We start from the raw sequence: 72,089 nt of genomic DNA, 5'->3' as shown, positions 1-72,089 counted from the left end.
AAGGGAGGGTCAAATTTCATGATCCTTTGTGTATAGAATGAAATGGATCACAAAATTTGACTCTCATATTATATAGACTAAGCTCCCCCTAAATGTATGCATACATATGGTAGAAAGAAAAGCATATGCATAAATAGCAATTTATTGCACAAAAGAGTTTAATCTATATAATGCATGGAGAAAGCAAATAAATATGAAAAGAAAACAACATGATGATGCCAATTAAGAATGATGCTTAACTCCGGGGACTCCAATTTCCTTACAATGAGACTACTACACATAGGTTTGAAAAAAATGATACCATTTGAAAAAGTGTTAGTCTCAAAGCATTCAAGTTATAGATTAAGCTCCCCCTAAAATTGTGCACACAAGTGTTGAATACTTGTAAAATTTGTGCACATTGATTTAAGTATCAAAATACCACTTGAAAGATGATATTTGGGAGAGATTATCTACAATTTGGACTTTGGCACATATTAGATAATTAATTGTAAAACAAGCTATGTGCCATGCTCCTAAACAATTTTAAACCATGTAGGTTTGCTCCAAGGGTTGATAATAAAACCGAACAAGCCTACCATATGATATACCTATTGAATGCATGACAAAATATTTAAGCATGTAAATGCAAACATTAGGCATAAAAGATAACTAGATGCTTTAAGAGTATACCAATTGAAAGACAATACCAATTGAAATAAATGCTAATTGAAAGTAATGACATCTAGTTACCTAACATGGGAAGGGGAATTTGGGTTCATAGTATTCACTAACCTACTTGGCAATGACTTTGTCCTTCATGATGCACCCCATGTAATGCACCCAAACTTTGCCAAGTCTCCAAATTCCCCGAAGTCCAATGGACTTCTCACTTCCCTTTCGGGATCCAAACCTTCTTGGTGCTCTTCATGTTTGAAATGATTTCCTTTGGCACCCAAAAGCGTTTGACCCCATTGTTGGCTTGCTTGTTCACCTTGATGGCCACCACCTTATCATTTTTCTTCTTCTTCAAGAGATAAGGTGTGGAGGCCTTCTTGTCCACCTTGTTGGTGTAGGTGTTGGAGAGCTTGCTTGTTTGCTTTTTCACCTTCTTCTTTGCTCCTCCCACATTCTTCACCTTGCACTCATAGGACTTGTGGCCTTCTTTGTGACACACGTAGCAAACCACGGTTTGTCATTCATCAAGCTTCTTTACTCCCTTGACGGTGTTATCTTGATGAAGTTGGGTTTGCTTCGCCTTGCCTTTCACTTGTGTCAAGTCCTTGGTGAGGCGAGCTACTTCTTGCTTGAGTTGCTCATTCTCTTTTGCAACCTCTTGTGTGCATATATCTACAATCACTTTCTCAACACAAACTTGGTTGCACAAAGGTGAGTCTAAACATAAATTATTGCAAGAGGTAGATGCATCCTTTTTAATTATGTCATTTCTTTTAGATGCCTTGGTGGGGGTATTTTTGACGGCCTCAAGATTAGCAATTTTATTTGTTAGCTTATCACAATGTTTGCACATGATTTCCATTTTAGCAAGCAAACTTTGATAATCATTTTGTGAGCTAGCTAACTTTTCTTTTAATTTTTCATTTTTTTTTCAAGTTGCTTATCATTAATTGTGCATGCACTTGTTGTTGCACTAGCCTCAAGTTGCTCAATTTTAGTAGATAATTCAACATTGAGATTTGCAAAGTTTTCATATTGTTCAAGCAAATTCTTGTATGCTTCTTGTGAACTACCTAGCTCTTCTTTTAAAGTTTAGAGCTTCTTTTGTTGACTAGTGCAAACTTTAGCATATTTAAGATTTTGTTGCACAATTATATTATAAGAAGGCAAATCATCATCACTATCGCTCTCACTAGAGGATGAGCTTTCATTACCTCATGCCATAAGGCACACACGAGAAGAGCTTGATGATGAGTGCTTGCGCCCTTGCCTCTTGTGATGATCTTCTTCACTTGAAGAATCATCCCATGACCTTATTGATGTGAGGACTTTATTCTTGCACGCCTTCTTCTTTGCCTTGGGTGTGGGCTTGTTTGGACAAGCTTCCACAAAGTGCCCCAACTCGCCGCATCCATAGCATCCTCTCTTTCTTTGCTCGTTTCTTTGATTGGTGAAAACGAGGTCTTGAATTTGGATGGGCACACCCTTGACATTGAGCCTTACGATCATCTTCTCCACCTTTTTGATAAGTTTAATTGATTCTTCATCAAGGTCGGAGGTGGAGGAGGAAGATTGATCATCATCACTTGATTCTTGTTCATCATCATCATCATCCTCATCTTCTTCTTCTTCACTTGAGGAGCTTGAGCTTGAGCTTGACTCAACTTTCTTGCCCTTCATCTTTTTCTTCTCGCTACAAGCGAGAGCTTTGCCTTTGCTTGATGAAGATGCTTCTCCTTGACCCATCTTACGTGACATTTCAAATGCCACTAGCTTGCCAATGACAATGCCCGAGGTCATGGTGCTCAAGTTCTCCATGTTGTGAAGGATGGTGATGATGCTTGCATACTTCTTTTGTGGTAGAACGGAGATGATCTTCCTCACGATGTCCACATCATCTAGCTTTAATAATCCTATTGAATGGAGCTCATTGATAATTAGATTCAATCGAGAATACATATCACGAACAAGCTCATCATCATTCATAGCAAAGGAATCATAATTTTGCTTAGCTAGACAATGTTTTTGCTCACGGACATTACTTGTGCCGTCATGGAGCTCTTGGAGTTTTAACCAAATTTCATGTGCCGTATTTAAGGTGAACACTTGGTTAAACACATCTATGCTAAATGATTCAAACAAGCAATTCTTAGCTCTAGCATTAAAATGCATTTCTTTTTCGTCACTCTTTGTGGGTTTTTCGGGATTCTTGATGGGTTTCATCCCATCACGAGTGACTCTCCATACACCCAAATCAACCGCCTCAAGGTGGCAAGCCATTCTAGCTTTATAGTATGGGAAGTTAGTGCCGTTAAATTGTGGAGGCCTAGCGGTATCCATCCTAACCACTCTACAATAGCGTCGGCTCAACGGCAGTTAAGCCAAAAGTCTAAATATGAGCCAACCGGCTCTGATACCAATTGTAGGGACCGTGACGCCTAAGAGGGGGGGGGGGGTGAATTAGGCAATTTAAAATTCTAACTCTAAACTATGGTCTCTTTTTCAACCTCTAGCAAAACCTATGCAAAAGATAATCTATCTAGATATGCAACTACGGTTTTGCTAGTGTGTTGCTATCTCTACCGCAAATGATAATAATATGATCAATGTAAATGCGGAAGCTTAAAGAGCAAGGTAGAGATATGCAAACTCCCGTCGACGACTCCGGTATTTTTACCGAGGTATCAAGAAGCGCGCAAGCTTCCCCCTAGTCCTCGTTGGAGCCCCTCGTAAGGAATCCCTCGTAAGGGCCAAGCTCCCGGTCGGGTAACTCCGTGGATAGCCTCGGGCCTTCCCCACGAGCAAGTGGGTCTCTGACGTGCCTTCTGGCAAGCCTCTCCCGGATGCTCCCCGCCGTCTTCACTATCAAGCTTCCAGCCGAAACGCCGCGGGCCTTGTTCCCTCGGTACACGGTGGCGGCCACACTACAAACGCGGTTGGTGTGATCTCGCAAGACTTCAAGCCCCTCCGATGTACAACACTTGTGCTCGCAAGCACGGGGTGGCAAGAGGTATGCAAACCTCACTTAAACACTAGGCAAACACCTAGAGTAAGCGCATAAGCGGTGGTTTAATCAACCTAAGCACTTCGCAAAGCACTTATGCTAATCACCTAATAAAACACTAAGCACTATGCATGTGGAGATCACTCAAATAGTGTATCAACACTCTTGGTATGTTTCCTTAGCTTCACACTCCTCAAATGGCCGGTTGGGGGGTCTATTTATAAGCCCCACTGAGAAAGTAGCCGTTGGGGTCGAATTCCCGCGAAACTGCTACTGACCGGACGCTGAATCGTTCTGATCGGACGCGTCCGGTCGTCCCGACCGTTGCAGCCGCGAATCACCGATCGGACGCTACCAGCGTCCGGTCACCTGCCACCGGACGCGTCCGGTCGCAGCTTCGTGCGCCTAGAACCTCTCTGTACTCGATCGGACGCTGCGTTTCTGCGTCCGGTCGGTTGCCGCCAGCGTCCGGTCCTCGTGTCCGGTCGCCTATCTGCCAAGCCATCGGTCGCCTCTACGAGCCTGTTTCTTCGCGATCTTGCGTACGGCTTGGTTCCTATCTTCATGCTTGGACTTTGCTTGATATCTTGGATCTTTTCTTGTGCTCCTAAGGTCTTTCTTAAGGTGTTGATCATCGGACCATCACGTCGCCTTCGTCCAAGTCATGTCTTGCACCCTGTTGGACTACAAAACAAATACTTGCAAATTCATTAGTTCAATTTGGTTGTGTTGGTCATCAAACACCAAAATCCAAAGTAAATGGGCTTAGGGTCCATTTTCCTTACAACGCGTCCTTGGCCTGGCTATTTAAGCTGGTTTGGCGAACTCAGAATTCATGGTACGGTACTAAGCTTCTGGTTGCACAGCGTTTTCCGTAGCTACAGCAACTGGCGCTACAGTACCCTTGAATTCAGCCCAGCCCAATTCAACACTATAGCTACAGTAGCCCCCCCAACCGTAATTCGGCCCATGAGCTGGTTCTCACATCCACCCACCCTCAATGGGTTCGACGTTCTCGTCGAGCTATCGAACCAGCTTACCCATACGGGACAAATGCTCATGATCGACTCTCTTGGCCACGTTCATATTTCTAGTTCCCCGCCCTAGATGTCATGCCCTCTCTGGAGCCATGCACAGCTTATCCAGGCTTGCAGACCATACACACCGTGAAACCACGGTAGTTGGCTCTGAATACCATTTGTAACACCCTAGGCCCCGCACATAGCCTAGGCCCACTCTACCGAGTGGTGGGCCCCACCTACGTAGCAACCCGCTTACGCTTTCGTCCTCGTTTCACGCAAAATGGTTAACCGAAGGTTACTACGCGTCATTGGCCTGGCTATTTATCTAGTTCGGCGAACTCAGAATTGTACTATACTTCTTGCCGCACACTGTTTGCCGCAGCTACAACACTCGGCGCTACAGTACCCCGAATTCAGCCCAGCCCAATTCGACGCTATAGCTATAGTAGCCCCGATCCAACCGCAATTCGGCCTCTGAGCTGGGTCTCACAATTCCATTCATTGCAGCGCCCAATTGTGTGAACACTCTTAAATTTCTTTCATTCCAGATGCTCCAAATTGCGAACAAAATGAGTGTCCTTGTTGCCTTTAATTTCGTTTTGCTTCGCAAGCTATGTCTGCGGTGAGAAACATTTCATCCCTGGCCACGGCCCACTCCACAATTTTTATTGACTAACTAATACACATATGGGGCGAGCAGCTTTTCCACTTTCAAATAGTACGAAGAAGGTAAACGGAACAAATTTCTTCGACTACAAACTCCTTGCAGCATTTGTGTTTTGGGTGACGGTACACCGAAGCGTCCAGTGTCCAAGATATATTTCGATGCCAAACTTCAACGAGCAGGCCTTAAAAGAGTTAAAGAGATCCCAGGAAGAAAAGCACGGTAAGTGGAAAAAAAGTTAAAGAGATAAGGACACTAACCAGATGCCGAACTGCAATAATGATCAGGCCTCAAAATAGTTAGAGCGATAAGGACACTAACCAGCCGGTATAACGTTTCATTCAATTGGGGAAAGTAACACGCGCACTCGATGACATTCATGGAGTGCTAAGAGCAGTTCCGCCAACAGACCGCTTAACAGCAGTGCATGCATGCATCTATGCTTTCGTAAACCGCTGTGCAAGAAACAGCTGTGCACAAAGGCCCGTAAAACCGAACAATCAAGTGTTGTAGCAAGCCAGGAAACAAGCTCCAGCTGGAGTGTGAGTGTGACGGGTGCATCCGAGAGAAGTTGCTGAAACAGAAAAAAAAGGGTTCGACTCTGAATCTAAATAAGGGAAAACCACATGGACGTTAGTCAGAAACCAAGAAGACTGCAGCAGGACTCTGCAATCCATGGATCAATCCATTAAGCTTTCGAAGAAACCTGACCTGGCGTATCACATCGGAGAAGGTGTTTCAAGCCAATGAACTAACACCAGTCCCGTAACCGTCGTTGTCGTGGAGATGAGTTGCTGGAACTGAAACGCAACAAGGATCAAGGGGCCTCAAGGGTCGGCATCTATGGCGCCCACTTGAGATGAGCCTCCCCAACCACGTGCGTGGAAGTTACTCTCATACTAAGAAGGTAACGCACAGGATGCTTTCGTTTATGTACCTGCAAATTCAAGAGGTGCAAGAAACACCAGAGCCTCGTCACAGCGTTGCATCTGATGTATTGTTCAGTTCAGTTTTGCAGAGTTACCCTTTTACACATAAACAGCAGGCTTACGGCTTACCCAATCATATACTAGTAAACATACAAAATGAGGACGCCAATTATTTGGATGTACAGCAATGGCGTCAACGAGGGGATGTCTGAGTTCCATGCAGGGTGATGGTTTGACCCAGCAGTTTGTTTTTCTGCCTGGATCTCACATCAGAGGCCCAGATTTTGGGTAGGGGAACAACTCCCGAGCTTCTCGTCATGGAAATGCGTAGCCAGGTTGACCGAGGGGTTATTGGAGCTCAGGGGATTTGCCATGTCCATGGAGTCACCGAACGGGTCGAAGAAGTCGGAGTACCTCACGTTCGCTACTGGTATCTCTGGCAGGGAGTTCAGTATGCCGTCGAATATCTCATCAGCTTGTGGCACGATCGCGAGCATATCCGCTTCTGCTGCAACGGGGCCTGCATAGTCATGGAATGCTTGTGGAGCTGGAAGTGCGGCAGAGATATGCATATGTTCATGGACTTGGGGCACAGTGGCAGTCTGTTCATCTCCTGCCTTCTTTGCTCCTATGACCTTTACCAAATACAGCACACAGTAATAAGCACCTACTGGCAGCCTGACAAAAATGTGCAACTTTGATAAATAATGCTGATGAGGAAAACTGAGTACAAAGCGGTTGTTCTCGTCATCTTTGTATATCACAATGAAGTCTCCTTGCTGAAGGTCATGAGCTTTCACATAATCTCCTGAAATGTTTAAAGAGGTGCAGAAAACATAAGAGAACTGGCCTAAAATACTGCTCCCTCCGTCCAATAATGTAAGGCGTATTTTGGTAAGAAGAAGGTTTTGATATTTAATTTCTTTTAGGGGCTGTTTGGATCCCTTCATTTTGGAGGAATTGGAATCCACTTAATGGATTGGGCTATTTGGCTTTTTGAGATTCCATAACTTTCCAAAGTTCACATATAAGCCTATCTCAAATTCATAGGGTGGGAGATGAAAATTGATTCTATAGATCGCCATGCTATATTTCTACTATGCAACTTATAGCACGCTCTTCAACTCGCTTTCCTATAGTAGAAATGCAACATATAAGCATCTCTCTTGCATGGCTAACAATAGTATACAAATATATTCCATGTACAACCATATTAGCTTAATTAATATGTGACTAAATTATAATTTATTAGAATGAATTCAATTCCAAGGATCCAAACAGGGCCTCAGGGTATAATATATTGGCAATAATGCTGCAAAATCAGCATCATATTAAAAGCACTTTGAAGCATGAATTTAACAGTACAACTTTTGTACGCTAAACATGAATATAATTTTATTAACTGTTGATAACTAAAAACTTGTTTCAGTTTGGCAATTTCAAATCAAAACACGCGTTACCAAAGTGAAAATTACTCACCAGTATTTTCAAGCACATACATCCTGCTCTTGTTGTTGAACCAATATCTGCATTAGACATTATGGAATCTGTCACTCTAGTGGATAAACAAGACCTTACTAAAAATAATGCAGAATAACTGAATTTCTTCTTATTCACATGAAGAACCACATTAAAATAAAACTCTGTTACTCATAATTGGTAACATATCCAAAAGGATTCATATCAATAGGATGTAGTTCTAAGGATTTCTCTGATCTAATTAACTGTTTCTTGTTACTCAGGGCAGAATATCAGAGAAGGCCACAATCTTGTCTGCAGTTTGCATCTTCTGCAGATCTTACTAAATTTTGATAGCATTTAACTCAAACTAAGATAACATTAAGAATAAAGCATGAAAAGAATTAATCTGTGTTGATTTTTTAATTAATCTAATATCCACAGATTGTTCTTTAAGCTGCTTGGCAGCATAACATTGTATTCTTCCTAAGTAAGTTTAGGAAATATAAGGATTTTTGTGCTCAATGTAACAAGCATTGAAGCCAAATATAATTCACAAGCTCACACCTATACTTGAAGGTCCACAGTTGTGCATTTAGCAAGTCATGCATACATAAACTCTTTCCATCCTTTTCCATCAGAATAGGGAGGTAAGACTCCGCCTCCTTCTGCAGAATCCATCCCACATTATTTTTGAAGAGAATCTGGCAGGATAACTGCCGGTCTTTGTATTAATAAAGGAGAAATACAAAGCGACAAACACACAACACACACCACCACCAACCAGCCAATCCATTCAACATTAACAAGTATCAATTGTTTTGTAGAGGAACTTTCGAAAAGAAAATTTTAATTGCATTGGTAACTGACCTTTGGGAGAACAATTCTCCCAAGTTGGCTTACATCGCTATTTCGGAGCTCCTTCTGAAGAAGAACTCTCAATCCTGTAGCATAATGCTACACAAACATTGCAGAATCTCTTAACCCAGAAGAACGGACTATATTCTGATAACTCTTTGTTTTCTAAAAAGGAACAGTTACTCTAGTTTTCTGCATAACCTTACATCTGGATCAAGAGCAGCTGTATTCAAGTCCAGTTCATTCATCTGCATCAGAAGATAAATGCATTCAGAGACCAAGCATATGGCATATATATAATTTTATGGACATTGTGTTCAAAAAAATAATTTTATGGACTAGTCTGGAAGAAGGGCAAAAACCAACAGTTTTCACATTGGAAGGAAGCTATTTACAATATTCTATCTGTATTTGCAACCAATTTCACTAAATTTACCTTCTAACACATATAATCAGATTAATAACTTGTCCACATGATTACAAAGCAGACAATTCTACTGATTTCTTCTTCTTAATATAATGAAGCGCAGCTCTCCTGCGTTTTTCGAGGGAAAAATTCTACTGGTTTCTACTGTTCATGCCAAAATACACTGATACTTGTGTCACCCATCAGCAGTAATAAAAATGGTACTGCCAAAAACACAATTTTTGCTAATTTGCACATAGCTCCCACATCTTCTGATCCTTTTCAAGAACACAGCAGAAAACTCCCATCTTCTTCATGAAAGAGATCTCACACTATCAATTTGTTTATATCAAACATGGAGAAGTAGCGCGTTCTATCAGTAGACCTACTGTCTTTTGCTTAAATGGAAGGTTCCATGACCACTGAGGGCCAAGAACACCAAGCTCAATGAGTACGTCCTCCTCAGTACCAGATGGTGGCCAGGCCAAGTGCAGCCCATCATAATACTAGTCCATGACGACATATTATATATCAGTCAACTTGTATGATACAGGTCGTATGGTACAAACAGTACGGTCACTTTTGGAGTTCCTTATCAATAATTCACGCTGGTACAGCCAATTCCTACCAATTATGGGCTGCAGCACACTCGTGAGAACACACATGTACACTGACAACAACTCCAACCAATAATGTTACACTGTTTTTTTCATGAAAAATGTTAGTCATCCTGCCAACAACAACCGCCATTGAGAAGACCAAAACAATCACACATTAGCTACCAAATTATGCTCCTGAAATTACTCAGTTATCGCCCTTAAATGGCAATATAAGGCCTACATGGTGACAACTTGTAACATTGTGCAACCTGGATGCACACGATCGACGAACTGCAGGAAGTGAGCCTAGTTCAACTGGTTGGGTGAGAGGTGTAGCAATGCACCCAACCACCTAGGTTCAAGTCCCCTCTTGGACTGAATTTGGGTGCCTATTTCTCTTCTTAATGAAAAACCACCTGGTTCCTCCTAGGTTGGATCTCGTTTTTTTACGATCGACGAACTGCAAAACCAAAGTCCAATTGAACCGAAAACCTGGGTAATTGCACATTTACTACCACCCAAACCACACTCGGGTGAGAGATCATCACTACTACGAAATCAACAAATAAGCAACCAAAATGAGCACCAAAATTATGCCCCTCCTCAGCCCACTTTCCTCAACCTACCGTTAATGCCAGTATCTACAACTTGCGTGTCCAATTGATCACACCTATTCCATGGTAATCAACCAGTACACTAGATCGCCCAAATTGATCATGGAATACATGCTAAACCTGCAAGCAACTGCTAGTAAACAACGATCCACTAATCAATCAGCGATCGTACGGACCAGAGTCCCAAATCCCGCACGGAAATTTTAAAATCCGGCAACAAGGGACGAGGGGGATCGCCAATCGCCTCCCCCTGGGCCTCCAGCCCACCGCACCTACGCACCACGACGGCCCACCATCGCGTCTCGCACGGCGCATACAAACCGCAACAGCACGCAGGAGACCGTGAATTCCGAGGCACTCACAGGTCGAGGCGCCGCCGACGGCCTCCAAGTGGCGCTCCGGGGCCCGCGGCGGACGGACCTACGCTTCCGGGTGACCCGCTGCGGCAGGACGTCACCGGCGGAGGAAGAGGAGGTGGAGACCGGGGAGGTGCGGCGCTTGTTAATGCCGGCCATGCCGGTGGAAGGAAGTAGCGAGGAGGTAGCAGCAGCGGCGGCGGCGGCGGCGACGGCGTCTAGGGTTGGGGCGGGCGAGGCTTTTATAGCCGGATGGGGCGGGCGGGCGGAGACGCGGAGGCGGGGGCGCGCGGTGACAAGTGGCGGGCGGGCTCTGAAATGGGTGCAGGTGGGGGAGGCAACGCCCCCCCGTCGGGACGAGGCCGAGGGCGCGCAGGCGCGGCCAACCGGGCGGGCGCGAGGCGGCAAGCGCCGGGTGGGAAGCGCGGGCTGGCATGCATGCGTTTCAGCCTCCGCGCGGCATCGGGATTCCCTGTGGGCGCCGAGACAAATAGCCCGCCCCGCCTGTTTTGAACTCAAACCCGGGCTGGATGCTGCTTGCTGCCTGCTGCTTGCTGCCTGCGCCGTGCGCCCTGGTTTCCCGGGGCCGCCCGCCCGCCCGCCGCCCAGTGCTGGCTGCTGCGCTTGGGCTCGGGACTTGGTGGTGCTTGGATTGGACGGATGGCTGGGTTCACCGCTGCCGCACCGGCCACCGGCACCGCGCGCTCTCTGGTGATTCACTGGTAAGGCTGCGGTGAAGCTTAAAAGTGGGGGGTTCGCCAAAAATAGCAGCTCTCCTCCCTCGCCTGGAGTCGTCGGGCCTGCTAAACTTGGGACTTCGACTTTCGGCTCCTGAAAGGACAAACTGAAACTCCGCGGCCGGTGCTTTTGGGGATGTACAAGTACAATGAAGTACAGCGTCCACTCTGTCTTCAACACTGGCAACATTTGCGAGCATTGGATCGGTTCAGAATACCTGCACTTCAACGTTGTGCAGATCCATGGACTCGACATTCTAATAAAGAAAAAAGAACTCGAATAACAAGTCATACTGCTGACATACGGTCGACTTGTCCGTTTCGGCGTTTCCTCTACACCAAAGTCATCAGTCATGGGCTTCTCGGGCTATTTATAGCTACAGTCTCAAAAGACGAGCCACCCACTGTTTCATCAGCGCAAGCATACGTCTGCTTCCTTGTTGCCACGTACCGAACGTATTCTGTGGTCTTCTGGGGAGTGGACTCTCGAGTACGCACTACAGGACAGGAGACTATACGGAGCGAGGATCAAACGTGCTCTGACTAGCCGTATTTGGAACGATTTCATTTTTTCTATAATAATCACCTAAAAACCTTTTTACAGGCACTTTAGTTTTAGGCTCAATTACAACACTTGGATGATTGTAAAAATCAGATTCTCGAGACATGCAGCTTATTTGAAATAAGTCAGCCTGTGCGTTTCATCGCAAACGATCGTGGATTATTCACTGCTGGCTGATTTGGGGTGAGAGAAAAATACTGTTCCAGCTTATAATCCATGATCGTATATGAGCAAGCGAACATGCTGACTAGCTACAATTCATAAAACTGGATGCTTTTCTGTTTGTTTTCGTGTTGTTTTTGCTTCTTGGTTGTGGAATGCTTCCTGTTTTAGTACGGATTGGGGAGCTGAACACTGCGTTTAATCACTTTTCCCATTCCCTAAGAAATTGAGTTATTGCTTGATTTGCTTGTTTGATTGAGTGGATTTCGGTATCGATTCCGCAGGGAATCCCGAAACCAATTCAATCAAGAAAAGTTCCTGCTTTTGGGCTGCTTTGTGAGTTGGTTCCACTGGCGTAACTACCCCCTCCGGGCGATGCGGGGCGAGGCTGGGGGCAGCCGACTCAATCCTTCCAAATCACTAGAAGGCAAAGCCGTTCATTCCTCTTGTGTGCGCATGCATTATCTAATGCTAAGGACTCTACCAGAATCGGTTAAGCTTTTTGTTTTAGTTTGATCGGAGTTCGGTACCAGTAGCTTAAGGCAATCCCCTCTCCGACGGTAGCTTTTAGATACCTACCTGGAGCTCTTGCTCTAACTTCTCGTGGTTCACCCCTAGCTATGCCCGTTTCTATGAAATTCCAAATTATGCTTGCAATTTCATCGGAGCTAGGCAACTCTTTGTCAGTGATTTCATGCCTACCAAGCAGGTACACTCTAATGTATACACCCTTTAAGAAAAGAAATCCTTCTCGTATTCTGCTGCTTTTTTGATTCATTTTTTCTCAATAATAGCATATACATCCATGTTGGGCGCAACATTCCCACTTGAATCTTCCAAAGAGAAATAGCATGACCTATGATAAAGGACACAGGTTCTCCGCTTGCTCTTATCATGTTATATCCAATAGTAAACTTCCCTTACTTTAATTCTTTATTGTACACGTACTTTTTGAGTAGTTTCATTAGGAACGGAACTTGTAATTGTAATAGAAGAAGAGGATTTTCTAGTCAGAATACGGTCAGGGGAAGACTATCACTGACCGAGCTTCTCTACACTGACCTTTCTTCTGGTCAAGTTCGCAGCTCTTCGAAGAAATCCGATTCTTTTCCTAGGAGAAGAGATTGATTCTAGTCATCTTTCTTTCAAAGCCATCCATGCATAGAGAAGACTGGGCCCAAAGCATTGTAGGTGAGCGAGTAATCTCTAGAATATCAGAAGAGATAGAGATGGTTCTTTTGGCTCATCAAATGGGACTCGGACTTTGCAGAAAGAGAGTAATGTTTCCTCCTTTCTCACTTGCCTGGCTGGTCTATTTATTGCTATTAGGTCCTAATAGAGAAGAAGTTTTTTCCTGCGAAGATCAAGTTGAACGGTGAGTTCTAAAGGTTTTCCTACCTGTGTCTGTGTCACTTTCCAAGTAGTCCTTTCTTATTTCTTCAAAGAAAGATTCCCATTTAGAATAAGGAAAGTCAAATAGGGAAGGAAAGAAAGCTTAGGGCTAAAATAAAGGAAGTTGCTATTGTACAGGCGCCTGGTTTTTCCAAGAAAATCAGGCGACGTTTGCTAAGCAGTGGTCATTCGCTTTGTGCCTCCTTCCATCAGCTCAGCAACAAAGTAGCGGACGGTGCTCTCTACACGTCGTCTGAGAGCTCAGGCGACTGAAGCTGAGGAAACGTGTAAAATAAAAGAACCATTTTTTTCTTGTTTTACCACTTCAGCTACAGCGATCAAGTACTACTACAGAAACCATTTTTAGGGGTGGCTCATAACCCTTTGTAGGGGCGGTTTGGCCAGCCGCTCCTACCGAACCGTCTCTACAAATCATGCATTTATAGGGGCGGTTCCCAGGCCGTCCCTACAAATTGATTTGTAGAGGCTGCTGTAGTACTAGCCGTCTTTATAATATCTGTTTGTAGGGGCGGTTCAATCTAGAACCGCCCCTATAGTACGTTTTTCTGCAAAAAAAATTCAAATTTACAATTCAAATTCGACCAGAACACTGTTTGTTTCCGCGTATTCCATCCAGCGTTCACGTTGCTGAACACCCAGCGTTCCGAACCGTGTTCGCATTGCCGAACGCCCCACGACCAACGTTCCGAACTGCGTTCGCGTTGCCGAACGCCCCGCGACCAGCGTTCCGATCCCCTTAATTCGAACTACAAGCACAAGAGTATTATATAAACTACAATTACAAGTCCAATTCACAAGAATATATACAATCCATCATTAAATATACAAATTTCATACACATTGTTATCAACGTTCTAGAGCTAGCCTTTCAGTCTCACGAACGTGTTGGTACTGGGGATTTCTACCTAAGTCAGACTCTCGGTCATGGTAGGCGCCTTTGACGTGTACAATCTGGTCCAATATGAAGTTGCAAAGGTCGCCGACGAGCTCTAAGAGTTGGTCATCCTTGTATGGGTCTTTTTTCATTCCTTTCTCTTCTCTCCACTACAAGAGAATAAGTTTCGGTTTAGTATTTCATACCATGTATGAAGTTTTTATACTACGGGTGAAGAGGTTCAAACTTACCCTTAAGGGGTGTCTCCTGTAGGCACCGGTGTTACTCATCATAGAACATATATAGTATCCACAATGTACACTCCCAGGCATCTGCTTGAGGCACTGTGTATTTTGCATATGAAATATTAAGTAATGCTTTTGACAGCCATATAACGGAGTACTGAAGAAGTAAGTTACACTTACCGCACATAGTGTTTTTATAGCCAGCTTTTTCTTCCTTGCTGGATCATGCCTTCCGTGATGATTAGTGACATAGAACCTAAATGCCCCGTTCGAATTATTTTAGCAAATACAACTTGTTAGTATCCAAAAGTGAACGTTACAAGTATGTATACAGACATATAAGCTAATGAGGATTGTCGATATGTATGCATCTTGAGAATCGATATGAAGTCTTTGTATGTCACCGGGTCCCTATCTATTGAATTAAAGACCCATACCATGCTCCTCCTGACATCGACGACTATACAAATCCAGTGGTTGCTGTATGGATTTAATCATAGAACTAGATAAGCTCTTTTGCATCGAATAAAATATATCGAACAAAGCTTTAAGTATAGAGTTGAACTTACTCGAAGTTGTATGGTAGCCATATAGTAGAGTGTTGTTGGAGAGTTTTGAAAGTCAGAGCAATGTATGCCGCAACCTTAAGGGACTCTTCCCTTAGTTTCACCGTACGAATATGCTCTTTCTCCCGAAGAGTCTTTGCAGCAGCTAGCTCTTTGGCATCCAGTGTCTATTGTTTAGGGTAATTAAAATTTGTTTGGGCTATAGCTTGAGGGTCTAGATACCCAGCTTTCAAACTTGGCATTTGTTTGACAATGTGCACTTGCATTATACAAATCACGGTGTGGGTTAGTTACAACAAAATTCAAAGATTACATTCATATCATATCGGGAGGACAAGGACTTACAGGCACCACGTGCGAATTAGATTCATCTCCATTTCTCCTAGGTGAAAGCATGTGTGCATGTTATTGAAGTCAAAGATAATTTTCCCGGCTGGGTTTCCAAATGTGCCGGTGGGGAAGCATGCTTGTATAAGATCTATGCTCGTTGGGAGAACACGCAAGTACCAATCATGGAACCTTCTCATTCCAAGTGGTAGGCGATGGATGTCCCGATTTGGTAGGAAGGGCTTGCCTCTTTCATATGTTTTTGGGCAATCCTTTAACCATTTGATGGCATCAATATTTGGATACTGCTTTGCAATTTGGTGGAGTTTGCTAGTGATGGCCTCCTCAGAACCCCATGATGGGACTTTTTTAACTTGGTTCTCAGGCTTGAACTGATCATGGGAAAACCACTTGGACACCGACGAGACGTCTTTCATCGAAACATAAACTGGCCTTATGTTGATTGGATGCTTCTTTCAAAGTTCCCATTCAGGCACGTCCTCATCTTCTTGTGCATCACCTTCTTCAGGAGGCACTCGTTGTTCATGTATCGGTTGTGCTTGTTGAGAAGACTGTGGCATCTCATCATGCACTTGCTCGGTACGAGCTAGAGAAGGTTGTGGCATCTTATCAGGCACATGCTCACTAGGAGGCGGGGAAGAATGTGGCATCTCAGGAATGTGGTGGTCACAAGACGGTGAAAATATCTCCTCGACCTCAACAACTCGCTCCAAATTTAGGAGAGGGGGAGGCGGCGAAGTAGTCAATATAATGTCCCATTTATGCCAGAGGATGAACTACCCCATAACGTCTTCGAGTAACACCAGCCCCTCAGGAGTTGCGTAGTCTATCATCCACTGCATGAACTCGGGCTTCACTGTATGCACCTCGACCCTAGTGTAGTCCAGCGATATCTTATTATTATGGTGTAAGCCATCGGGAGGATGTGCCACACCCGTTGCCACCTCCATCATAGTGTTCTACCGGCCGCTGAGAAACACCAAGGTGCAACTAGTTGGTTCCTGTATGCGATCGACAAGGGTTGTGGCTGCAGTGGAACCTTGGCTGCTAGGAACTTTCGGAGGGCTGCCAACTAATGCCAGTTCTCCCGACGGCGTCACTAATATCTATGGCTCCGTAGACAGTCCTTGCTCCTCTAGTGCCTTCGCAACTAGAGCCTTCACTTGGAGCTCAAGACTAGTCTCTCGGTCTCTACCATGTTTCTTGTACATGTGCCTGTCCTCTTCGAATCCTTGCTTCCAGGTCGTCCTTTTCCCTAGCCCCCTAGTGCGGCCTGTGTGCTCCTTATTTCCCAAGCCAAGGCTAAGCTCGTCCCTCTCTCTGGAAGGATTGAATGAACCCTTCTCCTTGTCTTCAGCATATTTCAGTATCCTTGATACTGTCTCTTGGGTCTCTGGCTTATCAAACTTAAGATTACCGCTGGATGATTCTATACTCCTCACATATATCCAATTCCTTGAGCGTACCTTTAAATTTGTCACATCGATATCCCCAGTAGTTGCGGCCTCTTTCGTCCATCTTCCTAAACTGCTCTTCCTTGGCATAGTAGCCACCGGGGCCTAGATGATGGTGGTGTTTGTTCCTCTTCGCCTAGCTCGGTGTTACGGGCACTGAGCTCCAATGCCTCCGGTCAAGTCTTTTGAGCCACGAGCTCCTCCCATTGACTAGGAGTTATTTTGTCGAACTCGTTGAAGGGAGTTAACCCCTTTTGGATATACTTCGTGTTGAGCTCCGACCTCCAATGTCGGAATGACTCTCCCATCATCCTAAAAGCATTTTTTTACCAGTTCGTGCTTACCCCCCGTAAATCTAAAATTAAGCTTCAACTGCCTATCTCATAGTTCATTCTTTTTGTTCTTTGGTAACTCTTTCCAGTTAGGGATTGCTGGGTTCAATTTATCTCTTACTAGGGCCCCGATCGCATTACGGAATCGTCCTCTTAATTCCTTTGGCTCAAGGATCTCCCCTGCTGGCCTGACCTCCGTTATCACATAGCATGCCTTATCTAGATATATATTTCCTTTTCTATCCCCTCGTTTCCTCTTAGGCTTGGTAGTCGTGGTTTTGTCTTGAGGTTGTGGAGCAGAGGCATCGTGATCTGTCTCTGTGGCTGTTGCCTCTGCGCTCCTTTCATCTACTCCGTCTTGTCCAGCGAGATGTCGCAGACGTCGATGTCGTCTTTTCCGAGTTTCAGGTGAGGACCTGTATATACGATAGGTCAAAGTGTTAGCAGAGGTAACACAACCAAAGCTTTAGCAAAATTTACAAGCTAAGGCTTTTTTCCTACCTCCTCATTCGGGTTAAAATCCTTGTCCAAATCTTCCTTCGTTGGCCTCCTTCTGGCTTCAGTGGGAAAGGATCATCGGGACTTACATATCCCTCTTTTGAGTCATCATCATCATCATCATCCTCTTCTTCGCCTTCAACAGCCTCTCCTGCTCTTCCTTCTGCTCCCCCTTCCTCCTCGTCACACTGCTCCTAAGTAAGCATCACTTCTAGATCCTTTTCTAACTCATTATCGAAATTCTCCTGAGTTAGCTGGTCCTCTAGTGCTTGCTCCTCATAGGTTGGCTACTCATCATGCTCGGGGCATCGGGCTGCACTGTCTGGTGTCCGTGACATTATTTCGCGCTTTGTTCTAATAGATGCAAGAAAGTGTGCTTTAGGTACGTGAGAAGGTATAATAAATAAAAAAGGTCTATAAACCAAAGTAGTCCTATAAAACAACAATATATAAAAAAATGAGTAGTAGCAGTAGTAGAGGCATCAGAAACATGTCAATCATCATTTGATCATGAACTTAGAGCATCAAGGCATCATAACAGAGAAGAGAGGAGAAGGTAATGTAGGGGCGGCTGCTAATGATGCCAAGTTTCTCACAAGTTCTTGATCATCAGCTCATATTCCATATAATGTATGGACTTGGACAATTTCATCATCGGCAAAACAAAGGAGAGAAGAGGAGAGGGGAGATTTGGCAAAAAAAAGCAACAGCTTGCTTAACAAACATAGAGAGGAAAGGTAGTAAAAAAAGCAGCTGCTGCTTCCCAAATATAGAGGATAGGAAAAATAGCTAAAAAATAGTTGACTGCTGCCACATGGTTGGAAGACCCCTACAGATCAAATCTGGTAACTTAGATATGGTAAATAATGGATTAGAGTAGAGGAGTAATAGTAGATAGAGTAATAGTAGAGGAGTAGAGTAGAGGAGTAGAGAAGTGTAGCAGCCATAGTTAAGAGCAGCAGCCACTTAGATACAGTAGTAGTCGTAGATAGAGTAGTAGAAGTGAGCCACTTAGTAGTATAGGGAAGTGAATAGAGTAGCAGCCAGTAGCTAGGGAAGAGAGTAGAGTAACAGCCAGCTAGTAGGAGTAGGAGTAGCAGTACAGTAGGCAAGTGAATACACATGCATGCAAACTGCTACAATGAGATGTAGTAGTAGTAGTAGTTCAGTAGAGTAGTAGTAGTAGTAGTTCAGTACAGTAGTTCAGTAGAGTAGTAGTAGTAGCCAGCAGCTAGCAGTATCAACACACATGCATGCAAACTGCTACAACCAATATAGCTTAGGCAAGTGAAATCAACTAATAAATAAATAAAACTACTTGCAACCTAAAAAGATGACCAAAACATTATGAAATTTGTATAATGATGCATTTCAATACCAAGTAATGTAGGTCAAGAACAAAACATTATACTGAGCATATACTGAACAGAACAGAATACTGAATAGATATATTCCTGGGAACAATATCTCAATACCATAGCTTGTATATCAATGCTAGAATTCTTTCCTCTATATTCAGAAGTGTTGAGATGTCTGTTTTCTAAAATAAAAAAAATAGAGATGAGAGAGAGCAGTTCCAATGCATTAACAGCAGGCATTCTGTTTTCTAACAAAACAAAAAAAGATAAGAAATGAGAGAGAGAGAGAGACTGCTCCAATGCATTAACAACAGCATTCAGTTTTAAAAAAAAGGTCTGATCATGATCATTCAGACGATCAACTACTAGGTACCACCAGCAGAAATGAGCCAAGTAGCAGCAGCTAGCTCATAGTTACAAGGACACATTCAACTTTCATTGAACAACAGACATTTTAAGATAGTGGATAGCTGCAGTTTAGGTAACTAAAAATGTTGGCATGCAGCATCCCAAGCATGCACAGAAAAAATAAAAATTGATACACTTCTGCACCATTGGATCTCTATTCTTGCTGTTGGGCAGACAAAACATATCACTGGATCGAGCACTTCAACAATTGAGATTTTAGAAGATGGCACCATCTAGACATGGGAAGCCCATTAAAACTAATAACAGTAAAATAACATAGATATATGTTTCATCTACGAACAGAGATGCTTGGAGGCTGAAAGTTTTAGAATAGAGTTCATTTAATGGAGGTGAGTTGTTAGGGTCACAGGCATTGTTTTCTTCCAATTGTCATGTGGACGCAAATGTTAAACTAATCAACTCTTTGGTTTCCAAGAACCAAAAGGAGATAAATCTCAATTATCATGATTTACAAGGAACAACTGGCTTGTGCATGGCAATGTTTAGACATAGTTGAGCTAGATGGAACTGGGTTTTAGTTTTCAGACAGGAAGCGGATGTCCACTTGGCTAGCTGAGCATGGCAAGGTAACTACAGAGGTCTGCTCTGGTGGTTATCAAGGTGAAGAAAGAAGATTGAGGCCACCCATGACAGCATACATTTGAAGACAGTAATGGTAGTAAAGTAACTAGTCAAAGACAATGCTGACAATACTGAACCTAGGAATTACTAAATGAACCCACATGTTGGCCCAAATATAGCTTGAATATAATAAGCCCCATATTTCATACACTGATCTATACCACATGATACCGAGTACCCCTCCGTCCCAAAAAGGATGCAACTATGATATTTGTGCCAATCAAACTAGCTTAACTTTGACCATTATAGTGAATAGTATTAACATGTATGTCTCCAACTAGGTTTAATACGAAAACATATTTAATAATTAGTTTAATACTTATTTTCTATCATAAACGTTATATTTTTATATAACTTTGGTCAACTTCAAATCGTTTCTCTCCTCGAAAAGTGAGAATTGTATCCTTTTGTGGACGGTTGGAGTACCAAAGAAGATCATCGTTAAAGTTACTACATCCTCAACCAAAGAGAGACAATGTATTTGGCTGCACTAAATACTTGAATGAGAATGGAGCCCCATCAATGTTGCCAAAACAACCACAAGCAGTTCTTTGAAAAAAAACAGTTCCTAGCTAGATGTTAGTAGCAAATGTCCTTATATATTGACTGATAAACAAGTAATTTTACTGAACCCCCCACTATACTATCTCTCCAAATTTCTAAAAATAAATCAAAAGCTGAGAGCCCACTACACCAAGCAATAAAAGCTTCAGTGGATCCTCACTCCTTTCTCAAACAAACATCATCAAGGTAAGCATGAAGCATTAACTTTTTAATCCTCAAAAAATGCAAATAATCGAAAATATAGTTTATGCAATGTCCTATACTAAATACAGTTTTTTATTTAAGATGTAAAAGAGAACCTTTCTCTTGTTGATGTTGCCCAAAGCACTACGAATCTAGATGCCATTACCAAATTTATTACTTCAATTGACTAAACAGCACCAGTATGCTAGAAGAACCTAGTCAGCCACTATATCTCCCCAAATTTTGAAAACTAAATACTCAAACATCAAATCAAATATTCAAAACATCCAGTAAATTGTTGCTTCATTCTCAAACATAATGTGTAGTTGTCCAACTACCTGTTCTCATATGACTGTTATCTAAACAACATAATGGACAGGAGAGCCATGAACCCTACTCTAGTAAAATTTGGGGAATTATTCTAGAATTCGTATGAAGGAAACTGAAACATTTCATGAGATACTATTACTAGATAAACTTCTCTAGTAGGGATCATTTGCAAGAAACAAGCAAGCAGAGTAGAATTTAGTTTGCTAGAACGTAGTTCTTACCTCGGCCTGGGCGCAACAGGTTCCAAGTTAGGAGGTAGCGGCTAGAGCCTGTCTATGGCAGCGGCGCCTCAGGCACGTTCACGAGCTCATGCTGGTTGGCCTCGTAGTCCACCACTCTGCGCTTGGGGACGTTCACGCCGAAGAGCCAGTGGTGCAGGTCGAAGTAGACCACATCTGGGTTCGCCCAGCTCATGGTTAGGGTTAGCTGTAGGCACGGATTGACAAGAGCCTGAGACTTCTCCACCTCCCTATAGGCCAGTGCAGTGTGAAGAGCCCACAGCTGGGCGCCGTAGCCAGCCCACGGGCCAAGAACCGCGGCCAGGCGGGTTGCGGCGACGAGAGTGGCCACCGTGGTCGGCAGGCGGGTGGGTTCTCGTTCAGTTGGTGTTGTTTGATCCAGCGGCATCAAAACAGGGCCACCGTTATATCCCTTCCATAGTCAAGTTCCCATATCTCTTCAATGATGCCAAAGTATTGGATCTTTCGCCTCAATCCATCGAGAGCCTCTATTCGAATGCCGCTGTTTTGGTTCATATATTTACTATCCTTTGCGTGGGTATAGTACGTATACCCATTGATGTCATAAGCATTCCAAGATGTCACTTGTCTCGATGGCCCCTCCGCCAACCTACTAATGGTAATAGAGTCTATGGTTTCTCCATGCGGTATGTTTTGGTCCTTCAACCATGTAGTTAGTTGTTGCTTGTGTTGTTTCATGACCCAATCATCTGAACGGCCATTTCTCTCTGCTATAATGATAGCCAAGTGTTCATCAATGTACGGTTGCATCAGTTGTGTACTCTGTAAGACACTGTAATGCGCCCGACTCACCTCTTTGTAATTATTGTCGATGAACACTTTTCTACCACTAGTGCCCTTCCCAGTCAGCCTACCCTTGTGACGAGAATCAGGTTTACCAATCCCTTTCTGTACTTTTAGGTACTCTTGACAGCACTCGATGACTTCTTTAGTACTATAACACTCTATCATGGAGCCCTCTGGGTATGCTTGATTATGCACGTATCGACTTAGAACCGACATAAACCGCTCGTAGGACCACATTTTATGCAAGTAGCAAGGCCCAGCGCCTGTATCTGATGAACCATGTGAATCATGAGATGTGGCATTATATAAAAAAAGCAGGAGGTAAACACATCTCCAGTTGGTTTTGTGTCTCCACCACAAATTCATGTAGGTCACACAGCTCTTGCTTGCCAATCGTCTTCTGTGAGATCTTTGAAAAGAAGTAGCACATGCGGGTGATGGCCATTTTCAAGAACTCTAGCTTTATAGCCCTGATTACAATAGGTAGAAACACTGTCAGCATCACATGGCAATCGTGAGCCTTGCAGTGTGTTATTGACAAGTCCTTCATCGACACTAGCTTCTTCACATTTGCTGAAAACCCAGTCGGGACTTTGATCCCCCTTAGGAAAGTGCATATAGCTCTCTTCTCGTCTGATGTTAGGTTGAAGCATGCCTCGGGCAGAGTGTATTTTCCATTAGCCTCCGGTACCGGGTGAAGCTGTGGCATCACGTTTAGCTGCACCATGTCTTTCCATGCTTTCAGACTATCCTTTGACTTGCCTATGTCCATCAAGGTAGCAATGAGACTCTCAAAGACATTCTTCCGCACGTGCATAGCATCAATGGCATGGGGGACCTCCAAGTCTGGCCAATAAGGCAGATACTGAAAGAAGATCGATTGTTTCTTGAAAGGTACACCTTCGATAGTAGGTGTGCTTCTATCTCTGTTTGTCCCATCTGGATTCTTCTTTCCATAGACGACGTGTATGTTTTTCACCATTATGTACACGTGTTCTCCGTTATGATGTATCTCCAGAGGGGGTTCAATCTCTAGGGCTATCATAAAATCTAAAGAAAATTTGCTGCGGTACTTGTGACTTGTCTTTAAGAAGCGTTGGTTCCTTAGGTAAACTATCTTCTTGGATGCATCCAGGTACACCCATGTAGTACCATCCAAGCAAACCAAGCATCCCGTCTTTCCTTTGATCTGTCCAGACAAAGCAAACAGCACAGGGTAATCATTGGTAGTAACAAATATTATTGCTCTACATATGAAGTCCTCCTTTTAGAACGCATCGTACATCTGCTCCCCATGCCTCCATAGCCTCTCCATTTCTTGCATCAAAGGCTCGAGGAACACGTCTATATCAATGACTGGTTGTTTAGGGCCAGAAATAAGAATAGTGAGGAGAAGGTACTTTCTTTTCTGACACAACTATGTTGGGATGTTGTACATGGTCAAGATCACTGGCCATGTGCTGTGGTCGCTCATCCTCTCATTGAAGGGATTCATTCCATCGGTGCTCAAGCCAAACCGTACATTCCTTGGGTCATCGCTGAATTCTTTGTGCTTCTCATCAAACCTTTGCCACTGACTACAATCAACCGGGTGTGCAATCTTATCATCATCCACCTTGCGCTCATCATCCCACCATGTCATGAGTGCGACTTCTTTAGGGTTTAGGAAGATACGTCTCAAGCGGTCGGTCACTGGCAGGTATCACATTACCAAGGCAGGAATTCTTCTCCGCTTTGCATCGTTGCCTAATGGAGTGTCCTCTGGGGGCTGAGATTCTTGTACCACCTTTTTTGTACCATTCTTATTCCTCTTTTTCCCCGTGGAGGCTTTGTCCCCACCGTAAAGGTCATTGTTCTTGTACCGTCTGGCCCCACACCGGGGACATTTATCCAGTGACTTGAACGTTTCGCCATGAAAAAGTATACAGTGGTTGGGGCATGCATGGATTTTTTCAACCCCCATTGTCAATGGACTTATGACCTTCTTTGCTTGGTATGTGTTGGTGGGAACTGAGTTTGGTTGTGGCAGCACCCATGACAGGAGATGCAATAGATCATTGAAACTACAGTCTGACCAGCCGTACTTAGCCTTCAGGATGAGCAGCTCAAGCACAAAACATAGCAATGTCCAATGTGTCGAACAACCCTTTTCAACACCATACACAGTCTCCTTCGATGCTTTTGTCACCCTTTTCAAATTTTCTAGACCTTTCAAGCTATTTAATAAAATCTCTGGTCCAAGGGCTCGAATCATGTCCTCCAAATCATCTTCATCCCCGACACGTGCTCCACCATTATTATTGGCACCACCTTCGTCATTACCATCCCAACCACCAGCATCACCACCTTGTTCATTGCCAAACTCGAAATCCATTCGTACATCAAGCTCTGCTGAATACTGGGACATGGATTCTATGGTTTCGTCGTCGTATTCCTCCTCATCCTTGTCGTTAACAATAACCGTTTCACCATGATGAATCCACACTGTGTAGTCCTCAACAAATCCTTGCATAATCAAATGTGATATGATGATAGTCACATCTGTCCATGCCATACGGTTCTTGCAATCTTTACAGGGGCAAATAATTGTATCCTTATTCTCTTTCAATGTCGTTGCATGCTTCTTTGCGGCTTTAATAAATTTATCCACCTCTTCATGGAAGCTTGCCTTGAACCTTAACAAATCATACATCCAAGAGTTCCTGTACTCCATCTTTTACAACAACAACAAAACAAACATTAAAGGACTACTTATTCAGATATATATAAAAATGAATCAAATTATTAATTACTTGAGAATAATTGTATATACTTCAGATATATATGAATATAAATCTAATATAATTACATGAAGTATACAAACACACCATGGTAGAGGAAAATTAATTAATGGCCCATTTATCCATAAATAATTAAAATACATATTTATTGATTACAATAAACAATTTCAAAGACAACAATTAGCAACAATTATACTTTACCCAATATCTTTCATACAAACCCTAGTCCAATTTCATCAAACATAAATTTACAAAAACGAAATTAATAAAAAAACCAAACCCTAGATCTAGATCCACATGCACATGAAATATCCATAAAACTAACTAATTGTTCACTAAAATCAAGAAACATGGACCAAATAAGGGTATGATCTTGTTCCCCTCCCTAATTATTGTAGCATGGCTCTTGGCGGGTGGCGAAGGCCCCTGGCAGCGGGGTGTCGCTAAGGCGTCTTCGAGCGTCTTGGGGTGGAGACCGGGCGCTAACTAGGAGATTTCCCGACCGTGCTCGAGGGGTCATCACGGACTCTGCCAAGGCCAGGCACGCATCCCGTCGACCGCTCAGGCGGGCGTCTCCGGTATTACGGGCGGAGGCAGCCTTATCTCTAAACTAACCAAACAAACGATTTTGCCCAAGTGTGTGTAGGTACTCAAGCGTGGGCGCTCGCGGTGGGCGCAAGCGCGCCAGCATGGCTCCTGCACGGCCGGGCGGAGACCTACAGATGATGTCTCCGCCTGGACCGGCGGGGACCCTCCAAGGCAACGGCGCGCCACTGAGGGTGGAGGCTCAGAGGGCAGCGATCGGGCAGAGACCAGCTGGTGATGCCTCCGCCCGGACCGGCGGGGACCCTCCAAGGAACCAAGGTCGCCATTGATGGCGGAGGCTCCGAGGCCAGTGGCCGGGCGGAGACCAGCTGGTGATGTCTCCGCTCGGACCGGCGGGGACTCTCCGAGGCAACGGGGCGCCCCTGAACACGGAGGCCAGCGGCGAGAACCATGGCCCCCACGTGGCCGGGCGGATACCCGTGGAGAATGTCTCCGACCGTCCGGCGGAGGCCCGCCAAGGGAGCGGCGCGCCGTGGGGGATGAAGGCCGACGCCGGGGAGCCAGGCCTTTGGGCCGAAGACCAGCTACAGTGGGTCGACCGCTCATGGAGGCCCATTGCTTAGAAACGGTGTGGCAGAACTGCCCCACGAATAAGAGGCTAGCGGCAGAATATTCCAGGAATGTACTGTAGCAGTTGAGGGGCATTGTAATAAATTCTGTTATGTGGTAGTTGAGTCCTATAAATAGGGGACACTTGTAACCATGGAGGTGGTTGGTGGATGAATTAATGAAACTTTAGCTTCTCGTGCCATTCCCTTACTCTCCACTATCCCCCCTGTCGCTCGTACCCCGAGTCTCCGCCCGAGGCTGGCCGTTCGATGGGCGGAGGCCTTGGTCTTCGCCACGCAGGTTGAAACCTCTAGTTTCAACACTAATTTACCCTAGTACATTTAAAACTTGGGTTTAATTTGCTTCATAAGTAGCTCAAGACCATAGAAGAGAGAGAAAAACAAAACTCTAATTACTCACTAACCAACCATTAAAACTTCAAAAAAGTGTGGAATGACATTTTCTTACCTTCTACAACCTCTCCACCAAAGGATTTGAGACCGAAACCTTCCCCCCATAGTAGAGCAATTTTTGGGAGGTGCCCATGGCCTCCCCACCTTTCTTTCACGGGTTGGAGTGAGTGACCCGAGGAGGAAGAAGGTGCTGCAGCTATTTTATATGTGGGTCATTTGTAGGGGGCGGCTGGTGATTGAGCCGCCCCTACAAATAGCAGGTAATAATACGCGACCATTTATAGGGGCGGCTGGTGATTGAGCCGCCCCTACAAATTAAAACACCGGGGGCGGCTGGTGAGTGAGCCGCCCCTACAAATCAGACCCATTTGTAGGGGCGGCTCGTATCACCAGCCGCCCCTGCTGTTCTATTTGTAGGGGCGGCTGGTGTCTAGGCACCGGAGCACGCCACTGTAGGGGCGGCTCCATCACCAGCCGCCCCTACAAAAAATTTGAACCGTTGCTAAAAATTGTTTTTTACGTAGTGAAGGGTTCGTGTTAAGTTTTGAACTTGTGAAGAATTGCCAGTGGGAGACTGTTTCTTTCTCTAATTCTACTGTTTCTTTCTCTAATTCCATAGTCTTTTAGCCAACAAAGCACTCTAATTTATGTATTAGAAATACTATTTGCTCGTAGCCTAGAGGTGTAGACAGGAATGCTATGTCAAGGTTAGTTTAGGTGCCTGGGAAAGCCTAGGATAGGAGCTCTTGGGCACATTACCCCTGCTACAATTGAGGTTGACGGTCCCAGTCTTTTCTCTTTTTAGGTAATTAAGATCATTAAGAGGTGCTTAGAGGGGTGATACCAGAATGAATAGTTATTATAACTTTAGGTCATATGGTGTAGCTGAAAGATCTACAAGTGTTTACCGTGATTCATCTTGAATTCCAATTATGTCCCTGCATTTCTGGTGTCCTTGCTTCACTTCTTCTACTTGGACGGGGGAAGCCACTAGAGTCCCCGCCTCTAGTTGAGGGGCTTCCGGGTTGACCGGAGGATGATGACTCCCCCGTTTCAAAATGTGTTCGCTTTTGGGGTAAGTCAAGAATTTCATCTTCCCTCGGTTGTTTACGAAGTTCAAAGACAGACAAGAAAATCAATCTAAAGGCACCACTACTCTTATTATTAGTAAACGGTAGGAACCCAACAAGGGAAGAGAAGCTTTCTAAAATGCCACTAGCCGATACCTGATGCTGGTCAATCGAAGACGGATCATACCAGTGGTAGTTCGATGGCAGATTCCCCATATTTATGAAGAAAACAAGTTCTAACCCCATTCTAGGAGTTCCCACCTGGATTGGATTCCCTCAAACTGGTGTGAAAAGGTCATTAGAGGCTCCTCTCGGGGACATACAAGAAGGATCCATAATTCATTGCAAGGCATTCTCCAATCCCCATTCACACTCTCCTTATTCATACATCAGTTCAGCTACAACAAATAAGATATCCTCCCATACAATGGAAAGGAGTCGTCGATAGGGACACTACCTTCTCCAAGGCGGTGCACCCATCTCTTCGAGAAAGAAGAACAACATGAACAAGAAAAACAAGAGTAGTATTTCTCCCCGAAGGGAACAAGATAGGTGCCATCAAACAACGAGGGGTTTCACGGTCGTGAGCTCCAGTCCAATTCAACAGATTGGTGAAACAACCTAGAAAACCATTGTCCCCTCAAACCGGTAATAACTTGTCCCATTTCTGCACCCGTTAATGATTTAAGAACCGTTCGTTGAGACCTCAAAAGATAAGAAAACTGTCCCTTTTTGTCTTGCCTCGATAAAACAATGAATGGGTAAAGCCGAATTGATCTGACCAACCGAACATGGGATCTTTTGTTTGATACTCAACACATGAGAATCTAGGAGGATACTGATTGGCGCTCAAGAATGGCGTAGTTAATGTGATGATTTTCCTGCATTCCTGCTTTTTCAGATTGGAGGGCTAGAGGGTCATTCCCAGGCCTTCCTAACAAGTGTCCTAGTGGCGACTTTAGAAAAAACTTTTTCAGTTGTTGAAGTGAAGGCAATAATACCTTACACGGCCTATGATGGGTCTGACAGAACGGATTGTCATACAAATGACAAAGCTGAACACAAGTAAAGGACTAAGAACAGGGTTTTTTTTCCAAGTGAGCTGCATCTTATCTCTCATTATTATTATGGTTTCCTCTTGGTCAGTGGTCTAATATGAATAAGAAATGGCAGCTATAACAGAGATTTTTCTCAATCACCGAAGGATGGTAGGTAAGAAGAAGGAAGGACAGACACTTTTCTAAGGAGAAAGAAATGGAAGTTTACTCGAACGTTAGGAACTCCGAAGACTAGACCTACTATACAAATAGGAAGGTAATACTAAAATAAAATTATGGTTTATTTTCTATTTCTCAGGTATAAACGTAGTAAGAGAAGAAGAGCGAAATAATAAGCCACTACATCAGCACTAGGGAGGGCTGGTCTGGAATGACATAGCATAGATCAAAACATTGACTTGAACTTTCCCTTTACTTTATAGGTTGACCGGGATGACCCAGGAGCTTTTTATCCATCCACTTGATTCAGTAATTTTATTCTATCTCGACTCCAGGCAAGACAAAGCACTTCCAAACCCTAATATTCTGTGAAGAGCTGGTACTATACGACTATCCTGGCTTAGTTTTCCCTTCATTTTATAGCTCGCTCGAGACATGAAATTGTAGCATGTGGTGTTCTACCAATCGACCGTATGACTCAGCACAGGAAGGCAGTACAGGTCGTAGCAAATAGGGTTGGGCGCAGCCAACTGCAACGCTTCGAGCTCCTGGAGGGCAAAAGTGGGGGGCCGGTTTTACCTACTATTGGATTTGAACCAATGACTCTCGCCGTATGAAAGCGATACTCTAACCGCTGAGTCAAGTAGGTCAAGCTGAGTCAAGTCAGAGAAAATAGAAAAAAAGAGAAAGCCAACCAAAGCGCAACCAGAGTTCCCCGCGGGGTGGAGCGCTAAGAAAGAGAAAGCGTTATCGCTATACGAAATGAAGCAGCGGCTAGCACGCTAAGATAAACCACTTGGTTTAGGCTCCTGCTTAGTGGCGTGTGATTTCAACACTATTCCAGAGGTATATGACAAAAATGGTGGGAGAGACCTCTATGTTCCTCAGCTTAAATCATTCTAAGATTGTTTACAATTCTGTCATCTATTTGACATGAGGGCTAGAGGGTGGTCTTGGAGCAAGAAAAGTGTTGAGTCCAGGCGCATTATGGTACGACTGAGACTGAGTTGGGCAGGAGCAAGCGGTTGGATTGGCCTGACTCTTGAAGACCAAAGATACTCAGCTTCCTCTTCATCAAGTCACGAAATTCAACCCTTAGTTAGCTGCACCAAAACTAGAGTAGGGCCAAGCAAAGCCTAGGATGAATCTCTCTTCTAGTCTAGCTTCCGCTTACACTGAAGCTTCCACTCCCATATGGGCAAGAAGAGCTCCTTCTCTTTTTGCCAAAGCAAAGACTCGCCTTTCTTCTTTTCTGGCGGGATATGAAGACGGAAGCATGAGGACTGAGATGAATAGCCCATCCTTTAGTGAGCTGCTGAAAGACGTGCTGTTAGCCAACGCAAGTCATCAGTATGCAGGGAATAGGATATGTTAGCATATATAAAGGACATGAGATTGAAGCAAGAAAATATCTTCCTTCCCCTTCCTATGCAAGCCTGATTAGCTAATGGAGACAGAACGGAGTCATTTTCCCTATAGAGCGATAGACAGAACCAAGGCGAATCTCTCTGTTAGGCATGATGACTACGTCATGTTTTCTTTTGCTGGAAAGCATCCACTCGGCCTTCTTCCCCAGTCTACCACTGATGGCAGACTAATCCCTCAATATGAAAACAATATCGAAGCGAGGACAGAGTCTTTGATCTCTGTTTTCGAACCCGAGACCTTTTGCTCAACCGTGAAAGGCTTTGACCATTCCCAAGAAAAAAAAGAAAAATCTATCATCCAATTTGATCTCTAAGATAGACAAAGTCTGGTTCACGAAAGAGCCTTATCCTACGTCACTGCCTCGTCAACCTGAATTCCATCTCCTACTTGTTTTCTAGTTTGCCCTTTATACTGAAAAATATACTTAATTAAACTGACCTTTCTACTGAACAAAAAATATATGAGATTCTTCCCTCGACTCAACCCGTACGGACCTAGAATCTGCTATCCAAGGTAGGACGGACTCCTTTCATCATATGGTTTTTTTAATACCTTCATTTCATTCCCTGCTAGGTCTAACGATGAGAGAGTACTCCGGAAATAGAAAAGCTAATAGTTATTCTTTTTGCCCACTTGCTTGACCAGAACAGATCTTTTTCCTTGACAAAAGGAATTGTATGTTCATTTGCCCTGGATAACAAAAACAGTAAGATTTTCTCACTTAGTTTGCCCAGGAAGTCTAGAGTTTAGGTTTGTGTAATGGTTTCGTTTCAACGCAGATTTCGACTTAAACAATTGAATTGAGCATTTAACCCATCTTATAGAATTGAGATGTAGATGCCCATAAATAGAGCTTTAAACCCGGAGATGTACAATCCCACTTGAATTGAAGCAAGGAACGCATCTAAACACCTGTTTTAAGAGTACGAAGTGAAGTGACTCGACTCGACAGTTAGCTTCTACTATTGATTGCCGGGAAGCCTTTTGAGGACTCAATTGGATATGTGGGCACACCCGGACAATCGGATATCAGGAATAGTCAAACTTGAGACTTTTGGTTTGCTTATTGAAGCTGAGTGAGAGAATTGATCATTTCATCCCTATGGTTTCCATTAGCCCTTGACATCTCGTTTCCAAAATCCAACTCAAAGGCAAGGGTTCCCTAGGAACGCCGGCCCTACTTAGGTAAGGTGGTTTGCTCCTAGTTCCCAACTTTATGGCTCATGCGGTAATCAGGTGAGGTGTTACAGTTCGTTTCCCTATATGGAATTCGAGAGAGTAACCTACCTCTGGAGGCAAGATACTTATTAAGATGGAGCTCTAAACACTCCAAAACCTGATCTTAGCTTTAATGCATCCCAAACAGTTCCGCATTCATCACTAGACTAATCCCTTGGAGTTGCAAATGGCTTGCGGAACAGGGCGAACTTGGTTTTCGGGAACAGAGATAATTGCCTTAGTGTCGGGCGAGCAATTCCGAGACTATGAGCTCTTCCTATGACTACGATTCAGATATTTATTGATATTCCTACGAAGACTACGAGCGATAAGTAGCACTTACGATAGCGGTATCTTTTCAAATGTCATCCCCACTGGATGGGTACGCCCCGTAAAATAGATCGGATTAACCAGTTGGAATAGAAAGTACCTCCTCTTCCGTTGCGAGCTATCGATATGACGAGCGCATGTTTTCGTAGGATGCCAAGGACTCTTGCTTGAATACAATAGAGAATTAGAAAAAGAACACGACAAGCACTTTACCGCTGGAATGCGTTGAGAGGAATCAATTGTTTAACCCGGTGACCAGATAGGAGCCGTTAAGGGCACCCGTCAAAGGGATAGTATCATCTGCTTTTTCTTTATTTCCCTTCGCTCTAGCTCGCCCAACCCCCTTTGTCAGTGCTGTTCCTGATAGCATTCAGCCTGTTCGGTTGGCTGGTTCGTATCATTGCTCTGGTTCGTGACGAAGTACTGCTGGCTGGTTTGTGTGAGAAAAATACTGTTCCGGCTAGAAATTTACGATCGTTTACGACAAGCCACAGCCAAACGAACAGACTGATTATTATTCGCCGAGGAAGGAAAGGAAGCCGCTCAGGCACCTAGGAAGGAATGCTTAGGATAGGAATCACGCTAGGAATCGTAGGCCTTGTTTAGATCACCTCCAAATTCTAAGTTTTTTCACTCTCTCTCCATCACATCAATTTTTAGCCGCTTGCATGGAGCATTAAATGTAAATAAAAAAAAATAACTAATTGCACAGTTTAGTTGGAAATCACGAGATGAATCTTTTGAGCTTAGTTGGTCCACGATTGGATAATATTTACCAAATAAGACGAAAGCGCTACTATTCATCGGGTTGCAATTTTTTGCAATCTAAACATGGCCGTAGTCATATATCGTAGGAGGAGCCAGGCAGTACTTGCTTCGAATGGAAGGATCCGTACAGGTTCTACTCCCTTACCTGCCCGAGGAGCCATAGAGGACTTGACTAACCAGTTGAAAACCAGGTACTGAAGCTTAAATGCTTCGCCAGACTATCACCAACCAAAGAGGAAAGACTTTGTTTGATCAGCAGGAATGTATTCTTGGTGCTATGCGAGGACAGAAAGCAGTAAGTTCTCTCTCATTCAGTTGTTTTTCCTGCAGTGAGATTGATCCCTATAGATTTATGAAGACTGGCTTTGGAGGACAAATCTACTATTTATCTTCTTTTCTTTTTGAAACAATTCTCTATAGCAGGTCAGCCCACTGGCCTATCCTACTCAATTTGGTTAAGGTGATTGGAGATTGCTCAATCAGAAAAGGTAAACATTCGATCCTTGCAAAGCTTCAGGACATGAATTGGAATGAAAAAAAGAAATGAGTACTTCAAACTTTAAGAGAGATGGAGGACTCCCAATTGGTTTAAGCAAGAGCTTTAAAGTTGAGAAAGAAGAAGGGCCGAAAGCTTTCACATTCAATCAACGGAGTTGTTTTGTATTCGATTCTTTATATTTCTTCTCTATCCATCTTCTCTGCCAACCCTAGCTTACCTTATTGAATGCCTTGCACTTGCTTTCTTGTCTCAATCCGACGTTCTTCTTTCAACGTGTGAACCTATGAACTTCTCCAACGTCGTAGCTTTAGGTCAATCCCTAGTACCTTTCTTTACCGACTGAGATTACCCATCACTCGCCTTCCTACTACCTACTATAGGCTTGCTTCTGAAGCTGGAAAGTAACGAACGAAGTGAAAAACTGGAATCTAGATTGTGGTGCTTCATCTCTAGAATGGGCTCTTTACTCACCAACAAACACCATTCCACAGCTTCAACATGCTACCAGTACAATCAGAATTGGAAAAAGGATGAGAGTGGCATTGGCTTTAGGGGATGTTGCTGGCTCTATAGTAATTGGATCGGTCATGGTGCATTTTGGAGAAGGATTGGATTGGATAGATAGCTTTTACCTCTCAGATGTGACAACAGTAGGTTATGGAGGCCTGATCGACCATGGAAGGAAGACTCCGTAGATGCTATATGAAAACTCTACATAGGAGGAGACACTAGCATCTCCACTTGGCCCTTCTAGCATAATCACTGAGACCCTACTTGCGTACTCGGATTACTGAAGGCAACCTATTTGAAAATGGGCTTCCGGCCTACTCAATCCTTTCCCTTTCCGTGTCTCCACATTGAAGGGGGGTCCCTCCTCCCCCTGCTAGCTAGATATGGCGGGGTGCTTTCTCTTGATCAGAGTCTCCATTTTGAGATGGCAAACCCGGCTATAAGGGGATAGCAGAGCCCGTGCATAAGGTGCTGCCTGGCTGCTTCAATAATAAGCAAATGGATAGCGCTCTGCCTACAGAAACCAAACCTATTGTTTGCAGCCTTTCCTTATAAGGGAATTGGCGCCCGCAGCTCGGCATACTTATTCTACTGACTTATTAGCAACAGTAATGAAATCTGCCGTACACCACTATCGAATAAGGTCTCGGACAAGCAAGGGAACGAGTTTATTCATCTTGAGAGTAAAGCGTTTAGTGAAGAAGACTGAATTGGACTTTCGAACCTAAAGCAGGCAGATAAACTGGTCCTATATAACCAAACTAAGCTCGGAGCGAGCCAGAAAAATAAGCTAATCCTTACGTCGTCCCAGCCTATCCATACAACGTTGTCAAAGTCCCAGCTGATGATTCTTATTTCCCTATTCTATTAGTAGGAGAGGAGCATGGCCAACCAATCACATCTGTAGCTCGAGAAACATCTCTTGCTTTCGCTCGCAGTTGTCCGATACTTGCTTGACTAGTAAAATAAGCCTACCTAGTGGATGAAACGGATGTGAATTCTTCCTTCAAAGCTCGTTTCCAAACGTATGAAAAAACATGTCCATGAGTTAGGCCGGGTATCCATCAAACCAAGCAACAGAGTCTGGTGTATAGATTGATTATTGAATGACAGGAACTACTACTACTGCTTAGCTTGCCACTTATTACTTGACTTATACAGGTGCAGGTACTTATCACTCTTACTCCAAGCCTGGTCTTTTTTGCCCAAGGACGACCGACCTAGTAAACTATGCCCGAGGCCAGCTTATTCAACCTCTTAGTCAGCTTGTATTGAGCGAGCCAGGTCGGAATTCCCAAGAATAGTCTTAACTTGACTCTCTGGCAAGGAAGCTATGATCCGTTCCTGATACCCTGCCAGGGCATCACTCACTCCATTCTTTCTGTTCTTGAGGGTAGTAGTTTCTGGTGCCGGATGCAGAAGCGATCTTGAGCATGCCCCGACCCCGTCGACAACATAGTGATATTTGGGCTTGGGCTTGGGATCGGCATGGCTTGTTTTCAGTCAGGTCAGCCTACCGGAAACTGTCGGAGCAAAAGAATTCTGATGATCATCTAGCAAGTAATGCTGATGGTAAAGAGGCTTCCTGGAAAGCATTATGGCGCCTACAGGTAATGCCAAAAATCCGTATCTTTTGGTGGAGGGAAAAATTGGCTACCGAGCTGCGGGGAGATGAGAAGACGTCACATGAAGGAGACTAGTAATTGCCCGTTGTGCGGTCATGAGATGGAGACCCTGTTCCATGCTCTGGTGGAATGTGACCATGCAAGAATGTTTTGGAGTATGGCAAAGGATCACTTTGGCCTGAAAGTGCCGAATTTACACCCTGCAACATGGACGGAAGATATCCTTGATCACAAGGTGGTCAGCAAGAGGGATGCTGCAGTGGCGATCTCAATTATGTGGACAATTTGGGGGAGAGCAGGAATAGCTATCACCATGGGGAAGTTCAGTATCAACCACAGAAATCTGTCGAACTGGTCGAGGAGCTGTTGAAGGCATTGGAAGTACCTGCATTGTCAAATGTGGTGGTACCGACAGAAGTACCGAGATGGAAACCGTCACTTTTGGATTAAAGTAAATACTGATGGTGCAGTCGACTTTGTGAATGGGAGGGCTGGCGCTGGAATGATTGTTAGAGATGATCAAGGCCAGTTCATTCGAGCCAAGTGCAAGCAGTATGCTAATATTCAGGATCCATTCGTCATAGAGCTACTGGCCTGCTGGGATTCGATTGAATGGGCACATCAAGCGGGGATGCAGAAGGTGTGTGGAGACTGACTGCCAGACAGTGGTTTCAGCATGGCAGGAGGAGAAGGAACAGCGGTCAGCTGTGTTCCAGATTGTGCAAGAAATGAAGCAGTTATGCTCCGTGTTCCAGGGTTTTGAATTTCTTTTTGTTCGCAGAGAAGCAAACAGAGCGGCACATGTGTGTGCACGCCATGCTCTTAGCTCTAGTATCACTGAACTTTGCTTCGATGTAAGCCTCTGTCTGACTAGGTTGCAGGCAGAACTTGTTTCGTCTATTCAATAAAGAGTAGTCGAGTTAAAAAACAAAAATGACTCAAACGTTGCTCGGCAATTAGTGGCTTCGTGGCCACAGATCCATCATGGAAAGAAGGAAACTTTCATCCGGCGTACCTCGTGTGACTTCTAGCTGTGCCTACCGAGTCAAAGAACCTGCTTCAACGAATAATAGAAGGTATCAGAAACCCCATTAACCCTTAGCTGATCCTGAAGCCACGGTTCTTGCTCCTAGGTACAAATCTATGGTGTAGCACCGCCAACAGTGGACGAGCGCCTACATCGATCTGTCTCCCGACAGGTTTCTTTTCAATCAACACAAGCAGCAGGCGTAGCTTTTCATTCACTCGCTCTAAGCACGGGAATAGAATAAAGGTATGGGTCCCCCACCTTACCATCCGTTCTGTCAGACCAATTGCTAAAGAGTTTTATTCGATTTGAGACAATCAGGAGATGGGCCTTTCTAAAATTGAACAGCCGGTATTGTGGCATTCGGATCTGCCTTATTGACCGGCTTTGGTCGAGCAACCGATAAAGATACATTTCTTTCACGGTAACTGCCTACATAACTAGTCTTCCTCTTTTCAAGGAAGTGAGTCTCAGACCATATGTAGTTCTCTTTTGTTAGACCAGTTCTCGTTTTTATGCAATTATGCAAAATGACTTTACTCATTTTGATGGAGATTTGTAGCATCATTCAAGTAAATACAAATTGAGATCGTAGAAACATGAGCTTGTGATATAGCTACACCTAATTCCAGACCGGTTAATGCTAGAACTATAAATAAGGGACCAAGATCTCCTATGAAATAGAAAATATTATTCAGAAATAGCATAGTCCAAGCAAACCCACTTAAAATCTTTACTGAACTATGACCGGCCATCATATTAGCAAATAAACGTATTCCTGAGCTTAATGCACGAAAACAATGAGAGATTAGCTCAAGGAGTACTAAAAAAGGTGCTAATGGCAGTGGGACTCCCGCTGGTAATAAGAAGCTAAAAAAATGAAGCCCATGTCTTTGAAATCCAACGATCGTAATGCCTATAAAAATGGAAAATGAAAGAGCCAAAGTAATGAGAAAATGACTTGTCACTGTGAAGCTAAAGGGTATCATACCCTGGGGATTACGAAATAACGAAAAAGTAAAAGTGACCGAGATGCAAGGGAAAAACTTTTGTTTCACATTTCCGGAAAGACCACCTATTTGTTCGTTTACCAGGTTCGGCACGAAATCATAAATAAGCTCCACCAAGGATTGCCATGCATTTGGCACTGACTTTCCCCCTCCTTTTTTCGTAACAACAAAAACCAGAAGTAGGACCAAACCGAGAGTGAGTAGCATAGACAAGGATAGATTTGTGAATGATAAATAAAAGTTGCCTATATTCAGATCCAGAATTGGGTGAATGGAAAATTGATCCAATGGGCTTTCAATTACTGGTCCAGTGCCGCCCGCGAAATCCCCATTGGCTGGGACGGCTTCTCCTGGATTGGCTGGGACGGCTTCTCCTCCTGGGCTCTCCTGCACTCCTATCCGGAAGGCTTCACTTGCAGTCCCATTTTGCACTAAATCCTGGTACTGCTCTTGAAGAAATTCTGGATCATTGCTTTCCCCGTGTACACGTTCGGCCGCAGCCAGAACTTCTGTGGGATTCCTGCCAATCATCAATCTCTCCATTTCCTCGTGTATAGCCGCTTGATATTCCACTACTCTTTCATCGGTCGGGTTAAGACCTGGATGGTCTTCATAAATTCCTCCAGTTGAACCCGCATCATTCTCATTAACTACACTACCATTGGATCTTTCTGTCATAGTTCTAACAGAACTTGTTGTGGTGGTAGGAATAGAACTATTGGTGGAATTCAAACTCGCCTCATCAAACTGAAAGATACGGCGCTCCCTTGGGAGATCCCACGCGGCACTTTCAGCTGATCTAGCGCTTGCTTGCTCAAAATCCAATACACGGCGAGGGCTCCTCCTAAAAAAATTATTGAACATCGCGGAATTTCCCATCTTTTTCAGATCTGCTCCCAATCCCGAAAAGAGAAAGGGAGACTTTGAGATAGGGGTGGGCGTTGGTTTTTCCAACGAAAAACAAATTCGAACTTCCATGACAAAACCAAATGCTAGTTGCCTACAGTGTGGCAACTGCTAATTCAAATAATTTAGAATGTCTATAAAGTAGTGACTAGCGTGGCCATGAACGACCAGATCAAGATAGATCTGATTTAATGTCAGAATCTGCTCCTCTATAGAGTCCCCAGGAAAAACCATATTTTTAATTATATCCTGGAGTGCGAGTCCCTCCGGCAATTGGGCATTACCTGAAGTTTGCTCAAAAAGCATTTTTAGCTTATATTCAAGCTTTTGAGAGAGCATTTCTCTTTTCAATGCGTGGGAATGGTCTCTAAGACCCCACCCCGCTTTATAAGCGAAAAAAATGGCAACCGAAACAATGATTCCGGCGCCTACATATGAAATGAATTGGTTATCCATAAATGAAGAATGTTTTATTCTTGTTCCGCTTCTTGCTCCAAGCAGAAAGACTTCTTTGAACTGGCCTTGGTTTTTCCAAGGAAACTCTATCTTTAGTAGCGATCACATGACGTCGACCAGTATCCAGGCACTTTTACACTTCTTTTAGAATAGATTCCTTTCCGATAGGACAAAAGCATACAGGCACATTTACACATCTTTTAGAATAGGATCCATGTCTTATCGCTTCTTTCTATATGAAAAAAGTTCAAGCACTTCTTTTAGGATAGGAGCCAGTACGAATCGCTACCCTTCGCTTCTTTCTATATGATAATATATAGATACTATAGCAATATCGATATAAGGAATCTCTTCTATCTTTTTCTTCTTATCTTTTTAGGGGACCACTATAAGGGTGCCAGCAATCCCCTACTATTCGGGGCGGTCTCCTATATCCTCTTTACAGGATGAATGAATGAATTAATGGTGCTGGCTGTTCAGTCAATCGATTAAACTGAACTTAATAGAAAAATCCACCCCTTTAGCTAAGAAAGAATAGATGCAGAGGTGGATAATAGATCGATATGAAGATCATGAGCTGCCCCATAATGAAACCGCCAGTAGTCGCGAATATCTCCTTCTTCCCTAACCCAAGATTGGAGAAAGAAGATCTAAGAGGGACCTATGGAGAATGTGGTCAGAAATCCATAATAGAGTCCGACCACAACGACCGAATTAATTATCCTCATCGAGAAACTTAGACTACTTTAGACTACTTAAGTAGAAAAGATTTGAAAATCATGGCATGGGTCTCCTTTTTTTCTTTCTTTAGAGTTTTCTATATGCACAATTTCTCGATGTTTCGATGAGAATTTCTTTACTTTCCATATATAGAAAGAGATAGACTATAAATGACATCTCTTATGTCAATAAGACCAAAGGGATGGATATTAAATGATAGGAAGTGAAATAGAATGAAATAGAGCCACTTTGGGCTTCCCTATGAAATGAGGCATGGAACGGAGCCACTACGAAGAAATTCCGGGAGTTACGAAAGAAGCTTCGGACTCTTTCATGCATACTCCACCTGGATGATATAGATCATACTATTAGGTAGTCTCCGAATCAGTGATCTGTCTTTGATGACATCTATCTGGTACCACGCATGAAGCTTGCTTCGTTCTGGTTTTTTCTGGTGTGTGAAACATTATAGGATGGGGCGAGCCCCAGAAAGAAATCCTGGGCAGTGGTTTACTTGATTTTCTAAGAACTAAGACTGGCGAAGGGAAAGGATGGTAAAGATATTGAAGTACTCACCAAAAACTAGGATGAACCGACAGCTTCGAAAAAAGAAGAAGATTAACTTCCCCTACTACTTACTACTCGACGATTCGACCATTCATGGTTGGTGTGGCTCCTATTCCTCGATATGCCGGACCTTCTTCTACACTACCACAAGTTCGTAGCTTGCAAACTCCCGATTTGCCCATTATTTAATTAAACGCTGCGCGCCTTTGCTTTGAAAAAAGGTGCTTTCACCACAGACATGCCAGTAACTGACGAATTGGATGCTCCAGCAGTAGTTCCAGTTCCGAAGGGAAACAAAAAGGGAAAGTCCCGCTTGTCAACCATGCCTGAGCCCAAAGGAAAAGCAGTACCAATCCGCTTCAAAGCTTCAGTCCTAGCTAGCCTATCTTCGACGTCAGAACCAATTTCTTCAAAAGCTTTCTTCAGCTCGCCCTTGTGCTTACGCCAGCCTTTGTTCACTTGTCTCGGGCTTACTTCTAGACTTGGATGGACTTCGATCTTCATCTTTAGTAATACCTAACGTTGCTAGGGTCTTCCATGCTTATAAAGTATTACTAAAAAGAATCTTTTTTCCTAGTGTTTAACTTTTTCTCAAAGAAGATTTATACAACCCATTTTCCTTGATACTGGAATCGAGCTACTTCCATTTTTTTAGGTAAAGATCAGGCGGGAAAGCTTACACCACCCATATTCTTCTTTATGTGGCTGACCTATTTGTTCACTTTTCACAAATCATGTAGCAATTTCGAAAGAGAGATCAGGATCAGAGCAAAGAAGCTGCGAAATGAGGGGAGGAGACTCTGCCTCCATAGTATAAGTTGCTATCCACTTATGCTTGGTTTGTGCTTTACCACGAAATCTTGCCTCTCACCATCATGAAAGACAGATGATGATGTCGATTTCTTACTGTCGAGACAGCCTGTCCGAATCCAAATCATTCGACTTCCTCCTTTGCAGTGGCGAGGTCGTTGATTCCTATAAATCAAGATGTTTTGTTGCCTGCTTCTTTTTATGGGCCTTCTCTCTTGGATGGTATTATCCACTTGGTATATTGTGAAAGTCTCTACAAAGACGAAAGGGCCCCATGCCTTCTTTGAAAACGATATCCCTCTTCAACGCTTCCACTAGCCCTAGACTCGGAATACTCTGCTTAAGAGATCCCCCTCTCCGGCCAGAGAGGATTTGAGTACAACATTGATTGCGGAAGATCTTTGTTCCTATTATTTCAAAGCCTAACTAGGCGCGCAGCGGTGAGTGCGAGCTGCTTTCAAGAAATGCTGGAAAAGAGCCAGTAACGCTATCAGTGAATAGAGCTGGTGTAAAGTCCAGCTAAAGTACCATACAGCCCCACAGGTAAAGAGTATGAGTGGAGGGAAGTGAAGTTATAGAAGTCTTTCTTCCTCTTCTGGTGAAGCTAGCTACTGTCGTTTCTATTGGTTTCTCAAGAGGCTCAAGGTCTTGCTCTACCTAATCCGATCTAGTTCCGGTCTGTAATGATGGATAGGAAGGGTTGAGAGAACTACGTATCTCGCCTAGCATTTGTGTGTGCGCACCTGCTTTTGGGCGGTTAGCGAAACGAAAGTAAAGACAGCTATGTGTGATGAAGTAAGCCCTACGATGCTCGGTTAAGTAAAGACTGCTGTTATCTCATACAAAACAAGGACTCGGGAGAAGAACTAGTTATCCCCAGAGGGGGAACTATGATTCTCTCAGATGTGTCTATCGATATAGATCAAGTTGAGTGTTCAGCGAAGTATGCTAGCCATTGGCCTTACGTTCAGGATACTCCTTCCTGTCCTTGCGATGTTTGGTTAAGTGTTATCAATCAGCTTTCCTCTTCTTCCAGCATTCTTCTAAGGTTTGCCTCTAACGATGGTTGAATAGCTCCTGTTGTTTGTCTCCACCTTCCTTCTCCCTGTAAGTTGTCCTCATACTCCCAGTTCTTTCTCTTCTTTCTTTTCTTCCTCTACGACTTTACTATATTATTCTTGAATAAGCTAGTGATTATCTGAGGCTTACAGTATGGTATACCGAGGGCTAACTCCACTACTTCAGATTGTTGAATCGAATATACCTTCTATATACCTAGCTTAGAGTATTTGAACCTGTTACGTCGATTGCTGAACCTGACTTGACTTTGACGCGTTGGCTTTGGCTCTGGCTTTTCCTATATCTGAATGTTTCGGAAGAGTCCGTGGCTATCCTGCGCGAAAGAGGAAGAACTCAACTCTTTGCAAAAAAAGGAGCATCGCTCTAATCACTTATGGTTGTTCCTTTCCAGGATGGATGGCTACTGCATATTATCATATAGAAATCAAATGAAAACCCTACTGAATTAGGCAAGCGATTATTCGCATCGTTGCTTAGGTGCTCTAACAAGCCGCAATTGGTTAGAGATTGGATCAAGTTCCAGGCTTTTTCAAAACTTCCAGCTTACTTAATTGACTCGCATGGGCTTTCTCGCTATAAACGAACTAAACGAAGCGCCTAAAGAGAGAGATCCGCGGGACACCAGTCAATAAAGTAAAAAGAGAGTATTCTCTTATGTAGTCTTATTCCTTCCCACACCCTTGTGGGTGCTGCTCAAGCAGCTCAGGAGGCGCCAACCCCACAACCACAGGTAGAAGGAGTTCCAGGTGCGGCGTCCAGATCAGGGACTAGTGGCCCGTCCTGTTCGGATGTAAAGGAAAGATGCAAAACTTTTCTCAAACAGTGGGGAAAGGGCCCCATACGTCAAAGCCAGATAAAGAATCTCCAACAAGATTCGAAATTGGATCGTTCAAGTCCAAAGGATAGAGAAGAAATCCTCATGGTCACCAGAAGATTTTTCATCGAGACAAAACGCTGCTAACGCTGTAGTATTGGAATATTGGGACTACTACTGCGAGCGGGAAAAAAAGAAAAACCTTCTGTCGACTAGAGTTTGATGTCGATTTATCCACACTTCCATGACTTCTAGAGGAAAGCTAACTGCTTGCTGGCTGGGAGCTGTATGAGCGGTAACGTCCACGTACGGCTCCGTGAGAAGGTGGACGGAAATGGCCTTGTTGTACCTCACTCCCGTCTTCAATGGGGTCTGCTCTTTTTTTTTTGGGAGAGTATGCCAATATGATCTTAATGAGGTGCGGGGCTTTGCATCTGACATTCGTTGGGCTTTCCTCTGCGGGAGCCTGCGTCCCGGCCTTTTTGTGCAATAAACCCCTCCGGCCGAAGACTAGTGATAGGTGGTCCCGCGGAGCTTTCGGAGAAGGGTAGCCTAGTGTGTAAGCACAGCAATGAACCGCGGCGAACCCTCAGACGACCCTTCTAAGATAAGGGGGGAGATCCTCAGTAGTGGTGACCCTTTTACTCTTCCACTGACTTATATATGTACCGAATGCTCATACGGGAAAGTGAACTCCTGGGTCTGGAACCAGGGGGGTTGCTCCGAGAAAAAATCCTTTCTTTCTCGTCCACTCCAGGGGGTGCGGACACACCTGCGCGGATTACAGGTGACGGTTACAAGAATGGCGGGGAAGTGAAGAGTACCCGACGACATTCAGGGATGAATGTAGACCCATCGGGCAGGGATAATCATTCCGGTCCTGGGAGAGGTGGCGACACCAGTCTGAGCTGAGGGAAGCCAGCCAATTGAGTCACTGAAACGACCGCAGGAGGCGCACCCTAAGCCCAGCTTCTCGGAGCTGCTATTGCGAAATACGGCTTCCTTAATATAAAAATTTCCACAAGGGGGCTGGGCTGCTCGCCTTCATAGAAAGGCGACCGGGCCTAGATTAGATGTTCGCCTTTTTATAGAATAGAAAGAGAAGGTAAAGGGGGGCTTTATTGGTAATGGCTGAGGTCCATGAAAGAATCGCTGGAGCACATCAAGCGGGCAGAAGAATGAGATGGCTGATACACAGATATGGGTTTTATTGGCCAAACATGGAAAAAGATTGCAATAAATACGCCCGAGGATGTGAGGCTTGCCAAAGATACAGACCGATTAAAAACCTGTAAGCGGAAGAATTACATGAAATCATTAAACCTTGGCCATTCCGAGGTTGGGCAATTGAAACAATTGGAAAAATATATCCTCCTTCCAGCACCTTTTAACAATCTTCTTCTGTGTTGAAGCGTAATAGGAAGAAGCCAAAACATTCTTTCAAGAATCTCCAAATCCCCCTTCCTTGACCTACCGGATACAAGTCAAGTCACACCTGGAACCCAGACGAAATCTGGCATCTAATAGCCGGGGCTACCCCCATCCACATAACCCCTTATTTTCTCTCCAATGGTAGATTCGAAGAAATTCGCATGCTCATATCGTGCGATCATCCCACGAACATCCCCAAGAAAATAGAACTCAAAGAGGAGCCATATGCTTCATATATTGATGGTTTCTTGGAGGGATGGATCCTAATGCAAGCAAGCCGGAACTCTTCCACATAATTTTCAAGGCGACGCTTGGGGCCTTCCATGTTATAGTCAGCCAACTCTATTTTCTCAGGTACCTGAGAAAGAGTAAGAACACCTGCGTTCCAGTATACCATCCTTCCATGCAGTAGTAATCCCCCCCTCTAAAAAAGTAAGTTGAGATTCAAAGCATTCCCGTAAGCTAGTAAGTCAATCAAAGCTATAACTCTATTTGTTAGTTTCAGGAAACTGGTACATATTTATAATAATAATAATATATATTATATCTTTATATTATTATTATTTGGTATTTACCAATTTTAGACTAAGCATAAATTCATTTTGAAAGAAAAGGCAAATCCCCAGAAATAAAGGATTTTTACTACGTTACCCTCAAAAAGTACTCCGGCAGCGTGAGTGAGTACAGGCTCATATTCCTATTTATTTTCTGACAAGGGAGGGATGCGTAGGATTTCTTACAAGAGAGATCGAAGATAGGGAGGTACTCAATATAATGTGTACTCTTTCAACTGAAGATGACGATTGAACTTTGGTACCGCAGCAAATGATCAAATGGACCGTGGGTACTATACTAAGAGTAGTAACAACTATTCCTTCGCAACTTCGCCCTTCGCACTTACCTTTCGTCCGGTACGTTGTTCAAATGTTTTTCTGGGATTATGTTGGTGATCTTGAAGGGTTGTGGGAGTATGCATGGGGGCAGTCTGTTGGTGACAACCTGTTGAACTCTGTTTATGCTATTGGTAAGTGTGTGCAAGACTTTATGGCGGATGAGAAGATTCACAAGCCTACGCTGCTTGGGCCGCATTTTGCTTTGCTGGTAAGAAAATGCAGTAAGTTTGTTTTTTTCCGTCCTGTATTGTTGGTGGGTGATTACAGTATGGCTTTAACTACTAATGTTTGCAATCAAAAGGTTTGGCTGTATGAGCATACTCAAGTGGTAAGTCTACGACTTGGTTGGTATCTGTTTCCTCGATTTAGAAACAGGAAGCTTGAGAACCAGGAGTGAGTTCGTCCCAAGGGTGGGTTCGTGAGATGGATAATGATAGGTTTATCATGCAGCCTTTGTATACGCTGCTGACAGACAGACGAAGAAGCTTTTTTGATGTATAGCAACGTGCGTGAGCCGTGCTAAGCAATCATATTAATATCCTTCGCTACTTATTTTGGATGCTGGTGGCTTATTAACTGCTCTAAACCTTGCAATGATCATGGAGGGCGCGTTTGCAGCGTATTATCCTTGGCCTCATCGTGGAACGAGAATACTTTCACGTGGTGATGAAGACCAAGCTGCTCCAAAATGTAAGTTTGACACTTGTCAGTTTACAGGTTCTAGTTGGTTGGTATGAAAAGTTTTTATTACTTTTCAAACTATAGTGTTTTAAAGGCCTCTTCCCCCCATCTAAAACTTTGATTCTTCAATACAATAGCTCAGTAAGAGGTTTACTGATTGCACCGTACCTTTTTTATAAACCTTCTATAGTAACCTAACCCATTAGCCCGATAGAATTATAAGGCTATAGAAAAGTGAAGCTTTAAATTATGACCTAGGAATCGGGTGGCCAAACGTTTGATTAATTCTAAAGGTTAGTGAAATGCCAATCGATCCCTCGGTCTACCCATAGTACTCGCAAAGAACAAGTTATGCTGGTTTTGCATCTTATTAGTCTTTATTGATTTCAATGTAAGAAATGTTAGATTTGTTGATGGATGTACACAGATATATAATATACTGGGACTTTTGATACAGAGTGAAATGAACTACCAGCTTTCCAAGGAATCCCATCGTTCTTCCTTACTAAAAGACTATTGCATGCACCTGCATACGTAGCTAATTCTTGTAAGTAGTTACAACGTTTCCTATATACTTAATGTGATTCAGGAGTAGTCCCCTTTTGACCAGGGCAACTAACCCAAGCAATAAAGTCATTGACAAGGCCTCAGAGATAGGGCGAGTATGCGAAGGCTTTCCTTTCTCAGGGAATGTATAATAGATAATAGAAAAATCTCCATTGCTTTCCTTCTCTGTCTGGCTGTTTAGTAGGAGTCGCTAACGAGTGAATGTTTCTCCGGCCCATTGCCGACTCGGATTTCAGTATCAGTATTATTGTTCTTTGTCTAAGTTCTATTTCTTTTTTGCTTTCAATGTGTCCCTCAGTTAGTGCAGTTGCTGGCCTTTCGCTTCTCACCTTGAGTTGACTGAGACTGAGAGTCAGGGGATGTGGCTAGCTAGTCTTTTACTAAGGTTGATTTCAGTTTCTCTGGTTCTTGATTGAGTCTTTGTCTTGCAGTTGCAGGAGTGATGTCAAACCTCTTGCTTGAGTTGTCTGTATTGGAAGTCGTGTAAGCGGCTTCTTCCGAATTTGCCTCCGGGTCTAGTACGTATGAAAAGATGTCAGCGTCGTGGCGATTGCCTTTCCTGGTGGTGAAGGATTCTATTCCCGAGCGGCTAAGGTCCAATCCCATTATTCTAAATTATTATAATACGAGTATCTCACAGATGAAGAAGTGAGCAAGCCTTTCTCCAATGGATTCTAACAGCGCAGACTAGGCATCTTTATCAGATTTCCATTTCTATATATAATATATATTAGTAAAGCCCCTTGTTTCAAGGCTAGGGCTTCCCCAGGAACATTGTTTTATTGCTATTTGAATTTATCAGCATAGGCCGTAGAATCAAATATTGACGGTGAGTGACCACTAGATCTGTCGATCGAGACCTTGGTCTTCCTGCAGTGCTATAGGCTTTTGACTCTCTCTCTATGGGCTTCTGGCTAACGCCCTAGATCTTCCACTAAATCCTCCAACGGTGAGACTGAGTGTATTACTTTCTCTTAAGACTACAGAGGTACGTAAAGTAGAGGTCCCTCAATTCAACTATCTCTGAATACTTTTCTGGGTGACCAAGACATAGACTAAGATTCCTTTGTATCCGTGCGCTTACCTCGCTTGTTAGGGATCGATGCTTCGCCTCATCCGTGCTCATTGGAAACCTTGACTCTTCAATAGATTCATCTTAACTTAAGATAAGAAAAGTGGTACTTTCTGTTTGCCTTCCCGTCTTTTCTCAGCGGATCAGCCACATACTCCGAAGTAACGTTAGTGACGGGAACGTAGCTATCTTTTGGTCAGGTTTTCTTAGGGTTGGTTCCTCTACTAGAATAGGTTCCGAACGCCTCACTTCCATTCACCAGGAAAGCTTTCGGTGCTTATCTTCAATCATAAGATGGTCACCCGCCCTAAGCAACATCGGTTCACCATAGATATCTCGAGAACTTCTCTTCTTGACTAGGATAGCGCTCTTCCTTCCTTTGGTGATGAAGTTGTGCCGTCTTTTTCACTCTCTCACTATCTTAACTTGGCTTGAGGGTAAAGTTAGTGTTACGGAAAACAAAGGTGGGGACGGGGCTAAGAAAAGAGAGTGCTTCTATCGAAGAGGCCCATGCTTCTTGTGTTGAAGTAAGTACACCGGTGACGTATTATAAGATCAATAGTCTTCCTCTTTCTTTCTTAAGAAGAAAGTTAGTCCTTCAAAGTCTAAAAGCTTGACAAATAAATATATTTAGTAAGATATAAAATAGTGTTGATCGAGATTTTGAGCTCTCATCCTTCCAGGGAGTTCTTAGTCTAGTCTAGATTGTTTTTCTCGACAGTAAATCGAGTGTCGCCCCTCGATCTGACTTTAGGTGAGCTCGCATAATCGTAAGTATCTTAGTGCAACAATTGGTTTTTCGAGAATTCGCCTCGTTTGTGAATCTTTCTTTCTCCCATTTTCTGTTGGTCAACAACCAACCACAACTCACTATAGTGAAACACTACTTGTACCCACCTTCAACAATTCATATTCTTCGGCTGTGGGTTCAGGGTATGCTCAAGAAATCAATCCGCGAACTCGGAGTTCAAACTGTAAGCCTGAGAGATGGCCTGGCTTGAATGGCGGGGGAAGAAAAGGAAGGAGGTACGAATAGAAGAAGGCCTAGAATAGCCAAGCCAAAGGGGTCCTCTTAAGTGGTCCAATCAGTCTAATGGGTAATGTCCGGTATCGGGAGTCTTTTATTAAGACATAGATTAGGAACAGAGTGGGGAAGTGAGCTCTACTCTAAAGGCTGCTCTGCCACCTAGGGATATCTTTTCCTTTTAGTCCGATTCGAGAGCTGGATTTTCTCGAAGACCGGCTTACTAAGCTTTTTCAGCAGGACAACAAAGGCCTTAGGTTTGAATGTTTGATTCGACTTCTAATGAGCTTTCTAGCAGAACTATCTATCAAGGCGGGAGAACGTAGTATCTGCCATTTCTGTTGCGATCTGCCCTGTCAAGATATAGAACGAGGGTCAGTTAAGTCTCGCCTTTTCCTCAACTATGAACCATGTGATGTTCCATTCTTCAGCTATCAAACCCATTCCCAACTAGCTTGCTTCCGGAAGCCTACCTACATCAGTTTGCTAGAAAGAACTAACAAAAGAGTTTCTTTGGTAAATAGGAGCCGTTTTTTCTTGCTCTCGGCACATCTGCGCTAGGGATTCTTCTCTACCTTCTTGCGTTGAGATGCCATCAACTCTTTCCTAGGTGTCAAAGTTACCTACCGAAGGAGGCAGAGTGATGAGAAGTGTGGACTGGGCCAGCCTTGTTGGAACTCTATTTTTCCTTTCTCTGGAGCTTCCACATAAGATAAGACTCAAGAGCTATAAGCTAACCTTGGGGTTCCTTATAAGCATAAGCACTTGTCTTCTTTCTAACATCACCAGGTGTCAAGCCACCCGGTTCTCTTCCTCTATCCTTCTGTACGAGTTATCCGGTGCTTAGGCTTGGATTCCTCCCACCTGAGCATTCTACTTCCCCCTATTGGCTTACAACTCTCGCCCTCTAGTTACATACTATCTTCTTACTGTGGATCACCATCTTGACAGCAACCTTTCCTACCTTCATGCGGGAGCCTTGATTTAGTACTCGGGCAATGCCTATTGCTCTGTTGCCTAGAAGTCTCATACATATGTATAGGATCTCATCCATATTATCTTATAGGAAGAGTAGTAACTACCTGCATTCGTATATTCAAAAAGAATAAATAAATTCCCCGTGCCGGTTGCCGTTTCTGGTTCAAGGAAAGGGGAAGTGTTCAGTTGATAAAAGGGGGGTTTCACTCATCGGCGTAATTCCCTTGCATTGGTGTGTGAGAATTGGTGCCTAAGGCTAGCTTGATGCATTATGGAAGATCGGGTTGGGGCGTACCCCCGGTGGAGCATGTAGGTAGTGAACGAGGATTTCCTTCCGTTAAGCTATGACTACTGAGCAAGCTGATCAAGAGTTCTTTACGGCGCAGATGTGTGTTAGGTTTCCTAAAGGTTCTCATTGATAGTGGGGCATCTCTAGGAGGGAGGCTTATTTCTATTCTCAACAAATGGATATCCATTCTATCTAGCCGAGGGAAACAGCCTTCCTGAAGGTAGCAAGTTTCTTTCCTTCCGGCCAAGGAGAAAGAGCAAAGTTTCCACCTCATCCGACTCAGAGCTCTCAGTGACTTCCCCCATAGCAACGGGAGATTATCACCCCATAACCCTAAAGGAAAAGGAAAGAGTAGTCGTTTTCAAAATAGTAAGTAAGATGCCGGGATAAGAACTGTGTGATTTCAGCCTTAGAAAATATCTGTCAAATGGGTCAAATGTAGAATTAGATGTGTAAGCAAAGCTCTGATTCAGAAAGGAAAGGTATGTGGGTAGACATTGAGTTAGAGATTGAATGAAGGGGCACACTAGAGAAAACCAAGGACAAGTAGCTAGTTGACTAACGCTTTCGAGCACGTACGCTGGCGCTCTTTGATAGAGCATTATCTACAACCCTGAAGCGAACTATTCAAAATCAATCTAGCAGTCTCTTCCAGCAATGAATTGTAGCAGGGCTTGGTCTCGAAAGGTATAGATACCACCAGAAGCTTGGAAAGAAGAAGGAATGTCGACCTACCGCTCCGTGGGCTTTGAACCTTGCTTTTCTGTCAAATTCACAGACGCTATAGCTGTGTAAAAACAGTACTCGATTTCTCACTAGAAAAAACAACTGTCTTTATTGTTGTGTGCATATTAGTCACTGATTATAGCTTTGAATAGGACAAACTACTTTAGTAACTCTTGACTATTGCTTGAAACAAGCGTTGAAGCAATGGAAAGAAGCGAACGGTTAAGCGATAGGGTTAGAATGCAGCAAGTGTCCAAAAATCAGATATGCCCGGTGAAAATTATAAACAAGGCTGAGGAAGGATTTCGTACTGCCACAATGCTCTTGATAGAAGGAAGCATGAATACCGAAGGCCTACCTAGTTGAAATAGGAACAGCTATAGCAACAGCACTCTTCCTCCTTCAAAGGCAAGCACAAAGTCCAACAGAACTCTGCTTCTATTTCAACGTTTCTGCTCAATGCGTCGTAAACACTGCTGAACTGAAACCAAGAGTTTCTGCTGAATGATTTATACCTATAGTTGCTTGTCTCTCTGGCTCAAGTGCTTACTTATCAATAGACTGATTCAAACGTTCTGTTTGCAGGATTCAAAACAGTTGCTTCCTCCACCTTATAAACTTGCCTACGAATGCATGTTGGAAACGAGGATATGAGCGCTGAATTCTTCTTTTCCGAGGCTGATTCTTCTTACCTGACTCCCCTGTTTGTTACAACTGATGCCCCGCCTATAAGCAGGTAGCTTGTGAGCTATCGATCAATTGTGAATCATAGAATTGGATCTTATTCACATAAGTCTTTCATTTCGTACATGTTTTCAAGAAAGAAATTAGGACAACCAATTAAGCATTGGATGAGTCAAAGGCTTCTTCGGGCATTTCCAGATCAACTAGGACAAGACTCAATAAAGTCACCAATGTTGCTGCTTGCTTGACTTTGCTTTTTTGAATCTACTTCTTTGCTTGTCTCGCCAATGAAGATACTGCATCATCTCTATACTAGCTAGATAACCAACACTTTGCTTCCCATTTCTTTTGCCTTTGGTAGAATTAGATCGATCTCCCAATGCTTATATATGTGGTGCCCCATAGTGATGAATGGAGCAAAAGCTAGGCAGAATTAGGAAGCATCAGCCCGGAATGACCCCAAGACTTATTTGCTGGAATCATAGCCAGCCAATAGAATTACTCTATGAATATAGCAGCGGTGACGCCATGGATCAAGGAAGAAGGTTTTGTCTTATCCCAGCAGCAATGAGAGCCTATTTCTTCTCCTGATGTGAATACACAAACCCCTATAGCGTCCGACACCACTCACATACCCTAGAAATTCTTGTTGTGGGGCAAGTGAAAGTACTTTGATATGCCCCAGAGGTCTTCGAACCTTGGTATTTCGAATCAGATTGATAGCTTTTTGAATGGCTGCGGTTCCGGGAGTCAAGTCTTTAGTTTACAGGTTCTACATTAGGTTTACGAAACGGATACCTATCTACACAGCAAGCTTCTTCAAACAGGTCATTGGACATCACCCTCACTTCTTCTAGCAGGAAAGCGCGTTAAGAGGTAAATCGTACCTCAAGTCAAAGGGCCTCGTTATAGTTGGAGGCAACACACGCTGAACTCAACTTGCCTATTTTGTGTAACTGGTTGAAACTACTAATTTCCAGTTCATCTTACGATGGTATACGGTGACGGGCCAACCTTCTATACTAGTGTGCAGGAGGACGAAGCAGAAATTAGGAAGCCCTACACTTCAACCGGAGCGAACTTCACACTCGAACTTGGATATAGCAAATAGATCAAATAGGCTCAGAGAGATACGGGGCATAATCAAAGAAAAAGAACCGTTGGAGTGGCAATACAGCTAGATAGATAGAAGGTCTGATTCTAAACTCAGTCTGATCTGTCACACCCAGCCATAAACAACCATTCCAGATTCCCAAGATGAAGTGGAAAGAAAGAGGATGCATTCAGGATCTCATACTTCGAGAGCTCAACAGCTGTTAGGAACGTCGAGGGCTTTGATTCTTTTATTTCCTACCCAACATAGGCAACACTAGACTGATCAGACTCAAAAGACTACGCCTTGTCTTTTTGTCCTAAACTCAGCCGACTCTCCATATTAAACTGTTTATGCCCTCCGTAGTCAAAACCACTCACACCAGTTTTGCCTAGTAGAGTGTACGATCAAAGTGAACTTTTTATGCCAGCCGTAGTCAAAAGTCCTACTTTCCTTCGCACATCCGTTTTCTTGCTTGGGGCAAAACCAATAAATCTGTATTTACCTAGCGGGAACTACTTTCAAGATTCAAGTTTGTAGTCCAGCCAAGGGCAAAAGCAATAAAGCCTGTTTTGCCTTAACAAGTTCGTTTTCAAACGAAACATTTTAAGCCAGCCTATAGCAAAAGCGCTACTTTCTCCCCGTATTGCTCCTATCGTCCAGCTTTGTCCTTTCGTGAAGACAGGAACCCAAAAACTCTGAGGAGCTTCACACTTGCTTCCCATCCGCACCAATGGAGTCTTATTTTCTCCAATGGCGATCGAAAGGAAAGATCTCTCGAGTGAGCTTGTCTCTCTTGTAGTCGACAGGCAGGTCAACCCATCATGAGGTATACTTCTTCATTTCCAGTTGAACTTAAAGCATCGGATGTAGTGTACGATGGGAAGAATTCAAGCCTTTTGGCGAAGAAATGTGGAGACAGCAATCGAATCTAGAAGAGGCAGTACATGAAAAACAACATTGATGTGTTTTGGTGTCTCGTGCAGTCTTCTTGGACAATTGAGTACAATTACGACACATAAATGACTGGTACAAGCAGCTGACACTTTGACTATCTACTATGTAGTAGAGGTGGGTGTATAACTAAGAGTTGAAGTTGTCAGGATTCATTGCTAATTCACAGCCTGAAAAACCAATAGTAGAAGTAAAAAAACGAGGCATATGGTAGAATACTAAAAGTAGGAAACCCCGTCGCTGCGCGCCTACTCATCGATTTCCCTAATAAAGACTTTTTTCAAAGTGACAAAAGTAGGAAACACCGTGTTTTTGTCCTACCTTCCCCTCGGTAGACTTTCCAATTGTATGAAAAAAGTATGATCACCATATGGCAAAAGTCAAAAATCTCTTTTGTGATAGAATGAGCACAAGCAAGATGGATGGAGTTGTCAGCTAACAAACAAGATGGAATATTAAGATAAGCCCTCCTCCCCCTTAGTACGAATAAGAGAAAGGGCGATTTCGGCACTGGAACCACTCCCACTCCAGTGCGTGCTACTTCTCTCCTCTTTTCATTCTAGATAGAGAGAGCAGCCTCCTCGGCCAGCGACTGCCTACCAATAGAAGCGCTCTTCCATCCATACCGCCCCTTAATCTAAATATAGATCTACAAGCCCCTTCCTTAGGTAGGAGTGGGCTCTCGCTGCAAGAGGGGGAGTATTTATCGAATGAAAATTCCCTGCGCGAAAGTCCCATCATCGTTGGGTGGCATCTGGGATCTGATATGTGGGGGTCAGAGTGAGAAGATGGTTTTGGCCACGGAGTTGAGTTCGGAAGAATCCTAGTTTCTTTTTTTTTTATGGAACACCCGCTTGCTAACTGACTTTTGTCAAGCCCGTCTCCACGAGATCTATTTTCATCCGAGGGAGGGGCAACGTCCCAAAGCTGGACTTCCCGCTGGAAGCTCCCTATTCTGAGTGGTTGATAAGCCTGCTCATACGAGAAGAGCCCTAGTTTTTTCGGAACCACACAATTGAGAGTGGCCCGATGCACCGGAGCCGTGTGACCAGCCACGAACAATCGATGCGTCTGCCAAACTACTTCAAAAAGGAAAACACGAGCTAAACCAGTAAGTAGTTGCTTTGCTTTGGACTGTGATTTCGTAAGCGAATTGCTTTAACACTCCTCTTTCAATCAAAGTTTTGGCAGACCAAAAAAAAAAACTCGTTATTCCACGTTAGTAAAGGAAAGACAAAAAAATAGCAATCGAGTAGTTCAAACGAGTATAGATTTATACAGGTAGACATCAGGTTAGTAGAACAGATAGACAACGAACAAGTAAGGGGGCAATGCTTACTCCCACTTAAACTTCTCCAACAATGCCAAGGATACCTTCTACCCTTTCAATTCTATTACCAATAGACAACCCTTACATTTATTACCAAAAACCAGGCATATTCTCATATGCTTCACAACTAACGTTTATAACCAACAACAACAACTACCAAAACCGGCGAGAAACGTTACCTTACAACGTTTATAAACTAGGAATCAAAACACAATTCCATAATAATAACAACTACCTACGACAACTTCGTTTTGCACACAGAGGAAGGAAGCGGGATGATCATTATTTAAGATTATATGTGAATTGCTAATATTAAATAGGATTCCATTCTCTTTTATGAAAAGTTCTCTTTGTCTTTGAGCTTTTATTCCTCAATCCTCGTATTCGTTCCCTTCTTTCATATACCTCCCCACCAATAAATAGAGACAAGTGGGAATAACCAAACCACGTCTACAAAATGCCAGTACCATGCAACTGCTTCAAAGCCAACATGATGCTTCTTGGTCAGATGACCAAGATATTGGCAAATACCACATACGATCAAGAAAAGAGTACTTATAATCACATGAAAACCATGAAAGTCAGTTGCTAAGAAAAAGGTAGAACCATAAATACTATCCAAAATAGTGGAGGGTGCTTGGTAATATTCCATTCCTTGAAAGCCAGTGGATACTAGAGCCAGTAAAACGGTTGCTACTAAAGCGTAAACTGCTCGTTTTTCCTTCCCCGCGAGTATAGCATGATGAGCCCAAGTTACGGCAGCTCCGGATGAAGGGAGAATAGGGGTATTAAGAAGAGGGATTTCCCAAGGATCTAAAACCCCAATCCCTTTTGGGGGCCAAATACCTCCGATCTCTACCGTAGGTGCCAAAGAAGAATGAGAAGAAGCCCAAAAAAAAGCAAAAAGGAACATAACCTCCGAGACTATGAAGAGAATAGAACCATATCGAGGTCCTAATTGTACAGCTTTTGTATGATGCCCTTCCAACGTGGATTCACGTAGAACATCCCGCCACCATACGAACATGGTATAAAGGAGAAATATTAGGCCCAAACTGAGAAGTGTTGCACCCCCTTGAAAGGAGTGCATGTACATCACACCTCCTACGGTGGTTGCCAAAGCTCTGAGTGAACCCAAAATAGGCCATGGACTTGGATCTACCAAATGATAAGAATGCCTCTGAGATTCAATCATAAACCACTTTGCCCCGGTTGTATGTAAACCCCCTTCACCCCCATCCCCTAAAGTGGTAAAGAAGGAGGCTCTTCTTTGTCTCATTAGGACAAACAAATAGGAAGGGATAGTTCTTTCATTGCATTGATAGAAGTGAGACTATCAACTCTCTATTTTTTAGAGAAAAGAGTTGGCGTGGGTTCTACCAATGAAACGAAGAAGTTTTTGATTGGTCTTTTTCATGCGGAAAGGGAAAGATAGTATCTGTAACTCAAAATTGATCTAACTTCTTCCTCTAGAAACTGTTTTAATCCCTTTGCTATTTGGCTTTTAGAAAGGGAATAGCCATGTCCCATTTCTTCATCTCTGATTTCTTGGGCCCGGACTCGTTCTTTTAAAATAGTTGATAAAATGAGTCCAAAGTGTTGTGAGAATTTGGAACATGTTGAGTCGCGACATGACATTGTTTCACGCTTTTCCTTCGCTACTCGAAATTTCGAGTATAGTATTTCTCATTGATTTGATTCCTCATCCCCAAGTTGAATAATAATCCTCCTAATCTCCATAGTTGAATAAGAAACCTAAACACAAACTATCCATGGAATCGTAACGCTACGTTTCTTTCTATATGATAATTTATGCAAAACCAAAGTAAGTCCAAAGGAATCTTGCTCGCTCCAATGGGGAATTGCTTGACAAGAAGAAGCTGGTTGGTGTTCACTCACTTTCATGCAGCGGTATGTACTACCTTTGCTTAGTCTAGTATAAGTATGCTTGCTTTCTCAACTGCCTTAGCCACTTCAGACTATACGGTGTAGCTAGCTTAGGGTCAGCTAGTTTTCTTTTTTACGAGGTGGGTCTCCCATTCGGGCGTTTAGTTTACTACGCTGGGAGATAATTTTGTTCCTGTCCAATGAAAGAAAACAGTAGCGTAATAAATAAGCTTTGGTGACTCTATTTCAGCAAGGAATAGTGGTTTATTATGTTCCCTAATCGCTATTTTCTGCAAGGAATGTACCCTTTCTTTGCTTCTATCCCTACTAAAGATAAAGGTCACACATGAAAGCAAAGAGCGAGCGAATGGTCAAAGCGAAAACAGATCAAGAAGCTTTTCAATGATATAGATGGTGGGTAGGGAGTAGCTCTTTTCTTTAATAAGGCAATTTTACCATAATCCAAAACCTATAGCCGATCCATCCATCCAATCCGAGGTCTAGTTCTACCCCCAAAAAGGTATCAGACTACTGAATCAAGGCAACTCGCTTTCCAATGAGTAAAGTAAAGAGAGTCCTCCTTAAGATCTGACTGATCTGTCAGGCTGAGCTCAAAGTTCAGTGTTCTAGGCGAAGCAAAAGGAAGGCACGCAACGAAGAAAAAATGCGTAGCGTAGCAAGTATTTATGATCAGCGGATTCTGTTTTCATGGGCGGCACGCCGACACAATCTCAAATCAAGAATCACACGGCTATGAGACTGAGAATTAGGCACTAGAGGAGCTCTCTTTTTCTCCGCCTTTGGTCAGCCTGGTCACCTTCGCACCACACACCTTTCTTTCCTTCCACTTCTTGTCTGGGCCACTTTAGTTATTCATAATAGAAGAATCATGATGCTTTCATATGAGTCCAGTAGGGTTTGCATTGCCAGAAAGCGAGGCGAGCTTGAACACGTCGTTTTAGTATTAGTAGTAGGTGTGATAGATAGCCAAGGAATAGAAGAGTTGACAAGAGCGGTTTATGCAGATATATCTATATAGGTTTTGAAAAATAGGTAAAGTACAGTAGTTGACAAAGCAAGTAGGAATAGGTCATGTCACAGATAGGCAAGTATAGAAGCAGGAGAAGCTGATAGACATTTGTGAATAGCAAGGACAAGCTGTATACATATAAGCATTTTAAGGAGTTGTTTGTTGGCATATGGTTTGTTGTCACCACCAACAATTGTTGAGAAACATAAAAAAGGTAGACATAGTGTTCACGTTTAGGTCAGTATAGAAGTCAAGCACGAGATAGGTGTTTACAAGCTAGCTAGGGTTTCTAATAGGTATAAAAGGGTAAGCTAATAACCAAGTAGTAGGGATAGGTCAACGCAAGTCACGGGTAGCCAAGAGAGACATATTTAAGACTTTGAGTTCTAGGATAGGCAGTCATGTCAAGTAAAGTATAGCTTAGATAGTTCCTATAGAAGTATAGCTAGCCAAGTGACTAGGTTTAGCGAAGATAGAAATAGCGGGCGAGATATCAGGAGACAGGACTAGGACTTTGAACGAAGCAGGAGCTTGGTGTTTTAGCTAGCTTGGTACAGTAGGAAGAGAAAGGTGTTAAAGTATTTTTGAGAGGCAAGGAACTTCAGTAGTTGTTTACAATGTATGCATTGTTTTATTGTAATGGGGTATGCCTTCTTTTCTTTGCCTTTTTTTTGTGAGGTAGTCTCATAACTTTTTAGTGTAAGCATGGGAAAATCGAGGTTTAGGCTAGGCGTATTTCATAGTACAAAGCATGAGCTAGGGCTAGAAAAACACTGTCTTGAAAAAACGACTTGTTTTTTGAAACTATACATCAGACTATCAGGCATTCAGAAAAATCTAGTATCGATAGGCCTAGTTCTTTTCCTTTGCTTATGGAATGAAATAGCAATTGTTCAAAGATTCCTCTTCTGGTGGCTGTGGTCAAAGTGAATATGGGCACCCAAATAAGTTGATCAAACTCTTGGCATACAGATTAGAATTCTAGTTGGTATTGGCCTGTCATACTCATCCTCCCCTCTTTTCAATCGGACTACCACGACCACGTGACTGGGCTTTCCCCCACGACTAGAAACACCTACTCCATTACCTCTTCCACTAACCTCTGACAAAGGGAATGTACACTTTCCAACCTAGATATCTGCGGCCTTTCCTCATTAGAAAGAATAGATAGCCCTGTGCCTTTAGCATAACTATCAATTTTTTTACCATTTGCTACAGTCACAACCATTGGATTAGTTTTCACTAATTTACACTTAATCCCATCAATCACCACTCGGTTGATAAAGCTGTGGGTGCTCCCACTGTCTAACAGTGTAAAGATAGCTTTATTAGCTACTACTTCCCCTTTCAATTTCATTGTAGAAAGATTAGGGTTAGATGAGGTTGCACACATGGACACAATGGCCTCATCAGCTTCAACTTCTTCTACTTGCACTGTATTCACATCCACACCCTCTACAACTGTTTCACTATTGTCACCAACCTCAAACTCACCTTCTTCACTGCCTACCAACATGTGTACCTTGATTTTGTTTTACACTGATGCCCACTTATCACCACATTGAAAACATAGCCCTAAAGCTCTCCTTTGTGAAATCTAGTTGTAGTAAAGTATAGAGATTTGAAAGCAGCTGGATCCCAAGAGCACTCTTATTCCTCAGCAAAGGTTTCGCATCTTTATCCATCAATACGAGACGAGCTATTAATACGATAGATATATTCCTTGAGAACGATCTTTGCCTAGCTCATCTACAGGAAACAGATAGTCTTTCCCACCACTCCAATCTTTACTTACCTACCTTCGCTTAACTCATTAACTTCCACGACTGGGTTATCTATAACTCCTTATGAAGTCCTTCATTCTTCTCTTATTTCAACTCCGACAAAGGCCTGACCCTGTCAACTAGAAAGGTAGTAAGCAAGTACTAAACAAAAATCCATTAGCTTAACACATGCCTACGTTACAAACATTAAGGGAAGGGTAAGGTTGATTCATTTTCATTTGTTTTTTCATTCATATTCATGCATAGGAACTTAGCTTTGAAAGAGGATGAGTAGTAAAATGAATTATATAGCATTCCTCTCTTTTCTTGCATTTCTAGATTTCCTATCCTAGTTTAGCTCATGGTGGTTCTCCTTGATCCCAGTTTAGTAGGAATTGTTTTCAACTAAGGAGGTTGATTGAGCAGGAAGTTGGAAATGATCTGAGTGGCAGTAATCTTTTTGATCTAATCACAAAATGTCAATATCGAATTACTGAAAACAATTGAGAGGAAAGAGATAAGCACATTCTATTTGTCCATCTAATGGAAATGGTTGTCAAGAATCTATAGTGTTCTATTCAAATCAATCTGTAGGAACCTCTTTTAGGATCGTCACGTTATACGTTGCTCTTTCGTGCCATAGTTACTCACTGGGGATGAAAGCCAAGAACTAAACGATCAAGAAAGAGGCAAATGAGAAAGAAGAAGGAGCAGGGTCTCGTGTCCACTAAGAAAGCAAACAGTCTAGTCTAGCATCTCTATATCTAATTGAGTGGAATAAAAACACATTATCGAAAGAGTTCTTTCGAGAAATTATGATTCAGACGAAAGTGGTTAGTTCTGTTCTATTTGAATCTGAGCCGCGGAATCAACATCTACCCAATCCTCAGTCGTACAATGAAGGCTTTAAACCAAATAAGTTAGAGCATCCAAGGCAGCAGTGAAACAAGAATTTACCGAGCGAGCACTAGTGGAAGAGGCTTGGGAATATGTTGAAAGATGGAAATGAAGAGAAGAGGTAAGAGTAAATTATACAAGCTTGCCTACAATCCCTTTCCTTGTCAGAAAAGCAATTTCACCCCTAACTTAAGATGCTTACCTACCACTACTACTGGCTAGAGGCAATGGCTTTAGTATATGCCCTGACCGAGCTTCTCTACACTGACCTTTCTTCTGGTCTCATGAATTGGATTTGAACCAATATCCCTCTATCTTGGGAAACTATCCTTTTAGTAGATCGTGATTTGTGAGGATGAAGTAAAAAGAGAGGTCCCTCTCATTCAATATCAATAGTTGACCTCCTGGAAATATCAACAATGCCCGTCCATTATATATATGTAAATCCGTTCTTCTGGTGTCTTTCTTGGTCTTCTGTCTGGCTCTACCTCGCAAGGACTTCTACCATCCCTCTTTTTCTAAATTGTTGTTCGCATAGTTCTATTAAAAGAGGAGGATTTCTCTAACCAACAACATAGGTCAGAGTTTAGGTTTATCCCTTCCCCTTCTACTTACTTGAGAGTAGGGAGCAAAACTAGATAAGTCTTAAGCGAAGACTAGGTTTAATGATACCCTCCCCATCTGTAACTGCTTACAACGGAACTTCTAGTATTCATTATATCCACTATCTCTCGACAAATGAATCTGAATCAAAGTAGAGTAGAAGGCCAGACCTTAGGTGAATTTTGGTATCAAGAGATGAAAGTGAAAGGCAGAGGTATCCTTGGACCCCAGAAGCTAGTTCTAGTATCCTCATTTCTTTGGACACCAAACATGCAACATATCCTCAATTGGCATTAACACATCATAGTGAAGCTTCCTTGACTGAACAGATCTTCAGCAAGAAGTGACTAGTTGTCATTCCAAACTCCTTACTCTTCCTCATCAATTTCATTGCCTTAATGGCAGCAGTCTGATCCCTTTCTTCGATAAATGGAGCCATGTGACAGCGCAGGTAGTTGGTTAGTTTCTTTCCCTGGTTGGCTAATGCTTAACATTGGTCAGATACCATAAGTTATGGTAGTGCTCGCTCAACAAATCCTATCGGTTCAGCAGCGTCCTTAGTAGGAGCAGAAGGGATGTAGCGAGGAGCCGAAACCTACCGTTACGGAACCGTGGAAAAAGCCAAAACCTAGCCCTGATCTGAACTTCAATAACAATCATTGCCTTACGTACCATTGGCTGGGAAAGGAAGGTGCCGTTTGCCGCAAGTAGATCTAGCTGATTGACTCGTTCATAGGTGAAAATCAATGCATCGAACCCTTTGCCGATCAAAATATTAGGAACCGTCCTCCTTTTACCGGATACCCTTGCCGAAGAAGGGCTCTAAATATCTTGTACGTATGTTTCCTAGGATCTACTACATTAAAAAGTATCGGCTGGAGTTCTTTCGTGATAGGCCCTTGCAAGAAAATGCTTTGAAGGGGACCACCCATCTTTTCTTTGTTCTTCGCCCATTTTTCTCTTTCAAGTTGTCAAAGGAGAGTTTCTCTTTCCACCTTGTAATGGGAATGTAAGCTCTGACTTTGCCCTCATCGGATAAAGCGAGTACTAATCCCTGTACCTGACTGGTATTCCTCAGTTCCTTCTTCCCCCAGCTTGTTGCCCTCCATCCTGGACCATCTTATTCGAATACCGAGACTCTTGCATACTGAAAGAAGAAGGTTCCTTACTTTATCTCGTAGCAGGTACCCACATCTATCCATTCTTTTGATCTTCAGAATTCCTATTAGTATGTCCACCGCATATCTGACATAACATAGTTTCATATTGCATCCCCCAAATACCATATCTTTTCTCAATCACCATCACTCCTTCTGCTACCTTCTTGTCAAGCAGGTGGAGGTATAATGGTGAGAGTGGCGGAAAAGGAGGGATTCGCTGAGTTCAAAAGCAAGAGTACTTCAGTGAAAAAGCAATAAATGAATTCCCAATTCAAAATGATACACAAACAGCTTGTTGCTAATGAATTCAAAAAAGAAATGCTTGCTAGGTAAATCGTACTTTTTGCACAGTCACATATGGCTCGTAACTATTCTCGATGTTATCTTACAACTACTCTTCATTTCTCTGCTTCGGAAGAACTAGTCTTTGAAGCAAGAGATGAACATATTATGGGAGGATCTTCTTACCCATTGATTGGAACATCATAAAAACTCCGAAGATCCTTTTCACTATAGTTAGTGACATATCCAAATTCTGTATACTATTGGTGGATGGGACATTCCGCTTCCTTCTGCTTTGTTTTCATGAAGCGAGCGCTTTCAACAAGCTTCTTTGGTAATAAGAAAAGTGTGTAAAGTCCTCCGTTTTCTCACTGGGAAAGCTTTGTTGTCTTCATTTTCTTTTAGCCGTAGTATATCGCCGCATATGATCTGGCTTTTAAAGCGGGTTAGTAAGAAAACTGACCTTTCTGGGTAAGTGCCCTTTTTATGTTTAAGAGCGAGTTGAGCAATAAAATAGAAATAAGAGATGCTAAAACAATATCTTTTTCTTAAAGTTCCTACGATGCTAGTTTTGAAAAGGCATATACACTCAGATAATGCAAGAGTTCCCCACTACCAAGTAAGCTCTTTCTACATGTTCACCTATGTACTTATGGATGAAAACTACCTGGCTTTGTTTGGCTACTTGTTTGATTGGCTAGTGTGATTTTATATCTGAGGCTAGACTCAATTGAGCTGTCTTACATTAGTGTGGCTATATGTGAATCGCAGAGGTCTGTAAATTAAGGCAATAGGCAGGCACATTTGAAATGCAGCAGTAGTGAGTTCCTATAGAAAATCAAAAATGAAATAAAAGGTCATAATGGTCGAAAGCTGTTCACTACATCAGAACCATCCAAAAGGAAAAAAAGCACTTGAGGTCAGGTGTTTCTTAGGAGTTCAATATGTTTCATGTGTGTTTTTGCAAATCCTTTTTCTTCACTGGTCATGCACGCTTGATAAAAAGGATCTAGTGTCTATGCCAGGTTGGTAAACCATATAGATCTTGCCCAAACAAGGAGTAGGGGCTAGCTTGTAAGCCACGACTTAGTACTACGAGGATTCTGGCGGAGTGCTTTTCACATATAGATAGGTCGGGATGAAGAAGCTTCGTAGTCAACTAATAGATAGAAAATCACAGTAACCTTTTTCCAACAGTTTCACCATGATAAGAACAACCTTGTCATACATGATAATTATGGGCTTTCTTCCTCCTTTATAGTCTTCAGTTCAATCTGCCAAGTCCGATTCATCTTTTTCCAACCCTCCCTCTGTTCTTATACTAAACCTCTTCTCTTCGTTCCCTTTGCCCCACCAAAAGAGGATCGCCCCTAGTAATATAATAGCACCTTGATTTATTTATCCAGATGGGCATATCTTTTCTTTAGTTTATGCATCTCTTATTCAAAGATAGACAAGAAAATCAATCTAAAGGCACCACTACTCTTATTATTAGTAAACGGTAAGAACCCAACAAGGGAAGAGAAGCTTTCTAAAATGCCATTAGACGATACCTGATGCTGGTCAATCGAAGATGGATCATACCAGTGGTAGTTCGATGGCAGATTCCCCATATTTATGAAGAAAAACAAGTTCTAACCCCATTCTAGGAGTTCCCACCTGGATTGGATTCCCTCAAACTGGTGTGGAAAGGTCATTAGAGGCTCCTCTCGAGGACATACAAGAAGGATCCGTAATTCATTGCAAGGCATTCTCCAATCCCCATTCACACTCTCCTTATTCATACATCAGTTCAGCTACAACAAAGAAGATATCCTCCCATACAATGGAAAGGAGTCGTCGATAGGCACACTACCTTCTCCAAGGCGGTGCACCCATCTCTTCGAGAAAGAAGAACAACAGGAACAAGAAAAACAAGAGTAGTATTTCTCCCCGAAGGGAACAAGATAGGTGCCATCAAACAACGAGGGGTTTCATGGTCGTGAGCTCCGTTCCAATTCAACAGATTGGCGAAACAACCTAGAAAACCATTGTCCCCTCAAACCGGTAATAACTTGTCCCATTTCTACATCCGTTAATGATTTAAGAACTATTCGTTGAGACCTCAAAAAGATAAGAAAATTGTCCCTTTTTGTCTTTCCTCGATAAAACAATGAATGGGTAAAGCCGAATTGATCTGACCAACCAAACATGGGATCTTTTGTTTGATACTCAACACATGAGAATCTAGGAGGATACTGATTGGCGCTCAAGAATGGCGTAGTTAATGTGATGTTTTCCTGCATTCCTGCTTTTTCATATTGGAGGGCTAGAGGGTCATTCCCAGGCCTTCCTAACAAGTGTCCTAGTGGCGACTTTAGAAAAAACCTTTTCAGTTGTTGAAGTGAGGGCAATAATACCTTACACAGCCTATGATGGGTCTGACAGAATGGATTGTCATACCAATGACAAAGCTAAACACAAGTAAAGGAATAAGAACAGGGTTTTTTCCAAGTGAGCTGCATCTTATCTCTTATTATTATTATGGTTTCCTCTTGGTCAGTGGTCTAATATGAATAAGAAATGGCAGCTATAACAAAGATTTTTCTCAATCACCGAAGGATGGTAGTTAAGAAGAAGGAAGGACAGACACTTTTCTAAGGAGAAAGAAATGGAAGTTTACTCGAACGTTAGGAACTCCGAAGACTAGACCTACTGTACAAATAGGAAGGTAATACTGAAATAAAATTATGGTTTATTTTCTATTTCTCAGGTATAAACGTAGTAAGAGAAGAAGAGCAAAATAATAAGCCACTGCATCAGCACTAGGGAGGGCTAGTCTGGAATAACATAGCATAGATCAAAACATTGACTTGAACTTTCCCTTTACTTTATAGGTTGACCGGGATGACCCAGGAGCTTTTTATCCATCCACTTGATTCAGTAATTTCATTCTATCTCGACTCCAGGCAAGACAAAGCACTTCCAAACCCTAATATTCTCTAAAGAGCTGGTACTATGCGACTGTCCTGGCTTAGTTTTCCCTTCATTTTATAGCTCGCTCGAGACATGAAATGGTAGCATGTGGTGTTCTACCAATCGACCGCATGACTCAGCACAGGGAGGCAGTACAGGTCGTAGCAAACAGGGTTGGGCATGGCCAACTGCAATGCTTCAAACTCCTAGAGACGTTATGTCATGCCCAAGTTATGGAGAAAGAGTCGAGATGCAACCCGGTACGATGTCAAGGAGTGGTGCAAAAGAGAACCAAAAAGTTCAACTTGTCTTTTGCAAATGGTTTGATTTCTCTTGTCCTAGCATCGCGCGGGTATCTTACTTGTAAGAAGGAGTAGACTAATCCACTCACATGTGGTTAAGCTCTTTCTTAGCGTTTGTTCGCTATACAAACTATACAAGCTCTTATTGGTGTGGCCGAACCCAATAGACTTAATTAGTCCTTCTACCTGTCCGAAGCGCCACTATCATTTTGCCGAGAAAGGCGTCGACATAATAAGATAGGATAGAAGATAGAAGGGCCCCCAGCTATGTGCCATTGTAAAAATGGTTTTCTATCACCTTGACCTAAAGAAAAAAGTTTTCTTCTATGGCTCCTATCCCTTCTTAACTCGCTACTTTTTTCCGCTCGTTCCCTATCTATGGTCGAGCACTTCGTTCATGAGTTGCTATCACTTTAGCTGTAATAACTAGAACTTCTGCTATCTTCTCGAGCAAGTTCAAATTGCTTTCCTTAGGACGAGCTTTTAAGGCAAAGTAGAAAGAGCTCATTTATTCATCGATAAAAAGCCTTTACTTAAAACTAAAAAGGAATAGAACCGAAAGCTCTTTTCCAATATAAAGAGGCATGTCAACAAGCACCTGACAGACGCTCATCTACTTCCATTTCCTATTTTTTATCAATATCCTTCACGTCATATTCTTTCCTTCGCTTTTGGGTCGCAGCCTAAGCCAATGGCTAGCTAGTGAAGTGAATCCTTCATTCGCCGACTAGAGAGCATGCCACTATGCTTGCCACATGAAATTTCTTTCTTTGGCAATGCAGCTGCACTTTAATTAGTCACCTTGGGCCAGGCCCACTTATACCCTGCCACAAGAAATCACCTAAAATAGGCCCATGTTAGTACTACACAGCTTTGGTTATTCAAATGGTTAGCGAAAAATTCTCTTTATTTCATTTTCTTTCGGTCTCGGCATCAACAGAAAATGAGAAATGAATCAAAGAAATTGAAAAGGCCACTCAAGCGAAATATGGAAAGGAATTTAAAACATCATGTGCTGGTACGAAGGAAAGAAAGCACATAGCTTGACAAGCGAGCATCCCTTTGATGGATGCATGAAGGCCTAGCTCTTTACTTTAAGAAAGACTACTTGAAAGCAGCCTTCTCCAATTTGGCCTCACTCTTTCGATGTGCTAATTCCAATTCCTCAGCTGGAAATAGATTCTACCAAGCTAGGGAGGGCTTGCTTCCATTTGGATTTCGTAGTCGTAGAATGCCTTTATCTTGATCCATATCTGGATCATTAGGATGAAAGTAAGGACTTCCTTGATAAAGTATATCTTGGTTCCATTGGAATGATCTTTTTTTATTTTCAGGTGCTCCCCCTCCCAATCAACTTCCAGCCCGACTCCAGAGGAACAAATCCTAGACCCAGCCGAGAATGCTCCAGATTGGCCAGCCGAAATTTCCCCTGTGAGTTCCTTTTTATTTGATCTCTCTCCTCGTCAAATACACTCTCTCTCTGAAGGCTAAATCCCCTCGTATCTCATATCCAGCTCATAGGTCTCCTTAATGGGACTGATCTTGACTACTAGAGGTCTCTGTGATGAAGCTTCCTTCACTAACTCAGGACTTGTTTTCTTCTGCTGCTTTTTATCCTTCTCCATATCCGTTGGGATGCCATCACCTTTCTTCATCATTCATCATCAGTGTTTGCTGTGATTGGTCCTGTTCCTTCTCTATTTTTTCTGAAATCAGGGTAGGATTTCCTACATTTACATTTTGATCTACGTTGATATATTATCATTACTGGCAATTCATCTTCTGTAATGAAACACCTCTGACATACTTTACATCAACAATTCTCCATTAAAGATCTTGGTCAACTTCACTTCTGGGTATTGAGGTCACCTCTACTAGTTCAGGTATCCTTCTTACTCAATAGTACTTGAGAAATCTACTTAAGAAGGCAAACATGCTCACAGCCAAACCTATGAACACTCCACTTAAAACAAATCTTCAGTTATCCAAGATTCCCATAATAAATCCTTCCTTATATCGAAGCATTGTTGGCGCAACTTCTGATCCTCCATAGAATAAGTAGGCAGTCTTTGGTTGGCTTACTGAAAATGCTAGGATCACCTATCAAACTAAGGAACCCGGAGGGAGAAGGGAGAGATCTCAACGTTACACTTCCTACCTACTCGCTCTCGCTCTGCTTTTCTAAATAATTAAATCTTCTCTAAGAAGGCTGCCCCACTACTTACTTAATGAATCTCATGGGCCTTGTCCTGGCTTCAAAGAAAGACCTTTCGAAATGTCTCCCTCTAGCCTTTCTTGGGAAAGATCAACTAACTCGAAGCGGAAACTTGAAAATACCAATCATCGCTAACTGATTCTAGCTAGCTATTCCGAGAAAGAAAGAGAAAATAGTCTACGGGCCTATCACTTCGATAGCTAAGCCTGCTACTCATCCCGGGTGGTCAAGCACAACATGTCCAATTACCAAAAACTCATTTTCACTTGTGAAACACTTAGAAAGTTTTCTACTTGATTGGTCACACCACACACGAAAAATATATTGATCTTTGAGCCATAGGTGGAAGGAATTATGCCCTAGCCCCAAACAAAAGTACTTGTTTTGACCGACCTATTACGAGCCTAAAGTAGTACACACAAGAGTGAAGTCAGGGCGAAATCCCTACTTACTTGACTGGTTTCCGGGTCTCAGAAACATAGAAAGGATTTAACGAATAGGATAGTCTAATGTCCAGTGAGGACATCTCCTTGCTTGCTTTGTTCATTGACTGATTCTAGTGGCTGGCCTAGTGAGAGAATTACCAGTGTCTGTCATTAGACTTAATTTATGATTTACGAATTTCAATTTTTTTTTATTCTATTGGATTGGATTTGTTCGAGAATTCGAAGAATTACAACAAAATCTTTAGAAATCACATTTTTAGTTAGGAACTTCTATGGATTTTATTCTTCTTCTTTTCTTGGGATCCAAAATAGAAGAATAAAAGAATAGGTATAAGAATTAAGTTAAGTCGATCCAAAAAGGAAAGGAGGTTCATGGCCAAGGGCAAAGATGTTAGAATCCGAGTTATTTTGGAATGTATTAGTTGTGTTCGAAAGGGTACCAATAAGGAATCGACGGGGATTTCTTTCCACGGCGAACTCCTTTGTTGTAGAAAATCGGCTGGCTAGATTGACCTTTGGGATTGAGTCACTCGTACATTGAATCAGAGTATTTCGTATAACTCTTACTTAACAGACTTAGTGGACTGATTGATTGTTTCTTAGTTAGGATTTTCAATTCCTCCTAGCTTGCGAACTCTGCACTTGCTGCTTTAATAAGAAGTAGTAGATGGGAGTAAGGGCTCGGCTGGTGAGTAGTAGGAGTAAGGGCCCGGCTAGTGAGAACTAGCTTATACTATCTTTCCGGTGTAAGAGCGTCTCGCTTATACTTTCGGAGATCTCTCTCGTAATTCGTAGAGAGCCCCGCCTAATCTAGAAAAGGGTTTTAGGAGGAGCCATAAGTCAAAATAATAAGTCAAAATTCCGCAAGAGCTTGACAAGCAATCCTTCCTACACAACTCATCGGCGGTGTGACCAGCTTTACTTTTCTCTTCGATTCAACCTTGGTATTCTCCTTTCTTAAACTTACTAAGACTATTGCTTTTTCAATGATTCACAAAATCATCCCTAGTATAACAAGCTGTACCTGACCTACTATAGTATTAGACTCAATAAGAAGCTTTCAAAACACCACTACTATATCTAATATGCCCCGCCAGACCAAGAGTGAGGAGGTTGACTGAACCTCTGAGCGAGCTACTATTAGTACCTTCTTCCTGAAGAGTAGTAGCCTTCATTCATAGCCTGACCAACTCGTTCGTACGCTAGTCAGCTATTCATTTCTAGTCAGGTTGCTATTCTCTTCTATAGAAGGCTTTTGACCACTATCATACATGACTTTGATTTTTCCCTTATTTATATAACTAATATAATACTGCTGCCCTTTCACTTGCTTCTGCCTTAGCTTTTCACTAGAATTAAGATAGTGTCCTCCCTAAATTGAGAAAGAAGAGAGAATACCTATGTGCTGCTATGCCTATGGTCCAGAATTGCTATCCGTACGACCTTGGTCTTTGACTGTATAAAAAAATACATACTAAGCAAGTAAGCCTGCCTAAAAGCATTTCTTTTTTACACCTCTTCTCTCGATTTGAAGAGATTACACATCACTGCGAACGAACTTATTCACTCCATAGCACATGTTTTCTACTAACAACTTGAGGCTTTGACGTCTCTGCCACATTGAACTAGGTGGGGGAAATAGAGGTATATACACCGCTGATCTGTAATAAGGGAAAGGGAGAAAAGAGCTAGGGCCGAGCAGCTACCAGGGCGCATTCATGCTATTTCCAAGCCAGTGGCCATTTGCCATGGGATTAAACAAAAAGAGGCAACAATCGTTTTTTATGATCAAGAAGGGCATTAGTGACTATTTTTTCGGTACCTGCCGGTGATGACTTGAGAATAAATAAAGAAGCGATTGAAACAACTGGCGAGTGAATGTTTGGATCATATGCTGCCTTGCCTGATCTTACTAGAGTGAGTTTCCTTCGCTAACGAGATGATGCTTATTCTCAGTCTGGACTATTCCCAGATTTACAACCAACCAACAACTAGTCTTATCTTAGTGCATGGAGAGGAAAAAGCAAACGAAGCACGTTGAGTTGACCTCTTGGCATCACTTTTTTCACCTTCCAATTGGACTACACGTTTCACCATCAGTCGCTTTTCCAAGGATATGGACCAAGAAGATTTCGTTTCTATTTTCTAAAAACAAGAAAAGAGCAAATCCGCTATCATTTCAACTCCCCAATCGTTGAACTCGTTGGATCAGTCGAGGAAGAAGAGTGAGGTGTGAGCGCGGGGGTGGTCCGGGGGTCTGTGCCCAACTGCCCATTGCCCCTACCTTTCCCGTGTATGTCAGGGGCTTTCTCTCGGACTTCTGGCTTCAGACTCAGCTTCAAACCGGAAGATATATAGAAAGTTTTTCGTGAGGTCGGTTTACTTACAAGGAAAAATACCGGACAAAGGTGAATATGAGAGTATGTTGGTCCTAAGAGAAGTCCCAGCCGTACGCACTAGAATAACCTTTGAACACTCTTTACCTCCTCAGCCGCATCAAGTGCTGATTTTTCGCTGAACACCTTCTTTGAATGCGAATCCGAGTAAGGCATCAGATCGAGGAAGGAAATAGAGAATGTTTTCATAGAAGCTTTCTTTTTTCATAGGTCAACTCTGAGATGAGGTATGCTAAAACACATGTTTTTTGAATTCTGCCTACGCCAAACTCAAAATATACGTTCGAAGGTGACTGAAGTCCCATGTTTTGAAAGAGAAAGTTTCCGCTAGTAATTTTCCTCACCAGTCGAAAACCAATGTTGAGAGAGAATTCCAGATATCGATTAACAGCTTGCCAACCTATCCCTAGACCGACGGATTGATTGACTGACCTGTTTACCAGGGAGGTATACCAATACTAATTGCAACAGGAGATACCTATAGTGTTTAACAGACAGCTGACAGCTCGCGATGGAGAGACTTTCCAGTTGACAGAAGAGCGATTGCAAGAGATAGGGCACAGCTAGACGGATGGCACACAGATTTACTTATAGCTTAGTTTCCTATCGACCTCGGCTGTGTAAGGAAATACTTTTTGTGGGTGGCAGTTTTGATTTCTTTTTGTTATTATCTACTTATAACAACCCATACATCCTCTCTTTTGTATACGAGCAGTGAGTAGCTGTCTTGCTCGCTCCGCCATCAACGGTTCCTTCCTCGGAAAAGAATAATGCTATCCGGAACTGCAATTATATAGTTGTAGATAAGGTAAGGCCCTTCCCCTCTATCCAGTTCAAACCAATGGCATGAAATAGCACTAGCGAAAAGGCTAAGCACATCTGATAGAGGTATACCTCATCATTTCCACCTCACCAAAGCAAAGAAGAACAAAACCTGGGACGAGGACGGTCGCGAATGCAAATGCTTATGGTTCTAATCAAGTGAAGCCAATGCTAGGAGGTTGAAACTAGAGGTCACAAGGCATGACGCTGGAGAAAGAGAAGTGTGATGTTGTCGTGTTGTCAGCAATCAAATTATCGTAAATAGATAGTACGGTTGCGTTGTTTCAATTTCTGTTCGTCGGTCCTTGGGTTACGAAGAAGAAGATGCACAAAGACTCCCATGTCTTTCTTTTGGTTGGAAAACCCAACCTGCGATTTCAGATAAGTCTTTCTGCTTAGAGCAAGAAGCGGAGCTACAATCATGCTTCGACGAGGAGAAGCATTGGACTAGCTATGGCAGTTTTTCCTTACGTCTAATGGCTGATCTTCTGTGTACCATCTTAGTCTCTACTCCAAAACCTTATAATAAGTCCTAATTTTTTAGATAATGGAAAAATGTTCCAATCTCTACCATCCGGAGATAGTACACACCGGAAGGTTCGGATACAAAACAAAGTCATAAGGCTCACACGTTAATAGCAGGAAAAAAGTTCAGCCCTGAAAAAGAGCGTAAAACAGAGCAAAGAGCTATGCCTCAATGCGGTTCCTGAATCCCCAGCCAAATTTCGCGAGGATAGTTAAGAGCAAAGTCTTCCATCTTCTGCAGCCTTCCATGAACAAAGATCGCACCTCCTCCGTATGCAGCATGGACCATTGTCGGATCCTATAGGTCGCCTTGAAAATTACATGCATAAAAGTATTAGATTTGGCCTTGTTAAATACCATATCATTTCTATTCAACCAAATTGCCCAACAAA

The 72,089-nt window shown here is 43.0% G+C and overlaps 1 protein-coding gene and 2 pseudogenes across 1 annotated transcript; all 3 read right to left on the bottom strand.

Moving 5' to 3' along the window:
- Positions 1-6,352: 6,352 nt before the first annotated feature.
- Positions 6,353-11,016, bottom strand: LOC136458863 (B3 domain-containing protein LFL1-like; annotated as a pseudogene).
- Positions 11,017-36,644: 25,628 nt separating this feature from the next.
- Positions 36,645-39,528, bottom strand: LOC136458862 (ATP synthase subunit a-like). Its single transcript, XM_066458771.1, has one exon. It carries the CDS (start codon positions 38,315-38,317, stop codon positions 36,866-36,868), a length of 1,452 nt encoding a protein of 483 aa, XP_066314868.1. The 5' UTR covers positions 38,318-39,528; the 3' UTR covers positions 36,645-36,865.
- A 2,796-nt stretch (positions 39,529-42,324) lies between these two features.
- Positions 42,325-44,781, bottom strand: LOC136458861 (uncharacterized; annotated as a pseudogene).
- Positions 44,782-72,089: the final 27,308 nt, after the last annotated feature.

Source organism: Miscanthus floridulus, chromosome 6 (genome assembly GCF_019320115.1).
Source record: "Miscanthus floridulus cultivar M001 chromosome 6, ASM1932011v1, whole genome shotgun sequence".
NCBI classification, from domain to species: domain Eukaryota; kingdom Viridiplantae; phylum Streptophyta; class Magnoliopsida; order Poales; family Poaceae; genus Miscanthus; species Miscanthus floridulus.
This window is presented reverse-complemented; position numbering and strand designations above follow the sequence as displayed.

What these genes read in the sequence shown, in the direction of transcription:
- LOC136458862 (XM_066458771.1), bottom strand. Translation starts at nt 38,317, where the DNA reads ATGGAAGTTCGAATTTGTTTTTCGTTGGAAAAACCAACGCCCACCCCT.